Source organism: Cannabis sativa, chromosome 1 (genome assembly GCF_029168945.1).
Source record: "Cannabis sativa cultivar Pink pepper isolate KNU-18-1 chromosome 1, ASM2916894v1, whole genome shotgun sequence".
Taxonomy (NCBI): Eukaryota; Viridiplantae; Streptophyta; class Magnoliopsida; order Rosales; family Cannabaceae; genus Cannabis; species Cannabis sativa.
The window spans coordinates 7,126,080-7,198,168 of record NC_083601.1 but is presented as its reverse complement, the minus strand read 5'-3'; the positions used below and the strand labels follow the sequence as shown (position 1 = coordinate 7,198,168).

The following is a 72,089-nucleotide window of genomic DNA, read 5'->3' as shown; positions in this document are numbered from 1 at the left end:
TAATTAGAAATACATAAATTTACACATTTTGTAAATGCATGATAATATAATCTTATCACATCGATAAGAAACTATGCAATAAAAATCTAACAATGACTCAAGATTGTTAAAGAAATATAATTTAAATATTTTCTATGTGCAAATATATGCACATTCTTCTTTTGAGCCTTATAAATTAACAATGAGAAGAATCTTCTGGTTCTTCAACCGAATTTAGTCAAATTCTTTGACAATTTATTGCATATGGTTGATCATGTCAAAATAATTCAATTCATGAACTTCAAGTTCACTATAATTTGTATTTCAATGAAACTTTCAAAAGGTAATGTAAATTCACTACAACATAATCATTACAAGTTTTATTTTTATATACACGAATAATATAATTATATTATTCTCCAAAACATATACACTCTTCAGGAGTCACTATTATGTTTATCAAACTTTATATTTCTTCAGGAATCACTATCATCAATTCAATGATGTGTATAATTTAAAAGATACATGACAACTTCATCATGTTATTGTAATGGTCAAATAGATATAACCATAATATATCATTCATTTTTCTTGGTATCTTTTTAACAAGTCGTCTAATTTATTAATAGACTATTCATCAGTCTAATTATCATGACTTGATATATTATATATTTAAATGTACAACAAGTACATATAATAAGTTATTTATTATCACTTTCATAACTAGATAAAAGTTATACATCTAGGTACATACAAAGATATTTGCCTACTCAAAGTAGCAATTGTATGTAAGACTTCTTCAGGAAGCTTTTCAAATAATCATTTTGTGATTCTTTATCACTTTGATTATATTGGATCACTAACAAATATTAGTAAATTATATATCCACTTTTGGGAATATGCAAACTGAATTATATAGTAACTATATATATACATATCCTGTACTAACAATAGTTTGAAACTATTGATTTCAAGAAATAATAAAATATGTATATATTAATTTGCTTCTGGCATTACCAATATATGTGAAATCTATATTCTTTGAAATAGAATTTCATGTCTATTCATTCTCTTTAGGTAATGATATTTAAATATTCTAAATGTACAATAAGTTTGTACAATTCACATTCTATTAAATAATCAAGTATACTTTTATCTTGATTATAAGTATGTCCGTACTACAGGTACGCGACCACTATTATTCAATTCCACACATGATATATAAATTTCATGCACTTTGATTATGTGTGGTATCTCATTTAGTTGTTTCCACTTTTTCTGGAAATATTTGAGTAGTAAATAATGTCATTGATTATTTAAAATCATTACATTCACTTCGGGGAATGACATTGAACAAGTAGAACATTATTATAAATTTCTTAAAAATTTATTACTTGTTCATCCATAAAAAATATAAGAAATCATTCAACAATTTCTTTTACGATATTTCAAAGAATATATGAATGCAATTTTTGCATAGTCTCCAAGATGTATGCAAAATTTAATCTTTAACATATGTCAGATTCAATAATTTCCAACATTGTAAGTAATAACAATGTATAATAACATGACTAATACGATGAATCTTTAAAAGTGATTGACTTCAATTCGTATCATTCTCTGCAGGGAATGATGAACAATAAATACTGCCTCATGTATTTAAATAACATTAGTCATGCTCATTGTTATTCTTATACTTTAATGTTTCAATGCAATTTTCTTAACATTCTTTTTGGGTATTCAAAACCCACTATAAAATTGCATCAATAATAATCATTTTTAACGATTCTTTAGTTGTATTCACATAAATACAATCATTTTTTTTCTTCGATAAATATAAAACATTTGCTTCAGGAAATGTTTGTCAAAATCTATATCGATATTAGATTACTTTTCATTGTCCTCAAAGAATACAAGAACATATATATAAATATGTATTCATCTCTTTCATTATATATCCATCAACTATATAATGAATATTACGTTTGCATAATCTTCAGGATATATGCAAGATTTTATTGAGGACGCATAATCATCAGGATATATGCAATATTTTATCGAGGATGCATAATCTTCAGGATATATGCAATATTTTATCGATGATGCATAATCTTTAGGATATATGTAATATTTTATCGATGATACACAATCTTCTGGATATATGTATAATTTATATAGATTTTCTCTATCATATCATATGCACACATATATTGTAAATATTATGAATGATAAGAACATTATATATATATGAAATCAATAATAAATATATAAAAACATATACATACATATATAATATATAAATATATAGATAAAAAGAAAAAGAAACCAAATGATTCTTGAAATTGTTTCAGTCAGAGGAGTTAGATATATAAATATATATATTTAGTGTATTTTGACTTTGAAACAATTCAAAAACTTTAACAAGATACTTACATTGGGACTTGGACAGAGACTCATGCTTGAAGCTTGGGCAGAGACTCGTGCTGATAATGTATTATAAAATAATATAAAATAATATAAAGTAAATGAGAAGAAAGAAGAAGAAGATGAAGAGAGAAAGAGAAAGTGAATGAGAATTTCTGAGTTGTTTATTCCAATGGGGTGAACCCCTATTTATACAAATACAAAAGTGAGATATTAAGAAACTAAGAAAAAAGGAAACTAAGGAAAAGAGGAATGTTCATTACAATTCATGGTAATAAATAAAAGATTTGGACATCCACATAATTATTAATATTTATAACATTAACAACCATATAAATATAATATTGTTTTTTTTTTTAAAAAAAATGATTTTATGTAAAAGGGCAATGGTTCCATACAAAATAATAAACTAAAACTAATTAATATTATATCTGGAGTTTTGTCTTAAAATTTCATTTATAAAAGTTGTTTTATGTGAGAGGTTGTGGTCTATTTAGTATTTTGTGTGGTAATGTTTTATTTACTTGGTCATGTTGCTTCTTACTTATCAGCTATCATTGTTGCCTTGAGGGAACTCTAGACTCTAGTAGGTTAACACTGGGCAAACATAAATATCAAAATACTTTAGGTTGTGTGATGTGTTGAGTCTTAATTGTACATTGAGATTAATGTTTATATGCCCTTTCGATGATTGATATTTACTTCTTGATTAGTAAAATTTTTCTTTATAAAGGAAATTTTAGAGTGGGTTTTTGCCGAAAATATGACTGACACAATTGAAGTGTCTTCTATACCAAATAATATTTTATGTAATGACCGCGAGGTCTACTCCTTATTTTATTGGTTTTAATATATAAATGCTTATTGTTCCAAAAAAAAAAAAAAAATTCTAGAGTTGCAATAACTAAAAATATAATATATTATTATAAGTGCCAAAATAGTAAGGTATCAGTAATACAAATGGATCGAAACTACATAATTATGTAGGTATTTAATCAGATGTGCTATATGTTTTTAATTTTCACATAATAATGTGTGTCACTACATTCATACACATATAACACTCCCTACTTAAGCCATATGGCTTCAAACCAAGATATAAATGGGCCTCATATTTTAAATTGACCCCTCGTACAACCCATTCATGCCCAAATCAAGTACTTAACATATAATGATAATGTACATGAAATTAAGTGACAAGTGCAAGTGCCTTGTTAGATGAGATCAAACCGTTGCATATGATAAAACTGCCATAATTCATGTGGTTGAAACATGTATTCATATAATTGTAAGTGGACCAATATTGGTCTATATATTGGTCAATTTTTACATGATTTAGAAGATGATGGGCTATACTCATCAACCGTTTCGGGGGTTTAAGCCATGTTATGTTATATGGTCATGGTGTGGCTACGAATACTCATCCAATGAGTGATACAAAAATTGAGGACCCCATTCATTTGTTTAATTATTAATATTTTTATTGAATATTTCACTCAATATTTAAAACGATGTATTTCATTACTTACCCCTACCACCTCATCCACATATCATATAAAAACATAAAACATACTCACCAATGTGGGCATTTTTGAGCCTCACATACTATGAATTTATAAAATTTACATGGCATACTGACTTTTGTCATTTTTTTTTTCAAAAATACTGCCAGACGATATTTTTTATTTTTTTACTATATATTTTTACAAGTTTCATACTTCAGTATACTGTGTTTATCTTTTAGGTTTTTTTGGTTTGTTATAGTGTTGTTTTACGGTTATTTTCCATAATTTATTTTTTTAACGTCGATTTCATTGTTCTTGCTCCATCTTGCTGGAATTAATGATTGTTTTCTGAGTGTTCTTATGGTGTTGTGGTGATTCTATCCATGGGTGTGGAAGATGGAGGCTATAAAATACATTTATTTTTCCTTCTCTATGGTTATTTTGTGGCTATTTTTTTTTTTATTTTGGTTCTCTTAAAAATACATTTGACGATCTCACTAAAAAAAAGTTTTGAGGTGTGTAGTTCTTTTATGTTTTTCTAAGTGGTTATATCAGTTTATTGTTTTATATTTGTTTTTGTGTTGTTTTAGTAGTTTTTTTGTTCTGATTTTTTAAGATTGGGCTTGCAAATATAATTGCTATTGCATTGGGTATTGAGGCTGTGCAGAACAGTTTTTAGTTTTTTTAATCATGTTTTCTTTTATTTTGTTTGATTTGTTTTAGTGTTGTTTTATAGTTGTTTTGCCATGATTATCTATTTGATGTTGATTTCACTTTTTTTTTTCTCAGTCTCACCGGAATTAATGCTTGTTTTCCAATTGTTATGGTGTTCCTGTGGTGGTTCTGTCCGTGAGTGTGGAAGATGGTGACCTTATTTTTTTTTTGGTGCTTACAATATAAAAGAAAAAAAATTGGCTAAGACAGTATAAAAGTAATTTCTGCACTGTGGCAGTATTTTTGTAAAAATTAGGCTAAAAGTTAGTATTTTTATAAGTTTTCCATAAATTTTAACTTTGACATAATATTTGTATGGCTAAAAAAAAAAGAAAAGAAATAAGAAATTATATAAGTCAAGCCCATGGATGACCCTTGTGTTTGCCGTTTGGTTAATCATTTATATGATCTCTAATCTAAACAAAACGATTGAGTGGGTATACATTTGGCTTCCAATGATTGTATGTGGGCGGCTCTAAAATTTGAGAGGTGGAACTTATTCTTAGAGGATCATATGGTTCAAAATGTGAAGTACCAATGAGTCCTACCATTGTACGGATTTAGGATACAAATTTGATCACATTTTTCTTTTCCTTTTTTTTTTAAAAAAATATTATTATATTAGTTATTTATTTAAAATTTTTACATTAAAAATACAAAATATTAACTTTATTACCTAAATACCACTACACGGAAAGTAAACTTTTATACACTTCATCTTTATTTTATTACTATTTTACCACATGCACACTCTCCTCATGCATGAGTACACGTGAGTCCTATGACCCTATCAATCAAGCATCCATCACTTCCCTCTCTTTTTTTTCTTCTTTTTCCTTTTATTTTCCATTTCTTTTCAGTTTTTTTTTTTAAAAAAAATTAGTAACCTCAATTGATGAACTTCCCTATCCACGATCCCACCTCCATTTTCCCTCATCTTTTTGTTCTTCAAATTTTTTTTTTCAACTCCCAGTAAACGAATCTCATAACCGTTTTCCCTCTTGTTGTCCATAGCCTACTTTTGAGGGAAGTATACCAGCCCAATCCAAAAAAAATTTGGGCTAAGGTTGCTGGCCGTTGTATACGGTTCAGTGCCGAGGAGTTTTACTTGATCACTGGTATTGATTGTTTTGCTGATTGCAATAAACTGTTGTTTTCCCAAGAATCAAACCAGTTGATTGAGGTTTGTTTCCGTGGTGTAAAAACCATAGATCATAAAGCTATAGAGGATGCTTTCTTGGGAAGTAGGTGGGGTCAGGATGAGTCACTTGGTTTGAAACTATCTGTGTTGTATTTCATCCAATGTTTCCTTATTAGCAATACTCAAGATAAAGAAGTTTCTAGGTTTGATCTAGATGTTGTTGATAGTGGTCGTTGGGATGAGTATTGTTGGGGTAGGGAGTCATTTGAATTGACTAGTGATTCATTCAAAGGAAGAATAGAGCATGGGATAAAAATGAAAAGTAAAAAAGAGGAGAGGGGAGGTCAGTATGATGGTTGGTATAGAGCGTTGGGCTGTCCTTGGATGTTTATTGCTTGGTTTTATGAAGGTTAACCTGCCATGGTAAACACATTTTGCAAAAGAATTTCATCCAGGATTCTAAGAATTCTGAATTGGAGCAATAATGTTGTGACCAAAAATCCAACTTTTAGAGACTTGAAGGGCAAGATTTTTGATTTGTCGTTGAACAAAGTGATTTTTTAGTTTCTTTACTGTTTTGTGCTGATTTATTAATATTTATTTTTTTAATTGTTTTTGTTCCATGTTTTGTTGTTTTGATTATGATTTTCAGTTGAAGTTAAAAACATTCGTCCTACTAATGAGGAGAAGGTATAATTGGAAGACTTATTTTTAGATGAATCTATTGATGATCGCGGTACATCTAAGCAAACATTTGAGAGTGGTTCATCTTCTAAAAAGTCTAATTCAGAGGACATTGAATTGTTGAAATCTAAGTTGGAGCTGGTCATTTCGAATCAATAATCCTTGGCTGAAGACTTCATTTCTTTGAGGTGTTTTGTTGACCTTGATTTCAAGTCTATCATGACTGTAATTAAGGATATACAAAAAAAGGTTAATGTCATTCATCGTCGACCTTTTGATGAGGTATTTATATATACTGTTATTGTTTTAGTTTTTTACTACTGTTATTATTAGTTTTTTTCATGTTTTATTTTAGTTGCAATACTGTTGTTTGATTCAGGGTAAGTCATCTGATGAGTTGGTAACCCAAGATTCTGATGATGATGATGCTAAGGATGATGACAAGGGATTACCTGATCCAGAGAATATTGATTCCGACTCCAATGATGGTGATGAGTTGGGTAAAGATGGTGGTGATGCTGCTGGAGTTGATAAAGTTGTTAGTGATGTTCCTGCTGTCGATGTGAATCAATCTAAGGCTATTGCAGGCAATGAAGAGATGGCTAAGGATGTTGCGAATGTTAAGGCCAAAGAGTCTAGTTTAAAGGGGCATGATTTTTTTTGATGGTTTAAGCCAGCTTGAAATTGATGATGAGCAAGTTGTGTTGGCTGGTTTAGAGGCTGTTGAAGTCACAGTTGAATACCTGTTGTGTTTGTTGTGGTATCTTGACCATTTATGGTATCCAACTTGTTGTAAATATGATCTAACACGAATGTCCAAGCTGTCCAGCTCGCTCATATGGTATTCAAATTTCCTCTCTGTGTATGCTCTTGCTGTTGCGAAGAATGGCTTATCGAGCTTGCTTGCATTCTTCTTGAAGGTTGCTTTCAGGTTACTTAACAGGTGTCATACACAATAGCCATGCGTTATTTCTGGAAATACTTAAGCGACTGCCTTAATTATGCTCTCATGTCTGTCATTGTTTGTAATACCTTAGAATTAAGAAATGGATTAGCGAAACCGTAATTAGATAATTATGAATAAAGTGAGGAACTATATTATTATATAGTTCAGTATATGTGAATTAATATGAATTTTAACGTGTTAAGACCCCGTTGGTGAGCCAGGGTCATTTTAGTAATTGTGACCTGAGAAGGGTAATGTAACGCCCTAATGCTAAGGCACGCTACAGTGCTTTTTCAATTATTGTGCAATCTTTGCTAATCAAAGAAATTTCTCGAAAAACGTGTCAAATTAAAACTTTTGCATTAAAATACTAAACTTTGTAATTTAATAAAATATTTACAAGTGCCGGGATCCCGATTTTTTAAACTTTACAAAATTTACTTTTCAAGCATACATTCCAAAATACACAGAGTTACAGGTCGCACAACGACTTTCAAAATACAACTCCCAGATGTCCCGAGACCGAACACTCCAGGTCGCGCCGCTTGACATGTACAATCTCACCCGAGCTCAGGTTCACTCCTGTTCAGCCTTCGCCTTTCCTTTACCTACACATGGAAGCAGAAACTGTGAGTCAACAGACTCAGTAAGAAATGCATATAACATATCATATAATTTCCGACCTGTAAATAGGCGCCCATACACCTATTTACAGAGCTTAACAGATGAGTATGAACGTTCAAACTACTTGTGCTATTGACCATGATATCACTCCTACCAGCTTTATAATCGAGCTGTAGGACCGGCACTATGTTCGGGCCGCTATGATAGCGTCAACAACACCCAAAAGTATAATTGGCCATGATATCACTCTTAACCAGTACGATGCCTGTACTGCTGAACCGACACGATAGTTGTGTCGCTATGATAGTACCAATTCATACTTTCAAGGGAGAATATCACTCTTAACCAGTACGATGCCTGTACTGCTGAACCGACACAATGATTGTGTCGCTATGATATCACCCGAACACATATAATGATACAAACAGCATGCATATATATCATACATATACATACACCCAAATAATCACATCACACATTATACACAGTTCTTACCTGTTTTTCGAATTCAAGTGTGCTGGCCGACCTGAGCGGAATTTCTGTGCTAGATGGATGCCCTAATCACATATTGAAACCGGGTAAGTCACATGATTAAAACCCTAATCCCGGGAAACCCAAAACCAAAACCCTAGGTTCTGCTATACTCTAAAGGGGTTATTCTAACTCTGGAAATGGGGAAACACCCAACCGAGGCACTGAAATGGACAAAAATTGAGAAAACGAAGTGCTCGGGATTCCTGCCAAAACCGGCTAGCCGGTTTTTGTGGCAGTGCAAACCGGCTAGCCGGTTTGCACCAGTAATCCCAAAACACCTCCTCCATTGCTCAATTTTCCACCAAATGTTACCAAACTTTCCAGAGCTCTTAAACAATGCATAAACAATAAAACCCAGCCAGTATTTCACAGAAAAACACACCAAATCAATTTATGCCATTAAAGCTCAAAGCTTTGATTCAAAACTCAAAATTGCATAGAACCATTAACACCAATTAAAACCAGCTGCAAGGAGTTAAAATCAACCTAAAAGGACCCTAAAATTCAAACCCTAAACCTAACTAAACCTAACAGCCCATCAATTTCAAAATCACCATTTGAACCTAACTAAAAAGCTTGAAACTAAGAAGGGTTTCATTGAATCTTACCTTAGTTTGATTTCTCCCTTTGGATTCCTTGCTGAAACTCAAAAATCACAGCAAACCCCCTTGGTTTGTCCCAGCCGAAAGCAAGAGAGAGAGAGGTTCAAGAGAAAACTAAAATTCCAATTTTTCCTTTTCTTGATTTTTTCTTCAAATGAGACAAAAGGATTTTTAACTAATCCTTTGCTGAAAATCAACTTGCAAGGTGTCATTACTAAGGGCAGCCACCTACCCCTCACCAAATAAGAAAAGACTAAAAAGCCCTTAAGGTTAAAACTTGGTTAATTCTAAAGCTAGGGGTAAAATGGTCAATTCCATAACCCCGCTCAATCCCGATAAAATATTTTCTCCAAAATATTTCCCACTATGAAATAAGGTTCTAAACTTACCCATGTGATCAATCTAGCCATCCATCGCATTTTCCGTTGTCGCCGAACAAAAATTACAAAAATAACATATTACACATATACACTAAATAATACCCCTAGAGTTTAATAAAATCTCCGGAATTGAGAAATTATAACTCTAATATTTATTTCTAAATATTGGGGTCCACAAATAAATTAATTCACAAATAATAGTAAAATAATAAAAATTAGTGTTAATTGCCTTTACTAATCCTTATACTAGAGCGGTCATTACAGGTAAAATGATGAAATTAATTTAATTACGTGTTTAATGGAACTATATTATTATATAGTGTACCTGTGTTGTCTTTTCAGGTGTGTTTAATGGAACTATATAAGTTTGTGTATGACATTATTATGGTAAGGTATGACACAACGACAATGGTGTTGAATATAGAGATACCTTATTCCATAGCAATGGTAGGGCTAAATGTGCCCAGGTTATTGTAGGGCCAGTTAAGCCCAGGTTGTGTATGGAGTGGCTATGATACGCCACATTATGGTAAAGACATGATGTGATTGAAATAATTATTATATGTTATTGCTATGATTGTGCTATGAGTATGATGTCAGGGTTGTGATCCCTACATATATGTAATGGTTTCGTTTAGTACAAATATATGGTATATGATATAACTTTCCATATCTGGAGTTATTTAAGTTACAATTATGAGCTAAGGTATATAATATTGTTAAGACTGGATACGTTAATATTATAAAGAATCGTATTATTGTGAATTTTAAGATATGTTTAGTGTATTGAATGCTATTGTATGTTATAGGGGTGTTCATAAAAATCGAAAAACCGAAACCGACCATCAAACCGACCAGACCGTAACCGAATTTTCGGTTCCACGTCATCACCGAATTTGGCGGTCGGTTTCGGTTTCGGTTTTTTTGACACGGCGGTCGGTTTCGGTTCTTGAAATAAAAAAATAGTTTAACCAAAAAACCGCCAAAAACCGCCAAAAACCGCCCAAAACTGCCAAAAACCGCCTAAAACCGCCAAAAACCGCCCAAAACCGCCCAAAACCGCCTAAAACCGCCAAACCGAAAATCGCCAAAAACCGTACAGTCGGTTTTATACGGTTATAATTTCTAAACGGTCGGTTACGGTTTTCGTAAAATAAAAACCGTAACCGACCGGTCGGTTATAAAATTTTAAAAACCGACCATAACCGACCGATTTTCACCCCTAGTATGTTAAGCATTTCCTTACTGGGCTTTTAGCTCACCCCCCTTACTTTCCCCCTACAGGCAATAGACAGGGAACATTGAATGTAAGTTTGATGAGTTGGGTCAGTTCTGGTATGTATACTGCGAGGGGCTATGGACGAGCAAACGGTCTAGAACGCCGGTGGAGCCTTGGTTTTGTTTTTTTATAGTAAAGTAATCTGAGCTCAGTGGGATGTTACAAATTTATTTTTTTTGCACTCAACTACTTATTTTGTTTTTAATATGAATGATCATTCACCTTTTTGTATATTTATTGTAAAACCCACTGTGTATTTCCAAACAGCTTTGAATCTTTTTAATTAATGCATCAAAATTAGTATTTTATTGTAAAACCCACTGTGTATTGGGGCGTTACACTTGGACCTCGATACTAAAGGGCTTTTTCCTAGCACCTTAGTAAACCAGATAGTTTTAAGGAGGGTAGATTGCCAAAAGAGGCATGAGTTATGGTTTTTGATTAATGGAAAACCTGTGAGATTTTCTCTCCAAGAGTTTGTAATTGTATCTGGATTGTACACTGATGGTGGCCCGACACCTGAAGAAATGGAGCTTGTTTCTTCTAAGAACAAGTTAAAAGAAAAGTACTTCAAGAACATGATGTCTATTAAAGTAACAGATGTTGTCAATGCTCTAGATAGCATATTTAGAGAAGCAAAGACTAGAGATAGAGTGAAGTTGTGCTTTATCTATTTGCTCAGTGCATTTCTAATAATGCCAAGTCCTTCTTCGGTTATAGATCTTGAATGGCTACAACTAGTGGACAATCTACCAATATTTGACAATTATTGTTGGGGAAAGCTGGCATATGAGAAAATAATAGAGCAAATCACAAAAAAAGATATGAAGAATAATCCAAGTGAGAAGGATATTAAGTGGAACCTCTTTAGTTGTCCTTGGATATTTTTGGTAAGAAATATGATTATGATTATAATTTAGTTTATTTATTTTTAGATATTTTTATTGTATTTTGAGATATAATTTTGATATGAATTTTTCTTTTATAGATATGGATTTGCGAAGCAATGCCAAAGTTGGGTGAAATGGTAGGACAAAGAGTCCCGGGAAATCATATTCCTCGATGGCTTGGTTGGAAAATCAATGATAAACATAAAAATGTCACAGTTACAAGATTATCAGAAGTAATAGAAAATAATACTGAGGTATATTTATCCACATGCAAATTTTTTTATTGTATTGTATTAAAAAAATATGATCAAGAAACTTATGTTAGTTCATTTTCTTTGTGTATTAGTGTTTTGTACGACCTACATTAGCTCCAACCTCAAAGGAGAAGGCAAAATTATTTTATGAAAGACTTGGTAGCTATGAGGATAATGAAGATGACGTAATTGATCAGATTTCTTCATTTTTAGTGGGTGATGTCATTTTACGTAATCAACAGTGTGTCGCACCACGTGTGGAGCCTCCATCTTCGAATGTAGGGCAATCGAATATGGGGCCTCCATCTTCAAATTTTGAACCTCCAACTAATGATGTGGACCCTCCCCAATTCTCTCAAATTCCTCAACAATCACACTTGCATCCCTCCTCACAACCTCCCTCTTCTTATGATGCTCGAAATGACTTGTTAGAGTCAGTGAAGTGTTTGATAGCTGACCAAGAAAGTAAAGATTTCTCTCACCTAGAAACTCGAGACAAGACTCCCATTTAAAGGACACGTATATTCAGATTTCCAATGGAAGCTGAAATGTCCATAAGGGGCTCCTCGAAATTTGATCCTCGCTAGGATAGAGCCAGCGAGATCTTGCGAGCACGACCAAAGTTGGATCGCGTAATTCGCGTTATGCAGGAGGAGAGAATGGATCCAACTCGCATGTGTCGGGACATATGCGAGTATCCTCTCTATACTTCTGCGAAAGCATAGAGATCAACTCTCTATGGTGCGATTTGGTCCCAGCAACCCAATAGCCTTGATAAACCGCTATAGGCTCGCATGTCTAGGTTCTATCAGCTCGATATGCGAGGTCTACAAGAGGTGATTGCTTAAGGACTCGGACAGTCCAAACGTAATGATAACCTTGCGAGCTCAACAAACGGAACATGAACAGTCAACTCGCAGATGCGGAAGACGCATACGTTGATGGACTTAGTAACTGTCACTCATTTATTAATGTTAACGTTGTTTGGGTTTAATTATTGCAATTCAATATGTAAATAATGGATTAACAATGAATGTGATCCTTATGTAACCGATTGGACACCTACTTTGTATATAAAGGGGTGATCCACCATGAAATGACACCTACGAATCCTTTGCTACAGTGGACTAAGCAGATCACAATCTGACTGAACCACTGTAATTCTTTGTCTTATTGATATTTTCCAGCTTTGTTGATTGTTCTTGCATTCCCAGTCGAGTACTCGCCATTCTAGGTCGAATACTCGCACTTGTCACTTCTCTGAAATTTCTCTTTTTATATAAATTAAATAATATATTTTGGTGTTGCGAAATTCACTCGACAACATTTAGCGCCGTCTGTGGGAATCGACTAAAGATTTCATTCACTTCAAAGAACACTAATCATCATGGCTGGAAGTCACGCTAACGGAGCTAACAACGGGTCCATCAACATTGGAATGATGAGTGTACCACTGTCTGGAGCTGGAGTGCCACCTGTGGACGTCATCAACGGCGGAGTAGGGAGGAGCAATATCAGACCTCTCAACTTATTCCCAGAAACGACTGGCCCTCAAGTCGGGGACACGTCCACGCCACCAGCAACCATGCATTTTCCCCCGTCACTCCGGCGGTTGTATCCGAAGGAATGATCCAGCTCACCACTGATCAATATGCTGCGATTCAGGATCAACTGCGGGCACTACAAGCCGAAGTAGATGGACAGAGTCGAGCTCGACGCCCTCCTCGAGTTCCCGCCATTCGCAACGATAACCCTCAGGTAACAACTTCTAGACGTCATACTAACAGTGTACGCAGGGAATGAAGAACTAACCCTGAAGCTCTGGACCTGAACCATCCGATGTCAAGGGATCAATCCGCAAGGTTTCCAAACCAGAGCGCACAAATTGACGAAGATCCTGAGTGCCGTAATCCTCGCATTCGACCATCGAGAGACAACGACGCAGAATCAGCCTCTTCGTCGTTGCATGGTCCCACTCCGAGCAGGTATACAAGGTCCGGCTCTGTACAGACACAACAGGGAGGACGTTATCAAGTACACCGAGGTGATCTACGTGATCATCTCAACGCAGTTTTCAGGGCACGCTCCCGCGGCCCACATAATACCGAGACACTCCGTGATCCCCAGGCGGGCGATCAGGGTGTCAACGCAGATAATAACCCGCCTATCGCGCCGATCGCGACCACTGGGATTAATGTCCCAGCAAACCTTGCCGCAGTAATTGCGAGCCCCGCAGTTGCAGCGATTCCAGCCCCTGGGACAGGAGGAATCGACCAAAGCATGCTTCTGCAGGCTTTGAAGATGCTCGAGCAGCAGCGTAAGCCTATATATAAGCTGCATGGCACCTCGCCTTTTACTACAGAGGCGGGCAGGCTCAACTTCCAAAAGGGTTTCGTCTATCCGAATCCCTCAAATATAAAGGTACTTCTAACCCGATAGACTATTTAGAAAAATTTAATACTATAATGGAAGTAGACCAGGTACCACAACTCGCAAAGTGCCGCATTCTTGCGGCAACACTCGAGGAAAATGCTCATGATTGGTTCACCCAATTACCTGAGGCATCAATATTGACGTGGGAAACCTTCGTCGACCTATTCCTCATGCATTTCCAGGCCATAATGACGTATAGACCACCCTATACGACTTTGGCCAACATCAAATAAGAACCTGGTGAGTCTTTACAAGACTATTTCAAACGTTTTAATGCAGAGTTAACAAAGGTCGAGAAGGCCCCCGAGTCTTCGCTTGTTTGCATGTTGATAACAGGTATCTTGCCGAGGACCGACTTTTGGAAGGAACTACAAGCTCGAAGGCCCGAGTCCTTAGTAGAGTTCTTCGCCATAGCCGAACCTCACAAAAGAATTGAGAATTCTCTAGCAGAGTTAGAGAAGGGGAAGGACAAGCGCCGGTCACCCATACCGCGGTCACGATCTCGCAGTCCGCAAGGGAAGAACTCCAGGGGCCGAAGCCCGAGAAGACGCAGCCCACGAAGACAGCGAAGTCCGAAGCTGGCTAAGTCTCCTCCAAAGAAGGAGTCCTCGCCAAAAAGGAAGGGTGGACCTCGCTTCGTCAATTATACTGAACTCGCAGTCCCTCGAGACCATATCTACGCGATTGAAGAAAGGAACGGAGTCTTCAAGAAGCCGCCCCCCATCAGGGGGAATCGCGACCGGAGGGATCCTAAAAAATTCTGTAAGTACCACAAGGACATTGGTCACACTACTCTAGAATGTTGGGTCTTGCAGGATGAAATAGAGGAGCTGATCCGGAGAGGGAAATTCAACAAGTATAAAAGGAGCGAGGAAAGTCATCCCCAAGCGGATGACAAAGGAGAAAACCAGAATGCGAGTGGCTCCAGAACACCTCGCAATATCCTGACTATAATCGGAGGACCACACATCGCAGGCGACTCTCGCAAATCACAAGAACGGTATGCCAGAGAAGCCAAGGAGAAGCCGCTTACCAATGTGAATAATCTTGGTGAACGGCCCGAGAAGCTCTTTAAGAAAGAATGCGACGACATCATCTTTATGGAGAGTGATGCGAGATGGGTCCATCACCCGCATTCTGATGCACTGGTGATAGTCGCTAATATTGGTGGGGACAATGTCCATCGTATACTGGTTGACAATGGGAGTTCAGTGAATCTGCTGAATTTCCAAGCCTTCAAACAAATGGGGTTGCAAGAGAAGGATTTGCGACCCATGACATCGAGCATTTATGGCTTTTCGGGAGATGTCATAGCAATTAAAGGAATGATCAAGCTCCCAATCACTTTGGGAACTGCCCCAGTGACAGCCAAGTCAATGGCCGACTTCGCAGTAATCGACCAATACTCAGCGTATAACGCCGTAATTGGTCGACCAATCCTGAAGGAGATGAAGATCATAACCTCGATCTATCATCTGACGATGAAGTTCCCTACTCCCGCTGGAGTAGGTTCGGTGCGGGGAGTCCAATCCGACTCACGAGAATGTTATAACGCAGCCGTTAAACTCGCAGAAAAAAGGACAGTAAATGTTATATACCTTTTGGAAGCACCACCGCCTCGCCAGGAGATCCTCAGGATCGAGGAGGTGCCGCACATAGACGAACCAGACTTGGATCCAAGAATCCTCGATCACACCGCCGCAGCCCAAGCCGCGGAAGACACAATCGAGGTACCTATAGATCCTGTAGATAATAGCAAGGTTTTAAAAATTGGTTCTAAATTAAATTTATAGCTGCGAGAACAATTAACGACCTTTTTAAAGCAAAATCTTGATGTCTTTGCATGGAAACATTCAGATATGGTCGGGATATCTCCGCAAGTCATGTGTCATCGCTTGAACATTGACCCCGAAGTGCGAGGTGTCCGACAAAAGCGCCGCAAAATGGACCCCGCGAGGTACCAAGCGCTGAAAGAAGAAGTCGACCGCCTCCTTGCCTGCGGCTTTATACGGGAGTCGTTTTACCCCAACTGGTTAGCAAACCCCGTACTTGTGCCAAAGCCTAATGGCTCATGGCGCACATGCGTTGACTTTACAGATCTAAACAAAGCCTGTCCCAAAGACAGCTTTCCTCTTCCTAGCATTGACCAGCTTGTCGATGCCACTGCAGGTCACGAGCTTTTGAGCTTCATGGATGCATACTCGGGATACAATCAAATCCCGATGTATGAACCAGACCAAGAGCATACCTCGTTCATTACTGATCGAGGATTATACTGTTACAAAGTAATGCCTTTTGATTTAATAAATGCAGGTGCGACTTATCAAAGGCTAGTGAACATGATGTTCTCAGATCTCATTGGAAAAACCATGGAGATATATGTTGACGATATGCTCGTAAAATCACAACATGCGAAGGATCATATTGCCCACTTGCAGGCCATGTTCGACATACTGCGACGATACAAGATGCGTCTAAATCCATTGAAATGCGTCTTTGGGGTTGGCTCTGGGAAATTCCTTGGTTTTATGGTTAATCAGCGAGGAATAGAAGCCAATCTTGCGAAGATCAGGGCATTGGTGGAGATGCCATCACCGACCAAGCCAAAGGAGGTTCAAAGCCTCACAGGTAAAATCGCAGCTTTAAACCGCTTTATATCCAGATCTTCTGACAAGTGCAAGGAGTTTTTTCAGATTTTAAAAGGCAACAAAAGGTTTCATTGGAACGAAAAATGCGAGCAAGCCTTCCAAGCTTTAAAAACGCATTTGGGACAACCTCCGATCTTGTCGAAGCCATTGTCCGGAGAAGTCTTGTCCATCTATTTGGCCGTCTCAGAATATGCGATTAGTTCAGTACTAATACGCGAGGACCAAGGAAGCCAATACCCAGTGTATTACGTCAGTAAGCGATTACTGGATGCCGAGACGCGTTATTCCCAAATGGAGAAATTGGCTTTCGCCTTGATAATATCTTCAAGAAAATTGCGACCCTACTTCCAAGCTCACAGCATTGAAGTTTTGACGAACTTCCCCTTAAGATAAGTTCTAGCGAAACCAGAAGCATCGGGGAGATTGTTAAAATGGGCGATGGAGTTGAGTCAGTTCGACATCAAGTATAAACCGAGAACTGCGATCAAGGGGCAAGCCTTGGCAGATTTTATACTTGAATTCCCCAGCACCGAGGTGGCAGTCGTAGAGGACAGAAGTGACATTGCTATAGTAGGTAGAGAAACATGGACATTGTACGTCGATGGAGCCTCAAATAACGAAGGTTCTGGCAGTGGGATCTTGTTAATCAGTCCCAATAATTTCAAGGTACACGCTGCTTTACGTTTTGAATTTTCTGCATCTAACAATGAAGCCGAATATGAGGCTTTAATCGCAGGATTGAAACTTGCCCTCGAGATGAAAGTCGAGTATCTTCAGGCTTTTAGCGACTCCCAAATCGTGGTATGCCAGGTGAATGGAGAATACCTAGCAAGAGGCGGAAGGTTGGTTAAATACTTAGCCATTGTTCGCGAAATAATGCAGAAGTTCAAAAATGTAGTTGTATCTCGAGTACCGCGTGCTCAAAATGCCCACGCAGACGCATTGGCCCGTTTGGCCTCAACTAGAGAAGCCGAATTGCTCGATGTGATTCCGGTAGACGTACTGGCTCACCCAACCACAAATCAAGAAGTAATCATGGAGATAGATGACGTTCAAGAGATTACCTGGATGACTCCTATCCTCGCATATCTTGAGAAGGGGCTCTTACCCAATGATAAAGTAGAGGCGAGAAAATTGCGACAGCGAGCAGCCCGTTATGTAATATATGACCAAAGGTTGTATCGCAGAAGTTTTAGTCAACCGCTTCTCAAATGTATCAGTGGAGAGGACTGTGGTTACATACTTCGTGAAGTACACGAGGGGATTTGTGGCAATCATACCGGAGGTAATTCCCTTGCGTTAAAAATTATGCGGCAAGGGTATTACTGGCCAACATTGCGACAAGATGCTCTCACGTTTGCAAAGAGGTGTGACAGATGTCAGCGAATAGCCACTTACACCCACTAGCTTCCGAGTAACCTCCATTCTATCACAAGTCCATGGCCCTTTGCAATATGAGGAATTGATTTAATCGGCGAGTTACCCAAAGGAAAAGGCGGAGTCAAATATGCTGTAGTCGCAGTTGATTACTTCACGAAGTGGGCCGAAGCCAAAGCACTCGCAACCATCACAGCAACGAAATTGCGCGAGTTTGTCTATACCTCCATCATTTGTCGTTTTGGCATTCCGCGTAGACTCATTTCAGACAATGGAAAATAGTTTGACTGTAAAGAGATGCGACAGCTATGCGACGATTTGCGGATTAAAAAGACTTTTTCCGCAGTTGCTTACCCGCAGAGTAACGGACAAACTGAAGCCATTAATAAAATAATCAAACACACCATAAAAGGGAAACTAGAAGATCGCAAAGGAGCTTGGCTAGACGAGTTATCGCAAGTCCTATGGTCTTATATTACTACCCCTCGATCTACAACTGGCAAAACACCCTTCTCACTTTCTTACGGGTGCGAGGCCATGTTGCCAGTTGAGGTTGGGGCAGGTTCCCTACGCAGGGATATTTTCAAAATCTCGCAGAACAACGAGAATCAGCTATTCTGCCTTGATCTTTTGGAGGAAAAGCGTGACAAAGTGCACCTAAAAAATGCGGCTTACCAACAGCGAACTGCAAGATATTTTAACTCCAAAGTGAAAGTAAAAGCCCTGGGAGCAGGAGACTTGGTCCTTAGAAGAGTAATGCCAAATACCAAAAACCCGTCGCATGGGGTCTTTGGGGATAATTGGGAAGGACCATACCTCATCGCAGAAAAAATTTGTGATGCAACGTATCGGCTCGCAACACTCGATGGAACCGCGATTCCACGAGCATGGAATAGCGAGAGTTTGAAATTTTATTATCAATAGTACTCGCATTATTCGATTATGTTCACTCTTGTACTTATACTTTAGATATTTTTCAAAAGGAAAAAATCCTAAGTATAGGGGGGTATATATGCCCGAATATACTATTGATTATATGAATGAAATTACTTAAAAGTTTTATCAGCTTTGTAAATACTCCTACTTATTATACCAAGCTGTAATTTAAGTCACAAATATATATATAAAACGCGAGTACCCATGTACTGCGAAATTGTTAAAGGATAGCTATCCCCGCAAGGATATAAATTTGTCCAAAATAAAAAGTAATTTGTCTAAGTACAAAAGCGCGAGTACCTTTGTACCGCATATATAAAAAAGAGAATTAAAATTAAAAAAACAACATAATATAGAGGATAATTAAGCATCTGGAGCAGCAGGAGTAGTCTCATCCGGAGCAGTCTCATCCGCGACTTTGCTGATGACCTCGTTCTCGACTTCTTCAGCTTGTGCACCCTCGACCTCATCAAGAAGGTTCCCTCCCCCACCTTGGGTCTGAGTAGGCGACATGGCACGAAAAGCCTCGGCCATCTCAGCGGCTTCTGTTCCGAGAAGAGAGAAGTCGAAATCTGGAACTTTGGAAAGAGTGGTATAAATATAATCAGACACTGCCTGATCATACTGCTTCTTCCCATTCTCTTTCTCAGTCTCCAAATCGCGGGCCATCTCCACGATCGTCGCCTGCGATTTCTTGACCTCAAGCTCCGCCTGCTCCTTCGCCTTGCTGAGTTCTTCGAGATCTTTCTCCTTAGCCTTGTTGAGTTCCTCGAGCTCCTTCTCCTTCCTCGCCACTTCTTGCTTCAGCTTTTTTATGTTCTCCTGAAACTGAGCATTTTGCCTCTTCAGCGAGTCGGCTTCCTTCGAAGGAGTAGCAGCAGCTTTTATGAACAGAGTCATCGACTGCGCGGCCAGCTCGGCAGAGCGCGTAACAAGATCCTCATAAGGAATCTCGGCCAGGAACTTCTCTTGCATGGCTAGGAAGTCGCGAGCTCGAACAGGTGGATCGATTACGACTTTCTTCCCCTTGTCCTGTGCGGTCTTGGCCAGCTTCTTGGAAGAGTCTGTGGCAAGTGTAGCCATCGCATCACTCTTCCTCTTTTGGGGGACAGCCGGCGAAGTCGTCGTTGTTCCACCCTTCGGTTTGATCTTCAGGACAGGTGCGGACTTCAGAAAAGTCATATCTGCAAAGATAAATGAAAGATAAGTATAAGTCAAACTCTACCTATTAGTTTATAACAAGAGATGAATTACCTGAAATTGGTCGAGGAGTTTGCTTAGAAAGGCGTTTGTCTATTCGCTCTTGCTGCCTCTCGGATGGCTCTTTGTATACTGGCTCCCTTTGAAGACTTGCGTTCTCAGGAATCAGCTGATGTTCTCGCAACTTCGCAGTTGTACACAGTAATCGCCAGTCGCGATCTTGTACTGGAAGGCTCCCGAGGATTTCAGCTGTCTCTCTGCTAGTCGCGTCAAGGGCCGGTCGAACTGGTCTATCTGCGATAACAACAAAGAGCGAGTAAGCAAAAGATCTCAAAAGTATTGCAGAAAATGTCTAAGTTAAAAAATACGCGACATACTAGGTCTGCGATTAAAGTTAGTTCTAATCCCAGGGACTTTAAAGACATAAAACCACTTCGATTTCCAATCCCCCATATTCGATACCATTCCTTCGACTCCGTTGATCTCAGAAGTCACCCATTTGCTAAAGGAGTAGAAGCCATTATGAAGACCTACGCTTTTTATGTCGTAGAAATAGCTGAACTCTTCTACTGAGGGAGCCCTATGGACATACTCCATGTACATCGCATAGAAGGCTAGGGCAGTGCGGTAGCTGTTTGGAGTTAGCTGAAAAGGCGATACATCATATCGCCTGAGAATAGCTGCGATGAAGGGATGAAAGGGGACCGATACCCCATACCGAAGGATGGGTATTGAGACTACCACATCCTCTGTGGGAATGATCGCAGGGTTAGTAAACGGAAGATGCGCTCTCTGAGATGGCTTAGGTCGCTGAAACGCGAGTCACAGCAAATTTAACCTCACAAAGGTGGTGAAGTCTGATTTGGAAACTCTCAAAATTAAATCCTCACACGCAAAGGGTTCATTCAGCTGGGAATCGTCAACCGAATCTGTCCCACTCCCCTCCGCCTCCTCCTCTTCCTCACCTGACTCGCGAACTGGAGTCGTCCATTCATCGTCCATCTCCTCGACCTCGATGTCAGGAGCATGCCTCGAGTGGATAAGGTAGTCGCGTGCCGACACAGTGGACTCGCTGTCTCGAATATCGATGGTCCTAGGTTCTGCGAGTTCTTGTACCATCTTTTCGATGTCCACAAAAGACATCGGGCCTAGCTCTATTGGAGCAGCCTCCTCTTCGGAAAGCGAAGTGGGGAGAAAGCTGTCCTCCTCCTGGTCAGCTTCACCGTCGAATGCACGGCCTTCGGAGCCGAGCTGTTGGCTATCCGACAAGTTGCTCATCTGAAAGATAGAAGATCTTTTCAGCGTGATGGATGTGTGAAAAGCAAAGTAAGTGATCTCACCCGCATTAAACTATAAAGTCGCACTCGATAGAATGGTCAGCCTCCTTGCGAATACTGACCATCCCCTCAATATGCGATAAGAGATAATACTTTCTTGCGCGAGTAATTCACGCATCCTAGGCCAAGCGGTATACCTCCAGAAACGGCTGGGAGTTTCCCAGTGACTCAAGGGGTATGCGTTTTCGAGCATAACCCTGAAGTTACTGGGAGACCCCCACCGTTCTGAGACTACCTATCAGCCAAAGAGTACGATCATTTGAATATCATCGCATATTGCAAATGGCTGGGTGTACCTCAGTATCTCAAGGGGCATATAATCGCATATATGACCATTAGAATACTGAGATACACCCACCATTTGGAACGACGATTGATACCCTCGCAACTCAGCCCGCGACATATAAAAATCCTAAAAGATCTAGCTAACAGTCAAATGAAAGTAAATCTTGGCAATACGCGAGTATTCAAATTGTTCATCTGAATACCAGCGAATATTCGAGTTGTTCATCTGAATATCTGCGAGTATTCAAGACGTAAAACAGTGCCTATATATTGTGTGCGGTTATGTCAGTTTACAGGTCATATTCTATGAATTTACCCAGGTTTCTTACCTAAAACACATAGCCTCATAAACACGTACAAGCATACATTCCTAAAAAAGCCTCTAAAATACCAGAACCCAGAAAGTAAAGCATTTTTCTCCAAACAGAAAACGAAAATGCATTGACTTGAAAACTAACCTTTAGTTTTGATTTCTGCGATTGCTCTCGATCACTTCTGAGATTGAGAATATTGGAGAAAGAGTGGTAGAAAATCTGGAAGTGGGTTTTGAAGTCTTTGTAATGGAGTGAAGGAGGAAGTTAAGAACAAGAGGGAAAAATGGAAGTTTTGATTCGTATCAAAGGGTTTAAATATCCATATCCCTCATTAATTGGGATTACGACACGTTGCAACCAGAATGCCTAAGGTCGCCCAATCTAACGGCCAACGATGGCCACGCCTACACGAAAACCGAGGAGTTTTGTGACGTGGCACCATAAATGCAATAAAAAGTAATAATTACAGCCGTCATTTTTCGAAACCCTCGACGGGACAACCAAAAGGTCACCTCCTCGTGACAACCTTTCACCTGTCTCTCGAGTAATAGTTTCCCTCAGTGACCGCATCTGTCACGTCGCGAAACTAGGGGCATGTGTTATAGTGAGATTTCTCTCACCTAGAAACTCGAGACAAGACTCCCATTTAAAGGACACGTATATTCAGATTTCCAATGGAAGCTGAAATGTCCATAAGGGGCTCCTCGAAATTTGATCCTCGCTAGGATAGAGCCAGCGAGATCTTGCGAGCACGACCAAAGTCGGATCGCGTAATTCGCGTTATGCAGGAGGAGAGAATGGATCCAACTCGCATGTGTCGGGACATATGCGAGTATCCTCTCTATACTTCTGCGAAAGCATAGAGATCAACTCTCTATGGTGCGATTTGGTCCCAGCGACCCAATAGCCTTGATAAACCGCTATAGGCTCGCATGTATAGGTTCTATCAGCTCGATATGCGAGGTCTACAAGAGGTGATTGCTTAAGGACTCAGACAGTCCAAACGTAATAAAGAATGAAGAGAAATAATATTTTTATTATGTTTCTTTTCTGTGTTCTTTGTACAACCTAGAGCTCATCTTATATAGAGTATTTACAAATCAAATAAAGACAATATATTTAATACAGAATAAGGAAAAATCCCTTAAAATATGAAACAACACAAAATTAGGAAACTAATTGATGTGATTTTATTTCCCATCTGTCAACACTCCCCCTCAAGCTGGACTATAGATATTGATGAGTCCAAGCTTGTTAACTAGGAAATCAAAGACTCGTTCAGATAACCCTTTTGTGAGAATATCAGCTAGTTGTTGATCTGTATGGACATATCTAATGCTGATAATCTCTTGATCAATTTTTTCTTTAATGAAGTGACGATCCACCTCTACATGCTTAGTTCGGTCATGATGTACAGGGTTATGAGCAATGCTGATGGTGGATTGATTATCACAATAAAGTTGAATAGGGGCCTCATACTCAATCTTCAACTCCTCTAGTAGGCGTTTGATCCATATTGCTTCACACACTCCATGGGCCATGGCTCTATACTCTGCTTCAGCGCTACTTCTTGCAACTACCGTTTGCTTTTTACTTCGCCATGTTACTACATTACCCCATACAAGAGTACAATACCCAGATGTAGACTTTCTATCATCAATTGACCCAGCCCAGTCTGCATCTGTGAAGACTTCAACCTTCCTCTCAATTGTCTTCTTGAAGAAAAGACCTTTTCCCAGTGTTTGCTTGAGGTACCTCAGAATTCTATATACAGCATTGAGATGTCCTTGACATGGATTATGCATATATTGACTGACTAGACTTACCGCAAAGGCAATGTCGGGTCTTGTATGGGAGAGGTAGATAAGTTTCCCTACTAGTTGTTGGTACCTCTCTTTGTCAACTGGGCTTCCTTCAAACATTTTCCTCTTGTCTCCGAGCTCAATTGGAGTCTTGCTGGGCTTGCTACCAAGCATTCCTGTCTCCTCCAAGAGATCAAGAGTATATTTCCTTTGGGACACAGAAATCCCTTTTTTGCTTCTAGCGAATTCCATTCCCAAAAAATATCTGAGTGCACCAAGATCCTTGACTTCGAACTCCTTTGCCAACATTTCCTTGATTAGAATAATCTCTTCAATATGGTTTCCAGTGACAATTATGTCATCCACATATACAATCAGTACTGCCATTTTCCCTTTTCCTGAGTGTTTGATAAAAAGAGTATGATCAGTCTGACCTTGCATGTATCCAAGCCCCTTGACTACTTTTAGAAAGCGATTGAACCATGCTCGAGGAGACTGTTTTAGACCGTATAGAGATTTGTTTAACTTGCAGACTTTAGTTGTATTGGGAGATTCTTCAAAACCGGGAGGTTGACTCATGTACACTTCTTCTTCCAGCTCACCATTTAAGAATGCATTTTTTACATCAAGTTGATGCAATTCCCAATCCAAGTTAACTGCTAGTGACAACAATACTCTGATAGTATTGAGTTTGGCAACTGGAGCGAATGTTTCAGTGTAGTCAATTCCATAAGTTTGAGTAAAACCCTTGGCAACTAACCGAGCTTTATATCTTTCGATAGATCCATCTGCATTATATTTTACTGAAAACACCCATTTGCACCCTACTACTTTCTTGTTTAGTGGTAACTCCACTAATATCCAGGTTCCATTATGTTTAAGTGCTCTTATCTCTTCGAGAACAGCTGTCCTCCAGTGAGGAATGCTAAGTGCCTCGTTGATGTTCCTGGGAATCACAACATCTGAAAGACTGGAGGTAAAAGCTTTAAATGGAGATGATAATTGTGAATACGAAATGAAATTTGAAATAGGGTGTTTTGTACAAGATCTAATTCCTTTCCTTAATGCAATAGGAATGTCCAGATCTGACTGACTTTTTGTGGGAAGAGTACCTGGATCACTTGAGGGAATTGGTTCTATCACCGGATTGGACTCTTGACTGTGAGGATTCGTGACTTGTTTACTTCTTCTAGAATACACTCGAATTTCCTTCTGCATGTTTTGATCTTGAGGAGGAAGACTTTCATTAGGAGATGGACATTGATTGATTTCTGTTTCAGAAGAGGATGGAGGATTTTCTAGTTCTGAAGGGAATGGAATGTCAGGGGGTAATTCTAAACCCCACGACCACTGAGTTTCTTGCTTGTGATGATTGTTCTCCCCCTGAAGCGAGGTGGGAGTGAAGTACGGAGAATTTTCAAAAAAAGTAACATCACTTGAAATGTATGATTTCTTGGTGAGCGGACAATAGCAACGATAGCCTTTCTTGGTAGGAGAATAACCCAAGAAAATTGTTTTGGTAGCTCGAGGATCAAGTTTACTCCGATGTTGGGAGTGAACATGTACAAACGCAGTGCAACCAAAAACTTTTACTGGCAAAGTGTTTGTAGAAATGTGGGGATAGAGAGACTGAATAACAGAATATGGTGTCTTGAACTGGAGAGGTCGACTAGGAAGACGGTTTATTAGATAAGTAGCAGTAAGAACAGCATCGCCCCAAAGATATTTTGGAACATGCATTTTGAACATGATTGCACGGGCTACTTCTAAGAGATGACGATTTTTTCTCTCAGCTACCCCATTTTGTTGTGGAGTATCCACACACGAGCTTTGATGAACAATTCCATTTTGGAGAAAATAATTACCGAGGATGGTATTGAAGTATTCAGTACCATTGTCGGTACGGAGTATTTGAATAGATGTTCGAAATTGTGTTTGGATCATTTTGTGAAAGTTTTGGAAGACCTGACAAGTTTCAGATTTATGCTTAAGTAGATAGACCCAAGTGACTCGTGTGTGGTCGTCAATGAATGTAATAAACCATCGCTTACCAGAAGAGGTAGTGATTTTTGAAGGTCCCCATAGATCACTATGAACAAGAGAGAAAGGGCTAGATGGTGTATACATTCTTTGAGGGTATGAAACACGAGTATGCTTAGCAAATTGACAAACATCACATTGAAAATCAGATACGTTTTTATTAATAAACAAAGAAGGAAACAAATGTTTTAAATATAAAAAACTAGGATGCCCAAGTCGACAATGCCATAACATAATAGTTTGAAAATTTGAATCAGAAACAGAAATCGAACTCGAAGTCAAACAATGCAAGGAAAGTTGCTTCTCTTTTATTGGATGTTGAAAGAAATAAAGGCCATCACGAATCCTAGCACTGCCAATCATCCTCCCCGATGATAGATCCTGAAATTGACACGAATTGGACACAAATTTAGCAAGACATCTATTATCAGAAGTTAATTTGTGAACAGAGATTAGATTGCATTTTAATGATGGAACATAAAGTACTGATTTAAGAATTAAATCAGTAGATAATTTAATGGTGCCAACTCCAACAATAGGTGAATAAGAACCATCTGCAATCTTGACACTAGATGTAGTAGAACATGGACAATAAGAATCAAACAAATGAGGTAAACCTGTCATGTGATCAGTTGCTCCAGAATCTATGACCCATGGTGTTTGGCAAGCAGAAAAGAAATTACCAGAGTGTGCAACTGAGGCACTATGAGACTCGGAACCAGATTTGGATGTCATAGAAGATTGACTGAGGAGTGTGTATAAATGTTCAAGTTGTTCCTTACTGAATGAAGGGGCATTAGTACTGCTTTCAGTCTGAGTGTGGTAGACTTTTTTGTCATGTTGGCGACGAGGAGTCCAGTTTGGTGGTTTACCATGAATTTCCCAACAAGTGGATCGAGTATGTCCGTGACGCTGGCAATGATCACACCAAGGTCGATCACCCTTACGATTAGGCCGCGGATCAGGGTTCGATTTGCCAGATGGTAGTGGTCCAGACTTTGAGACAAGAGCAGAACTTTCAATGGGTGACACATCAGGAGTTGTGAGCATAACACGACGACGTGCTTCTTCACGTCTAACCTCAGAGAATGCTTCTTCAGTGTCGGGAAATGGAGAACGACCAACCAAACGACCTCTTACTTCATCAAGATTGTTGTTTAACCCAGTAAGAAACTCAAAGACCCGCTCTTTTTCCAATTGTTGTCGCTGAATGGTGGTACATTTCGCACACAGTGGTGTAGTATCCAGATACAAATCCAGCTCCTGCCACAGATCTTGTAAGTCCGAAAAATATTGAGTAACAGTTTGATTACCTTGCTTAATCTCTTTAAGCTTGGTGCGAATTTCGAAAATCTGAGAAGCATTACCAAGATCAGAGTACATTTTTCGGGCAGCATCCCAAACCTCCTTGGCAGTCTTAAAGAATAGATATTTGCGGCTAATTTTTGGTTCCATCGAATTAATTAGCCATGCAAGAACAATAGAATTTTCAGCTTGCCATACCTTGTGTGTGGTGTCTGTTGGAGATGGTGCAGGGAGATCACCAGTGATGTACCCAAGTTTCCCACGTCCACAAATGACAAGTTTGACTGATTGTGCCCATTGCAGATAATTTTTTCCATCAAGTTTATGGGCTGTGATATGAAGAGAGTTGCTGTCATAGTTTATGGACTGAGTTGTAGTTTCTGTGGTGGTCTGAGAATTAATTTCCTCACTGGTTGACATTTCTAGAGAAAAGGAGGGCAGAGATAGATCTGGACTTTGACTAGTTGTTTGTTTTTTCCTTTTTTTTTTAAAGAGAGGGAAACTAGAAAAAAAAATTGGACAGAAAAAAAAAACTGAATGGACAGAGTTCAAAGCAAAAAAAAACTGAGAAAGGAAAAAAAAACAATCAAAAGAGAGAAAAGATTGAGGTTGAGGGTGGCTGAACTGGACAGAAAAAAAAAAACTGAATGGACAGAGTTCAAAGCAAAAAAAAACTGAGAAAGGAAAAAAAAATACAATCAAAAGAGAGAAAAGACTGAGGTTGAACTGGACAGAGGTGGCTGGAGCTGTGCTGGACAGAGATGGCTGCTGGACAGAGGTGGCTAGAGTGGGCTGCCTGAATGGACAGAGTTGGCTAGACTGAATATAGGAAAGGAAACCTGCTCTGATACCATAAAGAATGAAGAGAAATAATATTTTTATTATATTTCTTTTCTGTGTTCTTTGTACAACCTAGAGCTCATCTTATATAGAGTATTTACAAATCAAATAAAGACAATATATTTAATACAGAATAAGGAAAAATCCCTTAAAATATGAAACAACACAAAATTAGGAACCTAATTGATGTGATTTTATTTCCCATCTGTCAACACGTAATGATAACCTTGCGAGCTCAACAAACGGAACATGAACAGTCAACTCGCAGATGCGGAAGACGCATACGTTGATGGACTTAGTAACTGTCACTCATTTATTAATGTTAACGTTGTTTGGGTTTAATTATTGCAATTCAATATGTAAATAATGGATTAACAATGAATGTGATCCTTATGTAACCGATTGGACACCTACTTTGTATATAAAGGGGTGATCCACCATGAAATGGCACCTACGGATCCTTTGCTACAGTGGACTAAGCAGATCACAATCTGACTGAACCACTATAATTCTTTGTCTTATTGATATTTTCCAGCTTTGTTGATTGTTCTTGCATTCCCAGTCGAGTACTCGCCATTCTAGGTCGAATACTCGCACTTGTCACTTCTCTGAAATTTCTCTTTTTATATAAATTAAATAATATATTTTGGTGTTGCGAAATTCACTCGACAACAGGGGCCTCCATCTTCAAATTTTGAACCTCCAACTAATGATGTGGAGCCTCCCCAATTCTCTCAAATTCCTCAACAATCACACTTGCATCCCTCCTCACAACCTCCCTCTTATTATGATTCTCGAAATGACTTGTTAGAGTCAGTGAAGTGTTTGATAGCTGACCAAGAAAGTTGCACAAGTCAAGATATGAGGAAATTGAACGTGTAAATAGAGAAAGATACGAGACAATAATGACAACTATCTCTGACCATGCTTACTTGAATAGAGTGAGGCATGAGACACTATTAACAAAATTGGATGATTTGACTCGCATTTTTTGACCTATAGCTGGACAATTTTCTGGAGTTGGAGGAGAAAAGACTACAGAAAACAACCAACAAGTAATTTGCATAATTTTAATATAGTTATTATTATTACTGTCATCTATATTTTATTTATAAATAATATGCCTTGTAACTTCATGGTTGTAGGATTCACCATCTCATCCACACTTTTTTGGAGATGGATTTGTAACACCTGCAAGAGAGAGGAACATGGAGGGTGATCAAGTCTCCACACTTGTAGGAGAGAAGACTGCTGAGAATACAACATCTAACTTTCCTACACAACTTATAGAAAACGAAGTCACCACACAATCTCATGTGTCTGCAAACTCCTATGAGACACCGCCATCAATTATTTATGAAGGGGTTAACTATGAAGAGCCTGGTGATGAGGTAGAGCAAATTGTTTGAGATGGTCGACCATTGAGGTTAAGAAAACGTGCTGCAAGCTTGAAATCACCTTTCACACCGTGGCCGAGGAAACATCGGTACTCTAAGTTAGAACCACCTACTTTTGATCCTTTTAGGCAGCCTATTGAAGAGGATGTGCAAGCATTCTTCAGGTGGTACAATGGCGATACAAACGGTAGAAGAACCATTCGTTGTGGCCAGACATCACATGATAGAAGTTTTTTTGAGATATTATTGGCAAAGCAACTATATATTGATAGTGAGGTAAGCTTTATCATTCAAATAGATCATAATAATTATATCATATTATCATCATAACTAACAATGAGAAAATAATTTTTTGGCAGCATGTAGATGAAATTACCTATTTATTTAAGAAAAGAATGGATAAGTTTCATAATATCTTTCCAAAAGATATATGCATATTGACAGATGAGTTTGGACAGCGTGTGCGTGCTCTGTACAAATAATCTCGAGAGGAAAACAATAATGTATGTAAGACCAATGAAGAGCTAATGATGTTTGTCAAAGGTACCAGACCAATTAGAGGAAGAATTTGGTCGGATGTTAATTACTTCTATGTGCCTTGGAATGATGATACACACTAGATGTTAGTGGTAGTTGACAGACATAGTTGGAGAATATTGATTTATGACTCGATTCCAGATCACTGGATCTCCATAGAGGCAATGAAAAAAATCTGTGGAGCCACTTGCAGCATATTTTCCTTTTTTACTTAAAAACAATTACCATATTGGGAGCCTCCATCATCAGTGTAGTGATCTCATGAGTATAAAAGTAGCTCCTGCAAATACTGTTCCTCTGAACAAGAGAACGTAAGTTTTATTTAATATGTCTGCCTCTAAATCCAAACTGTTACTATTAATACTAACGTAGTTAAATTTGTCTTTATAGCGGAGATTGTGGTATATTCATGCTTAAGACAATGGAAATGCACATTGCTGGTAAGTGCAACGAGTCAGCTACAATGTTGCTCAACGACGACAACATAGATACATTCAGAAAGGCATATGCAGTTCAATTATATGTGGGTAGTGCGGATCCTTAATTAACTATGTCCTTGTTCATAATTCTAAGTTTTGTAATTTTGTGGATACACTTGAATTTACTCTAAACGACCACAAACGACCTTGAATTTATACTATGCGACCATCATGGTCTTTTATGTTCTTCAACAAACTTAACTTGAATTTACTCTAAACGACCATAAACGACCTTGAATTTACACTATGCGACCATTATGGTCTTTTATGTTCTTCAACAAACTTTAAAGAACTTGAATTTGCTCTGAATGACCATAAACGACCTTGAATCTGCACTATGTGACCGTCATGGTCTTTTATGTTCTTCAACAAACTTTAAAGAACTTGAATTTGCTCTGAACGACCATAAACGACCTTGAATTTACACTATGCAACCATCATGGTCTTTTATGTTCTTCGATAAAAACATAACTTTGCTCTTAAAGACCATGAACAACCCTAAATTTATACTTGTATATTGTGTACTCTAATTCTTTAAATAGTTAAAAATTAACTTATACCATGTAATTCAATGATTGAGTTATTTAAAATATGTAACTACATAGTCACCAAGACTTATACAAAGTACTTTAATGGTGAAATCCCTACACAATTATAAAATATACTTTAGTTATAATCTATAGATGGTTATACATACATATTTTATAAAATAATTAATTTTATATATTGAATCTCATATATATAATGTAGTTAAATAATCACATAGACTTATACAATTATATAATATATTTTAATTATAATTTATAAATTATACTAAATGATTATACACATACATATTTAATGAAATAACTTAGAAAATATAGTTAAATAATTTATTGTCATATATAATGTATTAAATGATTATATTGAAATATACTATGGTCGCACATAGTCGCATAGACCAACATTAAGATATATTTTGAAATATACTATGGTCGTACATAGTCGCACATGGTCGCACAAGGTTGCATAGACCAATATTAGGAAATATACTATGGTCGTACATAGTCGCACATGGTGGCACAAGGTCGCATAGACCAATATTAGGAAATATACTATGGTCGTACATAGTCGCACATGGTCGCACAAGGTCGGATAGACCAATATTAGGAAATATGCTATGGTCATACATAGTCGCACAAGGTCGCATAGACCAATATTAGGATATATTTTGAAATATACTATGGCCGCACATAGTCGCACATGGTCGCACAGGGTCTCATAGACCAATATTAGGATATATTTTGAAATATACTATGGTCGCATATAGTCGCACATGGTCGCATAGACCAATGTCAGAATAAAGTTTTAAATATACTATGGTCGCACAGGGTCGCACAGACCAATATTAGAATACAGTTTTAAATATACTATGGTCGCACATAGTCACACAGGGTCGCATAAACACATATTAGGATATACTTTGAAATATACTTGGTCGCACAGAGTCGCACAAGATCCATAATAAGTACTTTAATTAGCATAAATTTTACAAATAGATATAAATAAAAGTTTGCATATATCAAACACAAGAAACATTAAATATATAATTTGGAGAACTAAATAATAATAAATCACACATGAGTTGTGCTTCTACCATCTGATGGCACTTGTGGACATGTTTGTGAATTATGTCCTGACTGTCCACATGCTCCACAATTATATTGTTTCTTAAGAAATTCACCTTTGGAAGCTATGCGATTGGTTCTTGGTCTTCCTATAGTCTTGTTTTCAGGAGGTGCTATCACTTGTACTGCAAGAATATCTTCAGGAATGTCAGTCCATTGTGAGTTTGGAGGTACAGGATAAATAGTTTCAGCATATGCTAACAACCAATATTCTGATGTGTAGTACTGTGAACACATAGAATATATGAGTTCCCCAGTATTTTGAGGTTGTGCCTTTCCTGCTGATGCTGTTGCATGGATACATGGAAGTTTCGCAATATCAAAAACTTTGCACGTGCAACTCTTTGACCTTAAATTTACTATTGCATCGAGTTCTCCACACATCAAATTGTACTCATTCTCATTTAACTGGAGAGTTATCAATGAACCGGCTTCATCCCATCTCTTGCGTAATATTTCTTCCCTCTTTGGTGTTAATGGAGTCGTAACTACACATGCTTCCCGCCGACGTTCAAAAAACCATTGTCCCATCGTGCTAATGATAAAATCAATCATAGCAATAATTAGATACTCTTTGGCCTTTCGCATCATATTGTTCACTGACTCAACTATGTTAGTGGTCATGACTTCATATTGGTTACCAACAAAATGTGCTCTAGACCACTTTCTGAACTTGACATCATTCTCAAGATACTTAGCGACACGTGGATATGTTTTGCGAAGTTGATCGAAGTGTTTGTTAAACTCTTTGATACGGTACACTATTGCAGCTTTCTTATACAATTTAGTCCCAACAACACTTTTGAAACGGTGTTTTATATTTTGCTTTGCATGCCAATAACATGCCCCATGAGAAGCCATAACATAAACACGACGAACTGCATGTTCAATACTTTGATGTCTATCACAAACAAAACATAAGTCTGAGCTATCAGGTATCAAGTCCTTCAACTTCTCTAAGAACCATGTCCATGAAGTGTTATTCTCACTGTCAACCAAACCCCATGCAATGGGGGTAACTATGGTATTCACTATCTTGTGTAGTTGCTACTAATAACACACCTTTATGCTTAGTCTTGATCCAAGCTGCATCTATACCAATTACTTTTCTCATGTAAGTGAACTGTAACGCCCTAAACTGTTAGGCACGCTACCCAAAAACTCTCAATGAAACCCTAATCCCCTAAACTGGGATTACTAATCAAAATAGCACATAATTTAAACTTTTACGATAAACAGAATGAAATAAACTTGTAATATATTTAAACTTTTAAAATAGTTAGGATCCCAAAAATATTTACAAACTTATTACAGGTCTTTTCTTTCTAGCCGACCTATGCCGCAAAACGGAATTCAGAAGTTCAACACTGATAGACCCATAACTCGCTTGGTCTAAAATGGCATGAACATGTACATGCTTCGACCTGCTCCAGAAACTCATGGCCGATCAGCTAATGCCTTACCCTTTCCTGCACAGTAGAGCACCCGTGAGCCAAGCCCAGCAAGACAGTATAAACCATAACAATAATAATATGTCATCATACTATTTGATAGATTTACCATTCACATACGTCTGCATGACACAGACCTAATTATTATACCAACATGCCCATTTATGTCTACGTGGCGTAGACCTATGTGTTGCGCTCACACATCTATTTAAATCTACATGACGTAGACCCACGTGCTGCTCTCACACGTCTAAATACATTAAGGCCTTAGAAGTGGTTCATCTCGGTTATGAGTACAGAGTCCAACCTAATTATGCCTTGAGCGCATAATCCCTAAATCTCATTTCAATTAACATGGCATGACATTTATACACATATATCACTAGGGTAATAACCCTAGGCTATTAGACAGTTCCTATTAGGGTAATAACCCTAATCCCGGTTACTAAACATTCATGCATATCATTCTCAACATAAGCGCCACTGCGCATACTCTACGTGCTACTCACTGTCTTACCTGTTGTCCTACAATAGTAAAGATTCCAAATCCCCGGGTGCTCCCGACCAAGTGCCGGTAATCCTAGTCACAATATCGGGATTTAGACAAATAGGGTTAATCCCTAAATCTACTTCCACAAAAATATAAAATTGGCATCCAAATCACAGATAATCACATAGAGCTCGAAAAGAGCTTTCCAATGGTATAAATAACGTCTATAACGGAGTCCTGAGTCAAAAGTTATGGCAAAAACAAAAACTTAAAAAAAATTAACAATCTGCCATTATCATGGTCACGACCACTGGGTTTAAAAATAAGCCAAACTTACCCCCAAATCAACCCAAACATGCATATATCTCAAAATCATGAAATAGAGCTGCTAGCATATATCGATGGATCAAAAACACATATCCCATGCATCAAAATCCCATAACAAAAACCAAGAACATGCAACCTATCATCATTATCATCAAATTCATACTTTCAAACCTATAATTTAGCAACTAAAAGTAAGGTCAAGATCATAGAAAATTACCTCAAAATCACAACAAAGCAAGAACAAAGATTTTCTCCCAAAATTAGCTTCCAATCAAACCAAATTCCTCATAAATCAAGCTTTGAAAAACAAGAGGGTAAGAGAGGGAGAGGGAGAGGGTTCGGGTGAGAGAGTGAAACAACCAGAAAAATCCATCTATTTCCCTCAAAAATCTATTTAATTCAATGTAAACCAAATATGGTCAAATGACCATTTTTCCCCCTAGGGCTTAAATACACACATACACCCTCACAAGGGTAATTTAGCCATTTCATGCATAAATAATTCACAATTAATTTCAGATTATCACTCATCAAATAAAATACCAATTAAATCAATCCAATTTTAATTTTGGGCCCGAACTCGGTTCGGCCCGAAATTCCCGATTGTGACTATACCGCGCCAACCTGTCAAAACACACCTGAAAAGACAACATAGGCACACTATATAATAATATAGTTCTATTGAGCACGTAATTAAATTAATTCCATCATTTTACCCTTCTCGGGTCATAATTACCAAAATGCCCCTAGCTTACAAACGGGGTCTTAACATATTAAAATTCATATAATTTCACATATATTGAACTATATAATAATATAATTCCTGAATTATTCATAATTATCTAGTTAGGGTTTTGCTTATCCATTTCTTAATTCCGGCTATTACAATTACCCCTCCTTATAGAAATTTCGTCCCAAAATTTACCTGAACAACTCCGGATATTTCTGCTGCATATCCGTCTCGAGTTCCCAGGTTGCCTCTTCTAATTTACTGTTCCTCCACAGTACTTTCACCAGTTCCACTGTCTTGCTTCTCAAGACTTTTTCTCTTCTATCAAGTATCTGTACTGGTTGTTCCTCGTATGACAAGTCCGGCTGAAGTTCCAATGCTTCATAACTCAGAACACATTATGTACAGCTGCCAGCGCTGGGGGCATAGCCAACCTGTACGCTACTTGCCCTATCCTTTCAAAGATTTCAAAAGGTCCAATGAACCTCGGGCTAAGCTTTCCTTTCTTCCCAAAGCGTTTAATGCCTTTCATCGGAGATATTCGGAGAAATACCATGTCTCCGACCTGGAAATAAATTTCTCGATGCTTTGGATCAGCATAACTCTTCTGTCTACTCTGAGCTGCGAGCATTCACGCTCTAATCTTATCAACTGCCTCACTTATTTTCTGAACAGCTTCGGGACCCAAAAACTTTCTTTCACCCACTTCATCCTAATGAATAGGTGATCTACATTTTCTTCCATATAAAAGCTCATATGGGGCCATCTCGATTGTTGCCTGATAGCTATTATTATAAGAGAACTCGATCAAGGGAAGGTACTTTACCCATGATCCTTCAAAGTCAAGCACACATGCCCGTAGCATGTCTTCTAGAATCTGTATCGTCCTCTCGGATTGTCCATCCGTTTGAGGATGAAAAGCTGTGCTGAACTTTAACTGAGTACCCATAGCTCGATGCAGACTCTCCCAGAATCTCGATGTAAACTTCGGATCTCTATCCGACACAATGGACTTTGGGACACCATGAAGACGAACAGTTTCTTTGACATATAACTCAGCATACTGATCAATGGAGAAATTCGTTCGAATAGGTAAGAAGTGCACTGACTTTGTAAACCTGTCCACTATGACCCACACAGAGTCAAGCTGTCCCGTGGTTCTAGGCATACCTACCACAAAGTCCATAGCAATGTCTGTTGGAAATTATTTTACTAGGATCTTAGATCTACTCACAAGTATGTTGATTAACTCCCTAAATATGAACTTTATAAAACGATAAAATAAACACATATAAAGTTTAGGAAACCTTACATTGGGTGCAACAGAATAATATGACTCCTTCCGTTCAGATCTCTAACCCTTGTATCCTTTCTGTCGCAGAGTATTATCAAGATCTGAACCTGGATCTCTTTCTCTGATTCTTTAGTGCTGAACCTCCTTCTTGCTGAAAGTCATTCTTCACCATCTTCCTCACTATGATTGAGGTATCACTTGCTATGTGTGGGCACTACTCTAATCCCTAAGTGTTTCGAAATCTTAAGGAAGAAGAGAGAGAGGGAGTGGTCGGCCAAGGTAGAGAGAGAGAGGCTCAGGTTTTTCTGAATGAAAAGTGTGTAATTTTCCTGAAGCCTTCACTATCTATTTATAGCATTCCACTAGGGTTAGGTTTGAATTATTTGGCATTAAAATAATGAAAATATCAGAGGATAAATCCTATAAAAGTGACCGGCCATGGCAGTATGGATTTGGGCCTCACTTTTTGCAATTTTGCAGTTTTATCACTTTTGCATCTGATTTTCTCAAAAACGCCAATTTTCTAATTCAACCATTTAAATGGGAATTCTAACTATTTAATAACTATAAATAATTATCAAATAATATTGTCATTTATCATATTTATTAATTGAACCATACAAAGTATCATAATTAACAAATATGCCCCTAAAACTCTTTCTTTACAATTTCGCCCTAACTTAGTGAAAAATTCACAAATAGACATAGTCTAATATGAGAATTATAATTGATTAATCAAAACCAATTACATGAGTCTTACAAGTAATATTATCTCAACTAGTGGGGGGACCATGGGTCTATATAACCGAGCTTCCAAAAAGTAGATCAAGAATTTATTACTTAAATTCACTAACTTATTAATTCTTCGTTGAATCCATGCATAGAACTTAGAATTGCACTCTCAGTATATAGAATGCTCTATATGTTCCACCATGTAGATACATCATTAGTTATCCATAGTTATAATCCTAATTTGATCAATGATCCTCTATATGAATGATCTACACTGTAAAGGGATTAGATTACCGTTACACCCTACTATGTATTTTATCCTTAAAACACTTGACCCCGTATAAATGATATTTCAGCTTATGTGAAATGAGTACTCCACCATTTGTTTTTGTTTGGTCAAGCTCGAAGGAGATCATCCTTTGCTTACTATTCGCCAGATAGAAGCTATAGATTCCATGTTTATGTTAGCGCTCCCACTCAATTGCACTACCGTGTTCCCAAAATGTACGTATCACCCTGACCTAAAAGTAGGCTTAACTAACAAATCAAAGAACACGAATAGCCTCCTGAGATTGAGCCTAATCATAACAGGATAAAGATCATTTGATCTAGGATCAACTAGGCGATATTGACTTGAATAGATTTTACGGTAAGTTTAATAAATCTAAGTCAAAGTTCAATATCGGTCCCTTCCGATGCATACTCTATGCATCCAACCTGAGCTTTACTTTAACCAATGTTCTGGAAAGAACATAGCATTTCTCCAAATGCAAGTAAACTCTTGTTGTAGATTATCATATCAGTAAAACCCTGTGTCTGATAAATCTAGGAAACTTTATTCACATAGTCATGTTTACTTTCTAAAGTGTTGACAACACAATAAACAGGATCAAGTATGTGAAAAGGGTTTCAGATGAATTTATAAATCAAATAGACAAGCAATTGATAAAGTGAACCAAAACATACACAAATGAATGAAAAATACTTCTGTTTCTTTATTGATGTTGAATAAAATAGATTACATTGAAATGGAGTTTTATTTAGGGCATAAAACCCAACAAACTCCCACTTGCACTAATATAAAAGTAATCAGTACATATCAATTAATCCTAAATTCTGACGGTGCTTTTCAAATGCAGTCACGGCCAAGACTTTTGTGAATGGATCAGCTAGGTTGTCCTCTGTGTCCACTTTCTCAACTAGTACATCCCCTCTTGCCACGTATTCTCTGATAATGTGATACTTCCTTTCAAGGTGTTTGCTTCTCTTGTGGCTTCGAGGTTCCTTACTATTAGCTATCGCTCCATTATTATCACAAAGTAGGACCAGAGGCTTTTCCATTCCAGGGACGACACCGATGCTGGTGAAGAACTTTCTTAGCTAGACAAGTTATTTAGCAGCTTCGGCTGCAGCTATGTATTCAGCTTCTATAGTCGAGTCCGATATCGCGGTTTGTTTTGCACTTCTCCAAACCACTGCTCCACCCCCAAGAGTAAACACCATTCCAGATGTAGATTTCCTGTCTTCAAGACTTGCCTGGAAATCTGAATCAGTGTAGCCTATGGGCTTTAAAGCACCACCCTTGTAGACTAACACAAGATTCCTTGTACTCTTTAAGTATTTCAGAATATTCTTAACTGCGTTCCAATGTTCTTGTCCTGGATTAGACTGATACCTGCTCACGATTCCCACTGCATAGCAGATGTCAGGTCTAGTGCATAACATTGCATACATTAGACTTCCAACTGCAGAAGCATAGGGAATTTTCACCATGTCCTCTATCTCTTGAGGATCAGTCGGAGACTGTTCCTTAGATAGACGAATACCATATCTAGAAGGCATGTTTGCCCCATTGGTGTTGTTCATGGAGAATTTCTCTAAAACTTTGTCAATGTAAGTTGTTTGAGAGAGAGCAAGAGATTTGTTCTTCCGGTTTCTGATAATCTGAATACCAAGAACATAGGCTGCTTCACCCAAATCTTTCATATCGAATTGAGTGTTGAGTCATTCCTTGATTTGAGTCATTTTCTTGATATTGTTTCCAATAATCAAAATGTCATTAACATAAAGGACCAGGAATACTACTACTTGGTCTTCCTTGAGTTGGTAAACATAAGGTTCATCTTCATTCTGAAGAAAGCCGTAGGTCTTGATGATTTCATCAAACCTTTTGTTCCATGAGCGAGAAGCTTGCTTAAGTCCATAAATAGACCTATTTAATTTGCAAACTTTCTTTTCTTACCCTGGAAGAACATAGCCTTCTGGTTGCTCCATATAGATGGTTTCTTCAAGTACCCCATTAAGGAAGGCAGTCTTGACATCCATTTGCCAGATTTCATAATCGAAAGCAGCAGCTATGGAGAGAAGAATTCGGATGGATTTGAGCATGGCAACAGGACTAAAAGTTTCCTCATAGTCCACGCCTTCTCTTTGGGTATAACCCTTGGCTACAAGTCTAGCTTGAAAAGTTTCGACTTCGCCTCCAGCTCCTCTTTTCTTCTTGTAAACCCACTTGCATCCTATCGGATGATAGTCGTCAGGTGCGTCTACATATTCCCAGACTTGGTTCTTTTTCATGGAATCCATTTCTAAATCCATGCCGGCCGACCATCGTTTCCGTTGCGGACTAGCCATTGCCTAATTATAGGTTAATGGATCGTCTTCAATACCGTCACCAACGACCATATTGATTTCACCATTCAAGCCATAACGAGCTGGATTTGTTGAAACCCTCCCACTACAACGAGGAGCGGTGATCTTCTGAACAGAAACTTTAGTAGTAGATTTCTCAGTTGGTTCGACTGAGGGAGTGGGATTGTCCTCTTCACGAGTGGAGGAGGACTGAACATTGGAAAGACTTATATCTGAAAGCGATTCCTCTAGAACAACTTTACTTTTCTGTTTGTTGTCTTTAATATAGTTCTCTTCAAGAAAAGTAGCATTTGTAGAAACAAACACTTTGTTATCCTTGTGACTATAAAATAGTCCACCCCTAGTTTCTTTAGAATTTCCGACAAACATGCATACTTCGGTACGTGATTCAAGTTTGCCTTCTTTCTTTCTTAAGACATGAGCAGGGCACCCCCAAATTCTGTAGTGGCGTAAACTAGGTGTACGACCATTCTAAAGTTCGACGGGTGTCTTGGGGACTGCTTTAGATGGAACAACATTCAAAATGTCATTTGCCATCTGTATAGCATATCCCCAGAAGGACGTAGACAGAGTTGAATAACTCAGCATAGACCTAACCATTTCCAAAAGAGTGCGATTTCTTCTTTCTGCAACTCCATTTTGTTGTGGAGTGCCTGGGGCAGTGTATTGGGATTCAATTCCAAGATCAATTAAATGATCTTTGAACTGCATATCCATATATTCTCCACCCCTATCAGTTCGCAAGATCTTTTATGATTTACCTAATTGGTTTTGAGCCAAAGCATGAAACTCCTGAAACTTTTCAAACGTTTCAGATTTCTTTTGCATTAGGTAAAGAAAACTATATCTAGAGTAGTCGTCAATGAAAGTGACAAAATACTCATAACCACCTCGAGCTTTTACATTCAAAGGTCCGCAGACATCGGAATGCACTAACCCTAGGGGGATTTTGGCACGTTCTCCCTTTGCAGAGAAAGAACGTTTAGTCATTTTTCCTTCTAGGCAGGACTCGCATACTGGCAGTTCACCTAAGATGACATTTTTCAATGGACCGCCTTTGGTTAGCCTATTGAGTCTATCAAAGCCTATATGACCTAAACGTAAATGCCATAGATAAGTTTGATCATCATTATCAATCTCTTTTCTTTTGAGGTTTCTAGGTTTAGCTCCATTGAAAAGTTCACTGTTTAGTGAGATTTGTGTATTCGGTCTTAAAACATAAAGCCCTTGTTCCATGGTAGCAACATATATTTGAAATCCATTACGAGAAATTGAACAATTTGTACTCAAAAAATTCAATATATAAGATTGTGTTTGCAAACATGAGACACTAATCAAGTTTCTACTAAAGTTTGGAATAAATAAAACATTTTCTAAAATTAAAAATCTTTGTTGAAACTTGATGCGGGCTTTTCCTCTAGCTTTGACCGACACTAACTCGCCATTGCCAACTTTAAGCTTTAACTCTCCTGGAAGCAGATTTTCCCAAGTTTCAAGCAGCTGCAGTGAAGAACATACATGGTTAGTAGACCCAGAATCAACAATCCAAACGGATTTGTCGTTCTCTAAAACACATGATTCAAAGACAAAAGCATTACCTTCGTTTGAATTGTTTAGAAGCCTGGGACATCGTTCTTCTTGATGTCCCTTTTCATTACAATTCGAACATAGAAGATTATGTCTGATAATTGTACTTGAAGAAGCAGCTTTGCTAGAGCCTTCATGCTTAATCCTTTTCCTCTGATTATGAATTGCAAACCCAGGGGGACCCATTGCAATCAGATTCCGTTCATGGGCTCGTAATTCTGCTTCGAGCTTGTCCATGTCGGAGGAGTTGAAATTGTTGATCATGTAAGAAATAACAAATTCATTATACTCCGGAGGAAGACTATTAAGAATGAGTTGGACCCATTGTTCTCTTGATAAATCAATTCCTAGTAGATTTGCCTTTTGGAACTTCAGATTCATCATCAACAGGTGCGAGTTTATGCAACTACCAGGATGCATTTTCACACTATAGAGTTCTTTTGCTAAGATATTAACTAGGAGAGGATCGGGGTGAGGGTTATTCATAATGGCACTACAACACATCAATAAAACAGAAGTAAGGTTTTGGTTCATAAATTCATACACATGTTCAGAAAATAACAAATAATCACATATGTTATAAAAATACTAAATCTAACATAGTTTATTTTCCAAGGTTTTTCAACAAACTGATACAGTGTCCCGTTTAGGCGAGAGTCAAAGCATCATCCATTGAATAGAGTTGTCAACTCATCTAAAATGATAATCATTCTAGCAACCTTTATTCGATCAAGATTGGAATTCAGCGTTGTCCCGTTTAGGCGAGAGTCAAGGCAATTCTATCTTATGAGCTTCCACCATTGTTTCATAATTTGCAAGTCAAATATGGTCGCCACCATTAGGGTGATCCATACCATATAAAACACTTACAAACTACTTATCTTTCGAGATTAAACGGTGCGAAATTGCTAATGAACGTTCCTCCATTAGGGAGGATTACTCACTAAAACAAACGCGATGTAAAACCAACAATGGAGATCGAATGTCTCTTGATTAAAAGCTCATTATTTTAAAATATGTATTTTGTATAATTATTTATTCCATATTATAATAATGAAAAATTACAAATTAAAGTTAGTTTAAATAAAAAAATCAACTTTAATGAATTTTCAATTATTATTTAAATTCGAAAAATAAATTCGAATAAATATTGAACAAATTTGAAAATATCTTGTTTAAGTTGTTTTAGAAGAAAAAAAAAATCAACTTAAATATTTTTCAAATTATACTTAATTAAATTAAAATTAAGTTGTAACCATTTAATTTGAAAATATTCCATTTTAAGTTAATATTTGAAAAAATATCAACTTAAAAAATATCTAAAGAATCTTAATAACCAATACCTAAAATTCCTCAACTTAATTTGAAATTTTAAATCCAAAAGATATTCAGATTTAAGCTGGTTAGTTATAGATAACTAAATATTAACTTAAATAGGAATATTTAATGAAAAATTTAAATTAAGCTTCAGAAAGAATCTAGATGGTTATAATTCTATATTTAATTAAATACAAGAAAATACATATAGTTTAGCTTAGAATATAAAATTCTTTAAACTATGGTTTTCTTAAATTAATTTCAAAATAAATAAAATTAATTATGTTGCTAATCAATTTTATTAGGTTAAACTAATTTAATTAACCTAGTACAGCTATTCAAATCAGGCAAATGGGCCTTCACAATTGGGGTGGTTCATGTGAGGGGGTGCTGGGTTCAGTATGTCGTACCCACTTCTATGGCTCCCAACTCTCACACAAGACCCAAAAGAGAGGAATTTAACCTTAAAATGAACAACTGTTATTAATTGAATAGGCCCAAAAACTAAAAGGGCCTAAATAAAATCTATCAAGAACTATGATATTTTATTTAGCAACAACAACCTATATGCATCTATAATGAAATTAAGCACATAGGCTCACACAGGCACACAATTTGGATGGATCCTATCATGTTGCTAGGTCATACACAGATGAAAGAAGATTGTAAATATACCTATTACAAATTATTTACTTGACCAAGGGAGCCATGAGTTAAAATCAGATCATTGGATCTGTCAACAAGTTAACCATGGCTATTTGCAATCAAGCAATAATAGGTTTTAAAAATTTACAAACAAGCTAAAACACATACTCCTGCAACAAGGTTAGCTGGATAGTTGGATGTAGGATTTATTTAATTTTAAATAAATAATTTCAAAAAATTAATTAAAAAAATTTATTTTTGAAAATAATAAAATAAAATAAAATTTAAAAATTTTCGAAATATAAAAAAAAAAAAATTAAAATTAAACCTACAATTTTGAAAAATTAGGTTTCAACCAACCTAAATAACATTTCAAAATTTGCTAACTACTTTTAAAAATTTAATGTTATTTTATAAATAAAAATTAAATAAAAAATTAAAAAATATAAATAAATATCTTTTTCATATTTTAAATGTAATTTAAATAAATAAAATAACAAAATTTAAAAGTTAGCAAAATATCTTACATCTATTTAAAATTACATGATTATAGTTATCTTATTTTAAATTTAAATAAGGTCAAATTATTTTTAAAAAAATTTAATTTAAAAAATTTAATATCTGACCTTAAATTTAAAAATAAGATAAGATATAATCAAATTTAAAAATAAGATAGATAATTAAGCAAAAAAGATAGATATTTACTATTTTTCAAATTCAAATTACACTAATATCATGAATTAAATTTAAAAAATATTAATTAATTTAATTATGATAATTAGAATTGAATTAGGAATAGTAAATGTATAAATACAGAACTACACAAAAAATCAAAACTTAAATCCATGAAATAGCATGAAAAATCGAAGAAAAACGAAAAAATTGCGAGCTGTACGGACGGTATGCTGTGCATACCCGCCCGCGCGCGCAATAGGGGTGCTGGGCCGAGAAACCTCGACGCAAGGGGGATTTGCATGAAATCTGCGCGCGTAAGCCCTGTTGCACAATCCCAAAATTTTTTCGAAACTTCAAAAAATCATAACTAATTCAAATTAAATCGAAATTGAGTTCTGTAAAAAAATAACTTGCTTAATTTTTTCCATACTATCCAATAAAAATAATTCCAGAAACAGAGATTCAATTATTTTTCACGAAAATTCACAAACATCAATCATCATATAACACTCAATACAACATGATACCATCCAAAACATCAAACAATCGTTTTAAAGTCCAAATTTCTTGCAAGCAAATCAATTATCATGACTCTGATACCAGTTGTTGGAAATTATTTTACCAGGATCTTAGATCTACTCACAAGTATGTTGATTAACACCCTAAATATGAACTTCCTAAAACGATGAAATAAACACATATAAAGTTTAGGAAACCTTACATTGGGTGCAGCAGAATAATATGACTACTTCCATTCAGATCTCTAACCCTTGTATCCTTTCTGTCGCAGAGTATTATCAAGATCTGAACCTGGATCTCTTTCTCTGATTCTTTAGTGCTGAAACTCCTTCTTGCTGAAAGTCTTTCTTCACGATCTTCCTCACTATGATTGAGGTGTTGCTTTGTGTGGGCACTAATCTAATCACTAAGTGTTTCGAAATCTTAAGGAAGAAGAGAGAGAGGGAGTGGTCGGCCAAGGTAGAGAGAGAGAGGCTCAGGTTTTTACAGAATGAAAAGTGTGTAATTTTCCTGAAGCATTCACTATCTATTTATAGCATTCCACTAGGGTTAGGTTTGAATTATTTGGCATTAAAATAATGAAAATATCAGAGGATAAATCCTATAAAATTGGTCGGCCAAGGCAGTATGAATTTGGGCCTCACTTTTTGCAATTTTGCAGTTTTATCACTTTTGCATCTGATTTTCTCAAAAACGCCAATTTTCTAATTCAACCATTTAAATACCAATTCTAACTATTTAATAACTATAAATAATTATTAAATAATATTGTCATTTATCATATTTATTAATTGAACCATACGAAGTATCATAATTAACAAATAAGCCCCTAAAACTCTTTCTTTACAATTTCGCCCTTACTTAGTGAAAAATTCACAACTAGACATAGTCTAATTTGAGAATTATAATTGATTAATCAAAACCAATTACATGAGTCTTACAAGCAATATTATCTCAACTAGTGGGGGGACCATGAGTCTATATAACCGAACTTCCAATAAGTAGATCAAGAATTTATTACTTAAATTCAGTAACTTATTAATTCTTCGTTGAATCTACGCATAGAACTTAGAATTGCACTCTCAGTATATAGAATGCTCTATATGTTCCACCATATAGACACATCATTAGTTATCCATTGTTATAATCCTAATTTGATCAATGATCCTCTATATGAATGATCTACACTGTAAAGGGATTAGATTACAGTTACACCCTACTATGTATTTTATCCTTAAAACACTTGACCCTGTATAAATGATATTTCAGCTTATGTAAAATGAGTACTCCACCATTTATTTTCGTTTGGTCAAGCTCAAAGGAGATCATCCTTTGCTTACTATTCGCCAGATAGAAGCTATAGATTCCATGTTTATGTTAGCGCTCCCACTCAATTGCACTACCGTGTTCCCAAAATGTATGTATCACCCTGACCTAAAAGTAGGCTTAACTAACAAATCAAAGAACACAAATAGCCTCCTGAGATTGAGCCTAATCATAACAGGATAAAGATCATTTGATCTAGGATCAACTAGGCGATATTGACTTGAATAGATTTTACGGTAAGTTTAATAAATCTAAGTTAAAGTTCAATATCGGTCCCTTCCAATGCATACTCCATGCATCCAACTTGTTGTAGATTATCATATCAGTAAAACCATGTGTCTGATAAATCTAGGAAACTTTATTCACATAGTCATGTTTACTTTCCAAAGTGTTGACAACACAATAAACAGGATCAAGTATGTGAAAAGGGTTTCAGATGAATTTATAAATCAAATAGACAAGCAATTGATAAAGTGAACCAAAACATACACAAATGAATGAAAAATACTTCTGTTTCTTTATTGATGTTGAATAAAATAGATCACATTGAAATGGAGTTTTATTTAGGGCATAAAACCCAACAATGTCCTCCCATTTCCACTCTGGTATGTTCAGTGGCTGCAGCAACCCTGCAGGTCACTGGTGCTTAGCTTTCACTTGCTGACACGTAAGAGACTTTGCAACATATTCAGCGATGTCGTTCTTGATACCTGGCCACCAAAACATGGCTTTCAGATCTTGATACATTTTTGTCGACCCTGGATGAACTGAATAAGGAGTCGTGTGAGACTCATCCATGATCTCTTTCTTGATACTCTCATCCATGGGCACACAAACACGATTTCCAAATCTTAACATTCCCGTTTCATCCACTGAGAAATCACTAGCCTTCCCAGCCGAAACCCTAGCTCGGGTTTTCACTAATTCTGGATCTTGCATTTGTACTTCTTTGATTCGCTCTAAAAGAGTGGATTGCAGGGTAATATTAGCTAACTGCCCCACAACCAACTCAATCTTAGCTCAGGTCATCTCATTTGCTAGCTGTTGGGAGATTTGTTTCACATTGCTCAACTGACTCTGACCCTTCCTGCTCAAAGCATCAGCAACTACGTTGGCTTTACCAGGGTGATAAAGGATCTCACAGTCATAATCCTTCACCAACTCTAGCCAACGTCTCTGTCTCATATTCAAGTCCTTTTGGGTAAAGAAGTATTTCAGACTTTTATGATCAGTGTAAATCTCACATTTCTCGCCATAAAGGTAATGCCGCCAAATCTTTAGCACAAATACCACTGCTGCGAGTTCTAGATCGTGAGTAGGGTATCTCTGCTCGTACTCCTTTAACTGCCAAGAAGCATAAGCTATTACCCTCCCAGCCTGCATAAGCACACAGCCGAGACCCTGTCTCGAGGCATCACAATATACCACAAATTTTTCCTTATCTAAAGGAAGAGTTAGTACAGGAGCGATAATCAAGCGTTGCTTTAACTCCAGGAAACTGCTCTCACACCGATTAGTCCAAACAAACTTCTGGTTCTTTCGGGTCAGCTCCGTTAAGGGTACAGCAATCTTTGAGAAACCCTCAACGACCCGACGATAATACCCAGCTAAACCCAGAAAACTTCTAACTTCAGTAGCTGATTTTGGTGTTGGCCAATCCCGAACAGCTTCAATTTTGGCTGGATCCACCATGATCCCATCTTTATCTACTATGTGCCCCAGGAATGAGACACGAGATAACCAGAACTCACACTTCTTGAATTTAGCATAGAGCTTATGATCCCGTAACCGTTGCAAAACCACTCTGAGATGCAACTCATGCTCTTCTTCAGACTCGGAGTAGACCAAAATGTCATCAATAAACACGATCACACACCTATCCAGGTAGTCCTTGAACACCCGATTCATTAAATCCAGGAATGCTGCCGGGGCATTGGTGAGTCCAAAAGACATTACAAGGAATTCATAGTGTCCATACCGAGTACGGAACGCAGTTTTCGGGATATCTTCCTCTCGAACTCTCAGCTGATGATAGCCTGAGCGAAGATCGATCTTGGAAAAGACCGTCTTCCCCTTCAGTTGATCAAACAGATCATCAATTCGAGGCAAAGGATACTTATTCTTAATAGTAAGCTTGTTCAACTCCTGATAATCGATACACATTCGCAGGGTTCCGTCTTTCTTCTTTACAAACAACACCGGAGCACCCCAAGGTGAGTAGCTCGGTCTGATGAATTCCAGATTCAATAACTCTTGCAATTGTATCTTCAATTCCTTCAACTCAGCTGGAGCCATTCGGTACGGTGCCTTAGATACTGGATCCACTCCCGGAGCCAATTCAATAACAAATTCAATTTCCCAGACAGGTGGCAATCCCGACAAATCTTTTGGAAAGACATCAAGGAACTCGCATACCAATCTCGTATCCTCAGGCCCTGATGTCACAGGTTGGCTGGTGTCCACTGCAGTGACTATGAACCCTAGACAACCTCTGCTCATCAAGTCCTTAGCTTTCAATAGTGATATTCTCTGTATGCGTGCCCCTTAAACTTTACCCACGAACACCGCTGGGTTAGCACTGTCGGGCTCAAACACCACCATCTTCCGTTTGCAATCAATCATCGCTCCATACTTAGACAAAAAATCCATTCCCAGGATTATGTCAAAATCAGATAATTGCAACTCAATTAGATTGGCGGTCAACTCACAACCGTCAATCCAAAAAGATAAGGACCGAATCGACCTTGTGGACACTATCAGGTCTCTCGAGGGTAACAGGGTTCCAAACCCCGAAGCATAAATATCACATGGCTTATGTAAACTTTCTATCACTCTACTCGATACATATGAATGAGTAACTCCCGAATCAAATAACACAATATATGCACAACCATTCATAGACAATTGACCTGTCACAACTGACGGACTAGCATCAGCGTCTGCCTGAGTTATAGTAAAAAGTCGCCCTGAGTTCTGAGCAACATTCTTCTTAGGCTCTTCTCTCTTTGCTTGGGGACAATCTCTGATAAAGTGGCCCACCATGCCACATTGGAAACATGCCTTGGCTTGGCACTCAACAGGATGATGCTTCTTGCATTTAGAACACTCGGGATATTATCAGAATGAGGACCCGCGACCCTGACGGCCACCTATGTTTCCCCGAAACTTTCTATTCCCCCCTGAAGCTCCGGAAGCCTCAGCCTTCCGTTTGTGCTCAGGGTTGCCACTATCGGTCCCCTTACTAACATTACCACAAGTAGGAGGGTTTGATGCCATGGCGGCATCCTTTGCAGCCTGCTCCTTCATTACTTGCTACTCGGCCTCCTCAGCAATTAAGGCCAAGTCTACCACTCTCTTATCCAGAGTGTCATGTGATGTGGTAATCTTTAAGTCCCACCTGATCGTAGCATTCAGTCCTCGAACATACTTCTATTTTCTGGTGAAATCGGTAGGCACCAGGTCACCAGCAAATTTTGACAACCGATCAAACTCCAGAGTATACTCGGCCACTGACATCTTTCCCTGAGTCAACTTCACAAAATCTTCTTGGTGTGAAGTCCTTACAGCCACATTATAGAACTTTTCCTCAAAAAGTTTCTTGAACTCTTCCCATGTCATCACACTGACATCTCGAGTCTGATTAACTATATCCCACCAGACGCGGGCATGATCTTGAAACATAAAGGCCGCACAATTCACCCTTTCAGTTCCCGTCACCCCCATATTATCAAGGATGCGGATTACAGTGCTCATCCATTGATCGACCTTAATAATATCTATACCTCCTAGAAAAGCCGGAGGTTGCAGCTTCACAAACTACTCGAACACAGAGTCTCGATGCGGCATAATATACCCTTGGTTACCCACCATTGGCACAGGAGCTGGTGGTAACTCTTGATTAACGGGGGCAGCCTGTTGCCTTAAACGTTGCAACTCTTCTTCTTGACGAAGTATGACACTTCACATTTCATGAAACATCTGCTGCCAGTCAGCATGAGGATTAGCATTAACAGCCCCCGCATTATCCCCTGGATTTTGCGGAGGTGGAGGCGGTGCTGGTGAATCGGTTCGGGTAACCCCGGGCTCTACTTGCTCGCCCTGTGGTCTGGATGATTGCGGAGGGTCCATTACTAGTACCCCTGTTATCAACAACCTCAGGGAGTTAAGCACCAATACCACACTTACGCACTTATTGTTGGGTTTTATGCCCTAAATAAAACTCATTTCAATATAATCAGATTTACTTATTAATATAGATCAGAAATAACATTTAATGTTGCATGGTTCACATGATTTATTTCATGATTATATGTACATAATGTATAGATTCATCTGAAACCCTTTTCACATACTTGATCCTGTTTATTGTGCCGTCAACACATTGGAAAGTAAACATGACTATGTGAATAAAGTTTCCTAGATTTATCAGACACAGGGTTTTACTGATATGATAATCTACAACAGAGTTTACTTGCATTTGGAGAAGTGCTATGTTCTTTCCAGAGCATTGGTTAAAGTAAAGCTCAGGTTGGATGCATGGAGTATGCATCGGAAGGGACCGATATTGAACTTTTACTTAGATTTAATTAAACTTACCGTAAAATCTATTCAAGTCAATATCGCCTAGTTGATCCTAGATCAAATGATCTTAATCCTGTTATGATTAGGCTCAATCTTGAAAGGCTATTCGTGTTCCTTGAATTGTTAGTTAAGCCTACTTTTAGGTCAGGGTGATACGTACTTTTTGGGAACACGGTAGTGCAATTGAGTGGGAGCGCTAGCATAAACATGGAATCTATAGCTTCTATCTGGCGAATAGTAAGCAAAGGATGATCACCTTCGAGCTTGACCAAACGAAAATAAATGGTGGAGATCTCATTTCACATAAGCTGAAATATCATTTATACGGGGTCAAGTGTTTTAAGGATAAAATACATAGTAGGGTGTTACGGTAATTTAATCCCTTTACTGTGTAGATCATTCATATAGAGGATAATTGATCACATTAGGATTATAACAATGGATAACTAATGATGTGTCTATATGGTGAAACATATAGAGCATTCTATATACTGAGAGTGCAATTCTAAGTTCTATGCGTGGATTCAACGAAGAATTAATAAGTTAGTGAATTTTAGTAATAAATTCTTGATCTACTTATTGGAAGCTCGGTTATATAGACTCATGGTCCCCCCACTAGTTGAGATAATATTGCTTGTAAGACTCATGTAATTGGTTTTGATTAATCAATTATAATTCTCAAATTAGACTATGTCTATTTGTGAATTTTTCACTAAGTAAGGGCGAAATTGTAAAGAAAGAGTTTTAGGGGCATATTTGTTAATTATGATACTTTGTATGGTTCAATTAATAAATATGATAAATGACAATATTATTTAATAATTATTTATAGTTATTAAATAGTTAGAATTGGCATTTAAATGGTTGAATTAGAAAATTGGCGTTTTTGAGAAAATCAGATGCAGAAAAGGTAAAACTGCAAAATTGCAAAAAGTGAGGCCCAAATCCACTAGTATAGGGCCAGCCACTTTTGTAGGAAATTTAAACTGATATTTTCATTATTTTAATGCCAAATAATTCAAAACTAACCCTAGTGGAATGCTATAAATAGATAGTGAAGGCTTCAGGAAAATTACACTTAAATTTTCTATTTTTCCTTCAGAGAAAAACCTGAGCCTTTCTCTCTCCCTATCTTTAGCTGCCACTTATTCTTTCTCTCTTCCTCTTGAATTTCGAAATCCTTAGTGTATGAGTAGTGCCCACACACAGCAAGTGATACCTCAATCATAGTGAGGAAGATCGTGAAGAAAGATCATCAGCAAAGGAGTTTCAGCATCAAAGATTCAGAGAAAGAAATCCAGGTTCAGATATTGATAATGCTCTGCTACAGAAAGGAATCAAGGGCTAGATATCTGAACGGAAGGAGTCATTATATTCCGCTGCACCCAATGTAAGGTTTCTTAAACTTTATATGTGTTTAATTTATCGTTTTAGAAAGTTCTTATTTAGGATGTTAATAAACATACTTGTGAGTAGATCTAAGATCCTGGTAAAATAATTTCCAACACTTATTGCCCTAAACCCTAACTCATCTATTTACCTCATACATATTTACATAAACAAATAGTATTTATAGCATGGCATCACACATAACACATACATACTCTAGATGCTTGCATACTGCCTAAAATGGAAAGCGGTAAACAAATGATCACACAAACAGTAAAGTATTTACTCTCAATACTTACTGCACCATGAGTCGAGCTTATCTCTGACGACGAATGTACATGTTCGGCCGGTCTACAGGAAGTTTAAAAACCTTGGCGCTCTGATACCAAATTGTAACGCCCTAAACTGTTAGGCACGCTACCCAAAAACTCTCAATGAAACCCTAATCCCCTAAACTGGGATTACTAATCAAAATAGCGCAGAATTTAAACTTTTACGATAAACAGAATGTAAATAAACTTGTAATATATTTAAACTTTTAAAATAGTTGGGATCCCAAAAATATTTACAAACTTATTACAAGTCTTTTCTTTCTAGCCGACCTATGCGGCAAAACGGAATTCAAAAGTTCAACACTGATAGACCCATAACCCGCTTGGTCTGAAATGGCATGAACATGTACATTCTTCGCCCTGCTCCAGAAACTCATGGCCGATCAGCTAATGTCTTACCCTTTCCTGCACAGTAGAGCACCCATGAGCCAAGCCCAGCAAGACAGTATAAACCATAACAATAATAATATGCTCATCATACTATTTGATAGATATACCATTCACATACGTCTGTATGACACAGACCTAATTATTATACCAACATTCCCATTTATGTCTACGTGGCGTAGACCTATGTGTTGCGCTCACACATCTATTTAAATCTACATGACGTAGACCCACGTGCTGCTCTCACACGTCTAAATACATTAAGGCCTTAGAAGTGGTTCATCTCGGTTATGAGTACTGAGTCCAACCTGATTATGCCTTGAGCGCATAATCCCTAAATCTCATTTCAATTAACATGGCATGGCATTTATACACATATATCACTAGGGTAATAACCCTAGGCTATTAGATCGTTCCTATTAGGGTAATAACCCTAATCCCGGTTACTAAACATTCATGCATATCATTCTCAACATAAGCGCCACTGCGCATACTCTACGTGCTAATCACTGTCTTACCTGTTGTCCCGCAATAGTAGAGATTCCAAATCCCCGGGTGCTCCTGACCAAGTGCCGGTAATCCTAGTCACAAAACCGGGATTTACACAAATAGGGTTAATCCCTAAATCCACTTCCACAAAAATATAAATTTGGCATCCAAATCACAGATAATCACATAGAGCTCGAAAAGAGCTTTCCAACGGTATAAAGAACGTCCCAAATGGAGTCCCGAGTTAAAAGTTATGGTAAAAACAAAAACTTAAAAAAATTAACAATCTGCCATTATCATGGTCGCGACCATGGTCGCAACCACTGGGTTTAAAAATAAGCCAAACTTACCCCCAAATCAACCCAAACATGCATATATCTCAAAATCATGAAATAGAGCTGCTAGCATATATCAAAGAATCAAAAACACATATCCCATGCATAAAAATCCCATAATAAAAACCAAGAACATGCAACCTATCATCATTATCATCAAATTCATACTTTCAAACCTATAATTCAGCAACTAAAAGTAAGGTCAAGATCATAGAAAATTACCTCAAAATCACAACAAAGCAAGAACAAAGATTTTCTCCCAAAATTAGCTTCCAATCAAACCAAATTCCTCATAAATCAAGCTTTGAAAAACAAGAGGGTAAGAGAGGGAGAGGGAGAGGGTGAGAAAGCGAAACAACCAGAAAAATCCATCTATTTCCCTCAAAATTCTATTTAATTCAATGTAAACCAAATATGGTCAAATGACTATTTTGCCCCCTAGAGCTTAAATACATATATACACCCTCACAAGGGTAATTTAGCCATTTTATGCATAAATAATTCACAATTAATTTTAGATTATCACTCATCAAATAAAATGCCAATTAAATCAATCCAATTTGCATTTCGGGTCTGAACCCGGTTCGGCCCGAAATTCCCGATTGTGACTATACCACGCCAACCTGTCAGAACACACCTGAAAAGACAACATAGGCACAATATATAATAATATAGTTCTATTAAGCACGTAATTAAATTAATTCCATCATTTTACCCTTCTCGGATCATAATTACCAAAATGCCCCTAGCTTACCAACGGGGTCTTAACATATTAAAATTCATATAATTTCACATATATTGAACTATATAATAATATAATTCCTCAATTATTCATAATTATCTAGTTAGGGTTTTACTAATCCATTTCTTAATTCCGGGTATTACATGAACCCTCTTATGGCCACACCTAAAGCCATAAAAAAATACTTGAATTTATTTTCTAAATCAAGTTCAATGTGGGTAACTGTACCTGGATTTGCCCGTTTCAACATGTGACAATACGAGGGGAGCAATGCAAAATTTTCTTTAGCTGTTCCTCTAATCAAATTTTGAGCCCATTGTTTTCCTTTCCATGCTTTCCAATAACTAACTTGAACTTTCATTTCCTCACGCATGAATCCTGCAAGGCTTCTTGGGTTAAGTGGGTCCTTACTATTCTTAAAGTGTCCCTGTACACGAGAACCAATAACGCGACTGGATGCTTGTCTATGATTGGCATTTCGGTTCATTAATGAGCAACTGTGAAGACTATGGTATTGTCGAATGACAAAGAAATGTGAATCTTTCATCTTTGTAGCACGCACTCTCCATAAGCGATTTTTACTGACACAACGAACCTCCTTTATAGACTTGTTTGATTTGGTTGTTCGCATTTCAAATCTCCCATTAATGGCAATGATGCTAAGATAATAACTCAATTCATCCTTACTCACAAAGTGTTGACCCACTTTCAAATTCGATCCATCATGTCTGCCACTATCCTGACTTGCTTCTCTATTACATTGTGCAACATTTCCCATAAACATATCATAATGTTGATAAGGGATAATTTGACCTCCTCCGAGTACAATGTCATTCTCAATTACATCATTATTTTCTTCAACTACTTTATCACATTCCTGAAGTTCATTGTTACCGCTCTCATGTACAATATCATCTGGTGTGGGATTAGAACCAATGATGCCTTCACCACTCTGAGGTATATCTTCATTCGGGACATAACTTGGATCATTCGGAACTTGATCTATTATATGACACCCAAAATAATTATCGTAAAAGCTTCTATTATCAAAAACATCATTACCAGTGAGTTCATTACCATCACCATCATCATCATTGACAAACTTTGTCTTTCCTTTATCATTATTCTTTTTACCCACACATATAAAGGAATCACTTCTTTAACTTTGTACAACTCTTTCAATAGATCCTCCACATCAGAATCACCACAAATCTTACTTGGTGCCATCTTGTTGAATGTTTCACCTGCCACCTTATGAGTTATTTCAATTTCATACAAATTTCGATCAACACCTATTTTTTCATAGACTTTATTCACTAGTTGATGAAACTTGATACACGATCAACCATAAATCCCTTGTTGCAACCAGTACCAAACCATTCCCAAATACGATTATCGACAATCTTCCACTCACCATTATAGTCCATGCATACAAAGATATGATCCATACCTGTCATAAAGTTAAAGTTTCAAATTTACAAGTGTAAAGTAAGAATATCAAATCACTTAGCTTATAGTTATTTTGAAGCCATTTAGATGCATTTAGAAATACATGTTGGAATCCAAAAATTAGTAGAAAGCGACCATGTTAGACCATGTGCGACCATGTACGACCTACATGGTCGCATAGTATAATTTTCTAGTTACATCGAGCGACCATGTGCGACCATGTAGACCATGTACGACCTACATGGTCGCATAATGTAGTTTTCTAATTACACTGAGCGACCATGTGCGACCTACATGGTCGCATAATATTTTTTTTGTTTTCACTAAACGACCATATGCGACCAAAGGCGACCAAAATTGGTCGCACATGGTCGCATATGACAGGTCATCTTCAACCTCGAACTGGAGTTATTTTCACACCAGTGTTTTTTTTTTTTTTTTTTTTTTTAAGAATAACCTAAATTTATGCTTTATATTGCTATATAACTGTAAAATAACAAATACCCAATCATTAAACTTGAGAGTAAAGTTAGTTACTAACCTTTACAATTGTTGGATGGAATTTTCATTTCCTCTTTAAGGGTTTCTTGAATTTTTTAGGTTAAATGTGCATGAATACCATTGAAGAAGAAATACTTAAGTAGTGCTATGAAGATGAAGATAAAAACTCATATGATAATGAAGAACTCAATTGAAGATGAAGATGAAGATGAAAAGAGGTTATGGGAGTCCAACCAAATCTATTTTTTTTAATGATAAAGAAAAATTAATATTAATTGTATTTATTATATTAATTATTATATCAATTTTAAAAGAAGGCTATTTTACTAATTAAAATATTTGAAAAGTCATTTTCCTAATAAAAGTTTTCATAAAGCCTATTTTGTCAACTCACTCTATAATTTGGTAGATATCAAAGTTTGGGAAGCATGTTTTAGTACATAAACAATCACTAAAACAATAAAATTGAATGAAATTAGACAAAAGTCCTTAAATCTAACAATCTCAATAGTTCAGGGGGAATTTTTAACGGCAAAAAAAAATTCAGGGGTATAATTTGTTATATGTCAAAGTTCGGTGAGAAAAATTGCTAATTAGCTTAAAAATAAATAATAAAAAAAAAAATAGCAATTGGGGGGTAAAAACTGGCCATCAATGAGGTCGATCTAAGATTCTTGTACTGACTACCAAACCGACGCCACCGATCCGAAATCCGAAGACACTGACTCAACTGAATTTCAATCCAACTATAATTTTAGAAAATCTACTCTGCTCTTAAACTCAAATTCCTAATAATGTGACTCAAAATAGGAAAGATTAGAAAACAACAATCTCACCCTCAGATCCACACTCTGCAAATTTGATTCCAAGCCATGAAAGGTCTCAACTATGCCGATTTCAAAGGTCAGCTAACTGTGAAGATCGCAGCCTTTCTTTTCATATCCCTAACATTCTTCTACGTGGGAAAGCATTGGTCCGATGGCTACCAGCAGCTCGTCTTCTACTCTACCACCGCCACACCCACACCCGCCACTACTACCCAAACTTCTTCGGTCTCGATCTCTCCCAATCACAACAAGTCGTTTAATATCTCCTCCATTATTCCTGAGAATTCAGTTCCGCTGGTCTCTGAGCCTCCAGCGGTGCCTCTTCCGCCTCCATCACCTGAACCTATTCAGAGGTTTGGGATTGTAGACGAAAATGGGACCATGTCGGATGAGTTCGAGGTCGGGGAGTTTGATCCGGATGAGGTTGTGGAGAATTGGGGGATTGGAAATGGAACGGAGGTTGTGAATGACGGGAATAATGGTGGCTCTCGTAGAGTTCGAGTTAAAAAGTTTGAGCTGTGTTCAAGCGATAAGAGGGAGTATATACCTTGCTTGGATAATGAGAAAGCCATTAAAAAGCTCAAATCGACGGAGAGAGGTGAACGATTCGAACGACATTGCCCGAAGTCTAGTGAGGTTTTGAATTGCTTGGTTCCGCCGCCTAAGGATTACAAAGCCCCAATACCATGGCCAAAAAGCCGCGACGAGGTACTTTTCTTTGTTTTTTACTTACTGTCAGTGTTACTACTAACTTCATGAGTTTGGCCCTATTGACAATCGAATTGAATATAATACATTAGTATTGAATTTGGGTTCTTTTTAAGTAATTTATTTATCTTATATGGCTCATAATTATAGAGATTAATGCTATGCATATAGCTATGGATTCAGTGAAATTTTCAATTAATGGGGTTAGGTTTTGATGTTCATTTGCTTATGCGTGTGTGAAACTTTCAACATCGATAATTTGCTTTTCATTTTAAGTTTATACAGTGTTTGAGCTTTTCTTTTTCTTTTTTTTTCTTTTTTTTTTTTTTGAGCTCTTCACAAAGACAATATATCGCCCCTTTTGCAGGTTTGGTTCAGCAATGTACCTCATACTCGTCTGGCTGAAGACAAAGGAGGACAAAACTGGATCTTTCGTGTGAAGAACAAATTTAAGTTTCCTGGGGGTGGTACACAATTTATACATGGGGCAAACGAATACTTGGATCAGATGTCTAAGGTTAGTACATTGTCTTCTTAATTTTTGTTTTAAAAAGTGATATAAAGATTGAAGAGTAGGGTTTTGTCCAAATATTTCATGAAAATGAAATATTTTCGAAGAACAAAACAAAATGGTAGAGGTAAGGTTCACCTAGTGAACATGTAAAGCGACTGTTGTATCTGTTAGATTGTTAAATAATATAGATTTCTGAATTTTGAAAAATTTGTGTTTTGATACTGTAACTTTGAAGTAATCACATTGATCTCCTTTCCTTATTAGCCATTAATGCAGCTATAGTTAATGTTATTTTTTATTTTTCAACAAAAGAGGAGAACATTGTAAGAAGAACTAATGGTATTAGTTTTTGAAAACTTACAAAGATTAGATGTGACTTTCCTTGACATTAATGAATTAATATTGTCTGCCTTTTGTTTGTGATATACTTATGACAGTTTAGTAAACTGTAATCAGAGAATAATTTATAAAATAATCTGAAACATTATTTTATTATGTTTACTGAACTAAAATTGAAATTATTTTATTTTGTTTCCATAACTAAGAAACGGAATCAAAATGCTTTAATTTGGCCAAATTGTCTTTTCTTAAATAAACATTTAGTTATGCATTGTTTATTAAATGAAATAGATTTTCGAAGGATAGAATTGTATTTAATTTTGAATATTTAAAAATGAAATAGAAAAAGAAAGCACCATTACTAGTAATGTCATTTCTCAACAAAAAATAGATAGGAGAAGCTTTTCCATTCCTTTCTCCTTAATTTAGGTGGGTCCACCCCAATTCTCAAGTAAATTCTTTGGAATTTTAAACATACTTTTTTTTATTGAATTTAAACTAAATTATAGAACAGAACTTTTAAAAAATGTACCCTGATTATGAACCATCCAAGTGCAGATGGTCCCTGAAATTGCATTTGGTCGGCATACTCGAGTTGTTTTGGATGTCGGATGTGGTGTAGCGAGTTTTGGTGCTTATCTACTCTCTCGGAATGTAATTACTATGTCAGTTGCTCCCAAAGATGTACATGAAAATCAGATTCAATTCGCTCTTGAGCGAGGTGTGCCTGCAATGGTGGCAGCATTTGCAACTCACCGCTTATTATATCCCAGTCAAGCGTTTGACCTAATTCACTGTTCTCGCTGTAGAATTAATTGGACTCGTGATGGTATGAATTCTTCTCATGCACTTTCTAATTCTCCTTTATATATAAGAAAGGAAAAGAAGAGGAATAGAAAAAGGATAGAACTATTTTGCAGACATTACTTTCTTTTAAATTCAGCCCCCTAAAAGTACACAATCTAAAATATTAATCTTTCCATGTTTTTGTTCTAGATTGTTTTAGTAAGTGGACCTTTAATGGTAGACCCTTTTTTATTTGTAAACTTAATATTTCATTCCTGGACAATCCTTGACACTTTTCTTTGACCAAAGAATGGTGGGACTGCCATGTTCATGTAAAGTATATGTTTCAAAGTTTTTTAAAATTTTATGCCAATATAGAATTCTAAAATATTTGTATATTTAACCACAATTGTGGAGAATTTACTAATTTCGTTTTTCTTTTCCATTGATGCACCTTCAATCCTTGGTGATGAAGATGGAATTTTATTGCTTGAGGTTAATAGGATGCTCAGGGCAGGAGGATACTTTGTTTGGGCAGCACAGCCAGTCTATAAGCATGAAGAGGCTCTAGAGGAGCAGTGGAAAGGTATAATCTGATATTATTTGCGTGTGTGTGTATATATATATATATTTATAATTAAATATGATCGAGTTGAATTACTTAGTTTGACCATTTCCTGATCATCATCTTGTAACCCAGAAACAGTATCATCCTAGGTGCTAACGGGGATTTTCACAGTCCATCTTTATTTTAAGCTTCATTTATGACTTCTGGTTTTTGGAACTCAAAAAAGGGTCATTCCTAGAAGAGACATGTAGGAAACGTGTCAATTGCTGATTATCTACCTACGGGTTCACAGGAAATAACTTTTTTTTATCCCTTTGTTTTGTGTGGTGTTCTTAACCCCCTCTTAGAAATGTTGAACCTCACTACTCGTCTATGCTGGGAGTTTGTGAAAAAGGATGGGTATATTGCTGTATGGAAGAAGCCAGTAAACAATGACTGCTATTTAAAACGAGAAGAAGGAACTACTCCTCCTTTGTGTGATACGACTGATGACCCAGACAAAGTCTGGTAATTTTTTGCTTTCTTTTCTCATCCAGTAAAATAAATATAATATTATCTTCTAAGCTGTTATTTTTTTCTTATCAGTTTCGGTCTTTGTGTTATTGCACAGGGGTTGAGCACAATTGGTATATTATGTGAGATTCTGCAGTATTATGTTCTTCTCAGGGCAAGTTGACATTTATCTTTTGTATCATTTAGGTATGTTGATCTCAAGCCATGCATTACACGACTACCTGAAAATGGATATGGAGCGAATGTCACCAACTGGCCTCAACGTTTGCAAACTCCCCCTGATAGGCTCCAGTCAATTCAATTTGATGCATATATATCTAGGAAGGAGCTCTACACGGCAGAATACAAATACTGGATGGATATTATAGGTGGATATGTACGTGCTTTACACTGGAAGAAGATTAAACTAAGAAATGTCATGGACATGAAAGCTGGCTTTGGAGGGTATTACATTTATCTCTTACTATATAAGTCTGCTGTGAACTATCCTTTTTATTGAATACAGAATAGAGAACTTCATTTATTGTCTTATGAATTGGTATATGCAGATTTGCTGCAGCCTTAAATGACCATGGTCTGAATTCGTGGGTGATGAATGTAGTTCCGGTTAGTGGGCCCAACACCTTGCCTGTTATATACGACCGTGGACTTATTGGAGTTATGCATGACTGGTACACTGCTCTCTTCTTTTTTCTTATTACTTTTGTTTTCTTCTACATTTTTTTCCTAATCTTACAATCCCAGCATCAATCCCTTTAGTCTAACCTTTCTTTCCCTCCAAAGGAATTTATACTAATGAAAAGAAATTTGGATTCTTCTCCCTTCCGTCCGTTGTAATTTGCATTTTCCCAAAAGATATTTACTTTTTTTTTTTTGCTGTTTTCTTTTAGGACAAAATAATGCTTTAATATCTGATTTATATACCATGTATCAGGTGTGAGCCGTTTGATACATACCCCAGAACATACGATTTATTGCATGCGGCTAGCCTCTTCTCTATCGAGAGAAAAAGGTAATCCATTTCAAATAGAGATTTCATAGTGATTTGTGGATAATCCTATCTTGCTCTGTTTTATTCATTTAATTTTATACATCAGGTGCAATATATCTACAATAATGCTTGAGATGGATCGGATATTGAGACCTGGCGGACGAGCCTATATTCGTGACTCACTCTCTGTCATGGAAGAGCTTCAAGAGATTGGAAATGCAATGGGCTGGCATGTAACTCTGCGTGACACTGCTGAGGGTCCTCATGCAAGTTATAGATTGCTTGTTGCTGATAAACGGCTATTACGCCCTTGAAGTTGAAGCAGTTTGGAACCAAATTCCGCTTTCTTTTTATACTCAATAGAGCATGAGATTGGCTACACTTAGGCTTCGAAGCAAAGACAATGCTTAGTGAAAGGGTAAAACTATTAGTCAAATTAAGTGAGATCTAAGGTGAAGAAAAAAAAATGCAACTTGTAAAATAGTACACATTTAGTAAAACTGTGTTTGATAGCTAGAGCTCCAATTTTATTTTATTTTATTTATTTTTTTAAAATACAAGTTTTTTCTGTTAAGTTCTTGATGAAGTGAATCGGAATTTCATTCTTTCTTCTTTATCGAGCTGTATGTATTATTCCCTATTGTTTTGTGCTTATAAAGTTTGTTGTTAAATGTAGTTCACTTTAGAATATATAAACATTTTTATAAGTGACTTTATTTATCCTATTATGAATACACTTCATCAGATAATCAATGTGGTCCATTTTAACTTTAAAAGCCTCAGTTCCTGTATTAAACTAAGAAAATAGGTCGTCCTAGTTAAACCTATTTCTCTCGTGTAAGTCCAAAAAGGCTTTGCTTTTTACAGTTGATAACATTGTTCATCAAGCAAAACAACCTCTTTTATTTCTTACACTTATACATATTAGAAATCGTTATACGTGAAGAAAAATCACACCGCTGTTTTTCGTCTATGTAACAAAATGTCCCTTTCATTAATCACGAGCATCCCAGTAAATTGTATTAAAGAGCATCCACTTAGCACATTTTTGACAAAATGCAAAGTTCAAAGAGCTCAATCACAACATGCTGTGTAAGATTCAGTTGCAATAAAACATTTTACTCAAAAACAAAACAGACGAGAAAAACAAATGTGGATTGAACAGCAGCTCACCCCATCTGTTATCTCCCAGATTTGGGCCTCCAGGATTGCTGGCCTTGATTAGAATATGTGGGAGCATAGTAACCTGTTGTAGGTGAATTGTTGTAATAGCCTTGGGACATAGTGCTCTGGTAGTGAGGTTGCACTTGTAAGTATGAGGTTGCCATCTGCGGCCTCGCATCAGAGGAAGGGTGTGCAATCTGTGGTCTCACATTTGAGTAAGGGTGCGATGCCCGTGGCCTCACAGTGGGGTAATGGTGTGCCATCTGTGACCTTCCATTAGTGTAAGAATGTGCAGTCTGTGTCCGAGTTGGTTGGAGATGGTTCCCACCTCTCCTTGTGTTTGGCGATCGTACATGCTCAGGGGCTTGCCAATTTGGCTGATATCCCCCAGCATTGTATCTTTGGTTCCTTGGAAGTAAAAGAAACGTTTGCTGTTGGACTAATGTGCTAAGAGCAGAAGTCTTGTTTACATTAGCTGACATAAGCCTGTTACGAGTTGATTGAATTGCTTCTGATATCCTAGCCAGTTGACTCTTGTTTACAGCCCTTGCACTATTTTCTGGTCGTTCAAAAGGATCTTCGATCTGATAAACCATCAGAATAATCGATGGCAGCAAGTCAAAAGAGGCAAAAGATGCCACCAAAAAAAAAAACTTTGACATAAAGACGGAACATAAATTTTAAAAAAAGAAAAAGGTAGAGATGAATTACAAATAAGGCATAGGTTTGAGGCAACCATCTTGTATTGCTTGCTATGTGCTCCCACTTTCCTGTGTACGGACTGATCCCCAACTCCGAGGCCCTTGAGCTTATGTCAGAAAACTGCAAATTATGGAATATCAATGTTGTTAAAGTGAAACCACAGTGCAAAGACAGCAAATACAATGGATGAGTAGTTCATCATTTCATTTTCTTAATTCCTGTAGCATCAAAATGGAATGACAACCTTTGCAAGGAATGACAAAAAAAGCTCAGACAAAGAACTTCGGTTGACTGCTCTCTGGCTGTCTGATCTGAATCTGGCTATGTTTGCAGTACATGTTTCAGATACAAGTCTCTCTGCATTGATCCTCATACCTGCACACCAGACCATGTCAAGGACTCCAAATTAGTCATTTCACTTGAATTAGTTAATTGGTAGTTCAAACTAAATTTTTTCATAAATGCCCATTAATATATATATATATACATATATTATGGGAAGATGTTTCTAAAACAATCAGAAAGACAGAAACACTAGGAAAGTTCATATAACCACTTCAGATGAAAAAACAAAAAAGACTAATAAATTACAAATAAGATAGCCATAGTGACCACTTAGACAATCTCATCCTGATAGCCTATCTACTAGTTTATAGCTTGTCAGTTATCAGCCAAGCATCATTGCAGACTGTTACTCAGAACATTTCTTTTTGTTTGAAAGACTGTTACTCAGAATATTTGATACTTTTTATTTCTAAATACATATCAACAATATTTGCTTCTCGTACATTATGTACGAGAAACAAATAATTGCTTCCATGTAATAACTTCAATAGCTCTGAAGTGAGTCTACATTAACATCTGTTTAATGCTTCAAGGTCTTGATGCGAGGACAAAAGAAAAGCTCACCCTCCCCCCCTCCCCCCTTTCCAAAAAAACCTATAAACCAAGTACAAAATCCATCATAAACATTGCTATTTCAAGAGTTTATGCTCTGCTTGGATCAGGACAATATAGCTCAGTTAACAAATATAAGGCAAACTCAAGAAACCTTTTTAAACTTTGTTGCTGGGATATATTGAACCTCAAATCCACTAAGATCCTGATATGATAAGGCACTCTAATATCAACAGCTAAAGGCTCCTTCCAAATAGTATTCAGAAATAATCTCTTATGCTGATCAATAATCCTGCACTGAACAAGGTTTTTTTGTGATTAAGAGGAAAAATACCTTGAAGATCATCAGTAATGTTTCCTGGATAAATATCTTTCAGCGGTGGAAAAATTGCAGGTTGGCATGTCTAAACAGAAAGAGACATACAAAAGATATGAGTGGAACTACAGCAACGGACATAATCATAGAGTATGGTAAATTAACCAACTACAGAAAATGCACGGAAACACGCGGAAGTAAATCCAAGTTAAAATGAAAGATATGTAGATGTATTACTTAGAGGATTCTACAGAAATGCATAGAAAAGCTACCAGCATTGATTACTTTCCATAGAATAGGTCCACATAAACCATCAGTATCAGTGAATCATAAATCATTACGCCATTCCTTGGTTAGTTAGAAAATGGGGGTAAAAAAATCCAATATAACTTAAAATTATTCTGACTCACGCATACTAAATTTAAAGATAAAGAATCACCTGAAAATGGAAGATCACAAGCAAACACAGAGAATATGAATTGAAAGTCCCACTCTTCGGATTATTGATATTACATGATTTCGCCCATTCCTTTACCTACAGAGACTAGAAGAATGCATCTTATAGAATGCCCTTTAACTTACAAGAAAAACAACTTGTAGCAAACATTAGGATTGTACCAGTAAAACCATATCACGAAAGCGGGTATCTATTTCATTAATCCAAAGCAAGAGTTTGGACTTCATTTGGCCTTGCAGATTGTCAATAGAAATATCACAAGAGATGTTCTGGATATTGCTTTCTACTTTTAAAATGGGAACTCTTGCATTGCGGATCAACTGCAACTTCTTCCATCCACCTGCAGATCAATTTTGATATGAAATAAATATAGGATAATTGTAATTAGGATGAATCAAACAAACTAATAAAAATGTTTTAATCCACCCTCCTGGAAAAGAAAGAGCAGGATAGTAGTCGAGAAAAGTCTTATGACTGACACATATCTTCATAATGATTTCTTCTTACAGATGACAATATACGTATAAAGAAATTCTAAGAACCATAATTAAAGAAAATACAACTCTACCTTTCTGTCTCATGGCCTTAGTAAGATCTCCAAGCAACTTCTGTCTCTGCTTTTTACCCGAAGATGAAATAAAAGAACCATTGGCCAGTTGAACAGATATGTCCAAGTCTCCCCAGCGAGTGAAGAGATTCGACACAAATGATCCAAATGGCTCCACGGTTGCACCTGTTTGTGCCAATTATGTTCATGAATCTGTGTCATTACTAACATTCTAAAACAAAAAAAAAACATATATGAGTGAAAATTCATTGTCAGAGTGAAAATTCCATCAACGTCTTGCTTTGATAGGTACCACCAAGAACTGCTGAAGAAGAAATCTTTATAAGAACATTTGATACTCAAGCGTAAGGAGCTTAACCTCATTTAAAAAATCTTCTAAATTTGGTAAACCAGCAAAGCATTTGTGGAAATTTAGAAAATACAAGTTTATATGGCCAAAACCATAAACACTATCAATAAAAGAAATAGATACATTGTTCAAAAATTAATAAATAAAAGAAACAAATACGAAGGAAATTCTTGCACTGCACCTAACGAATGAAAATTGTATAGTGAAAATTACAAAGCAGCTATAAGCTACTGATATGAGTTCTAATTTCCTAACAAAAATTCAATACATTCCTTCCATTTTTTGTTAAATGATAATGTCCATACGCCATGCATAAACGCTACCAATGGAAAAATCAAACTACTGCATTCATCAATTGATGTAAAACAACAGATACCACCACGACGTCCCAAGTTCCTGGAAATTACTCAGATCTCATAATCATCATCATCATCATAAAAATAAATAGATAATTTCCTGACAATGCCATGGAGAATGGAAAACTGATACTTTCCCAAGAGAGTAATTTGGCACACTGAAAATAGCGTAACCATAAAAAAAAAGAGTAAAACTCACCTCTCAAGCTCTGCAGAGAGTCAACAACCCTTCGAAACTCTTCAATTACTTGGAACCGTGCCACCCAATCATCATTCTTAGGCTTAACCAAATCCAGTATTTCCACTAGAGTAGGCTCCAAAACTCCATAACCCTTGGCACTCATCTTTTGCCCCTGCCAACTATTGAATATGCAAATTAAGTAGGCCAAACACCTCAAACACAGCATGACCTTCAAGAAATGACAAATGAAACTACAAACAAGTAGATACACAATATATACCACTCAAGGAGAAATTTCGATTACAACTTCTCGCTTTCATTTTCTTTTGTTCTTAATTTTGTTTTCAATCTTGATAAGGGGATGATAATAGCAAAATGTATTCTGAGAAAGGCAAACAGACCAACATCTCTATAATTTGCGCTTAAAGCAAGTATTGTACCAGTTAAGCATCGAAGAAATTTACAGAAAATAAACAGTTGAGGTTCATAAATCCAATTAAACCAAATATGCAATAATTGACCTATAAAATTCCAAAGCAAAAAAAGCCACATACTGAAACGAACTCTCTCCAAAAGAAGCATAAATACCTAAAATTGAAATTAACGAAAACCTACGATTAACCCAAAAATAAAGTATCCAGAATGAGAATGGTATATTACCGGAAGTTCAGACGGTATAAATTGGGCTCAGCAAGACTTGATTATCATTTCTTTAATGACTTTTAGGTACATTGCTATAAGAAGTCCACCATGTAAAAGACTACATATATATTTATATGTGTGTGTAGTTTCCAAGAACGTAGTAAAAGTTGAAATTGAGTAAAGGTTTTGCTTAGTGAGAAGGGTTTCTTTGTCGTACGATGTTGATGTTGATGACGACAGTTGTATGAACTATGAAGCGGGAAAAAGAGGATCAAACTGAAGTCGGGTCGCTGAGCAAAGGATCTTTAAATCCTTGCGTACTGTATTTTCTTGAGATTATGCCTTACACATTTTCGGCTATTTGCTATATACAATTCAAGGAAAAAAACTAGAACTAGTAGCTATTAAAAAAAAAAAGCTAATTAGTATTTTTATTTGTAAATTTTAACATGTATGAAATTTTAACTTTGTTGAAAATACTCAATGAACTATTAAAAGTGTTAGATTTAAGAACTTTTGTCTAATTTTAGTAAAAAAAACTAACATAAAAGTTCAGATGCATGATTTAAGTATATGTCAAAGTTCTAGGGGCATGATGATTTAGTAAATATCAAAGTATAGGGAGCATGATTTAGTAAATAAACAATCATTGAAATAGTAAAACTGAATGAAATTAAACAAAATTCTTTAAATCCAACAATCTCAATTGTTCAGGGAAATTTATAACGGCCAGAAAAGTTCACGGGACATAATTTGGTACATGTTAAAATTTTGGGGGTAAAAAATCCTAATTAGCCAAAAAAAAAAATAGCAATTTTTCGTCAAAACTTTCGATAACAATGTTTTTGTTCCCTAAAATATAGGACTTGTTAAAAAATTTCCATGAACTTTTACATTAAAAGAAATTTAGTCCTCTCTTAGGTTCTATCTCATTATTCTTTTTAAATACTGCCGTGTATTTATAAATTAGTAACTTTGCTCCCTAAACTTTGACAACTTTCAAATCGTACTCCCTCAAAATAAAAACGATAAAGATTCAACATCTTTTGTAGTAAATCTTAGAAAAATAATTTAGATTTTAAAAAAAATTATTTTTAATGATTAAAATAATTTAAAAAAATAAATTTTAAAACTAATTAAGCGATTTTAAAAAATATTTATTTTTTATTAAAAAAATCATTTCAATATTGAAGAAAATATATTAAAAATTCAATTTTGTAAAAACTAAATTTTACGGGAACAAACTTGAGTCTATTTTATTCTTCACAAAAAATGTAGATGTATTTAAGTAAACATAACATGTTTTTAGTTCAATTTCAAACTTTTTTTTCAAAACAATTTTATATTTTTATTGAATTTTTAATTATTTTTTTTTTAAGATATGAGTTTATAAATATAAATAAGTTTGATTTTTTCTTCTAAAAATCTTGGTTTGTTTAAATTATTTATTGGATTTTTAATAATTTTAGTTTGATTTATTAAGATACGTGTTTAAAAATAAAATAAAGTTTGAAATATTTTTTTTAGGAATAACTTAGGTTTTTTAAGTAAAATTAATAATTTTTAATTAATTTAACATTTTTATTAGGTTTTTTTTAATAATTTTTATTACATTTTTTCATATTTAATAGAATATTATAATTTTTTAAATTAATTTTTTTAATAAAAGGGGGCAAAATTTTGTATTTGTCAAAGTTCAAGAGATAAAAATACTAATTTTTAACGGTAAAAGAAACGGAACCTAACAGAAATAAACATAATTATGTAACTGTTATATTTTAAAGAGAATTTTTAACAAAACGTATATTTTAGGAAGCAAAATCAAGTAATACCGAAAATTCATGAGGTAAAAATGCTAAATATATAAAACAAAAAAAAAAGACAATATACATCATGCTAAATAATTTTCAATATATTTTGTTGCATGTGTTTGTTTATTTTTTTCTCTTTCTATATATATATATATATATATACTAGGTGATTGTTACGTGCCAAGCCACGTAGTGTTAGTTTTATTTAATATTTTAGTTTTTTATTTGAATTAATAATTAAAATAGTATAATTATTTGAACGATTTGTTTTATAAAAATAAAATATGTGTCAGTATATTTAGTAAGTAAAATATAGTTGTGTTATAATAATGTATGTTATTAATAGTAAAATGTACATTAATCTTCTAATTGAAAAAAGTTCTATTATCTCATTTCATATCTAATAATAGCTACACAACTATATATTTATAGACTTTCACATTCTTTGCAAATTACTAATAAGCACCAATAATATTTTCATATTCTAATATTTTTTAACCTTCTCCTCTTGGTGGTAAAATTAAAAATAAAACTAAAAATAAGCACAAACATATAAGGTAAATACTAATTACAGCTCATTTTATCTTTTTTTTTTATTATTTTTTTAAGCCCAAGCCCAAAAATCTCTAAGCCAACACAATCAATCTTCTTTTATATTATCTTTTCTAAATATTTTATCTATATTTTTCTTTTTTAAAAAATAAATCAAAAAATTATTAATATTCTCCCAAGATAGGTTTGTTAGAGAGATATGTGGCTAAGATGATTTTTTTAATTTAAAAAGAGATTATTAATATTTAAAAGATTGTTTATTTAAAAGATTGTTTAATTTTTTGGGTTTATTTTTTAACGGGAGATCAAACCTAATTGTTAAATTTAACAGAATATTCTTTTATTTTTAAGTATATTCTGTTAAACCAAGAATGTTAAACCAAGAAATGTCGTTAGATAGGCACTTTTAATATATAAAGATATATATTTGTAAATTATATGTTGACATAGAAATTTGACCAATACTTGCTCACACTAGCGAGATGGGATGTGAGTTAGTAACAAAGAGAGAGAGAGAGAGAGAGAGAAAATTTATAATAGTTACACTTCCTGTGTCGTGACGTTAATGAAGTTATGTCTACTTTAAGTTTTTATTCCTCATGAGAATTACAAGAAAATTAACTAAGGAACAAGTTCATATTTATAGAGAGATGCTTTGACTTTGTAAGGACTTTTTTTAATGTGAAAAAATATAAACTAGTGGAGCTCTTCTTTTATAGTCAAGGAGGTCCATTATAATAATAATAATAAAATAATACAAAAAATATGAAAATATTTTTGGGCTAGTCTTGACCACTGATGATGATCTAATGGTGAAAATGACTTCGGATGATGATTGTCAATTTTTGGAGTTTGGATTGCGTCAATCAAATCAATATTTAGTGAGTTATGGTTGTCTTATTGAAGGATGTTCAACAACTAGCGCCCAACTTGACATTCTGACGTTAACCTTAACATTGAATGAGTAGGAAAACGTGCCCAACTTGTATTTTTTGATGCCTAAGTAATATTTTGACATCATTTAGTCAATTTCTTAGTTCTAGTGAAGTCGTTCAACACTTATTGAATATGATGCTTTTCTGTGAAATCGAGACTCAAAACTTCCCAATTTACAAGTAATATGTTGATATTCCACTTTGCCCAAAAATGTGAAATATCAAAGTGTGAATTTGAATTGCCACAAGTCGTAGCTCTCATTTTACTATGGAAAAAAATAGTGTGATGCTCGAGACAGAACTGGAATCGGTTAAGCAGAACCCAGCGCATTAGGCTATACATCAACCTGGGCACTGGGTGCTTATTGATGAGCTTCTCAAGACTTGTTTTGTTACTTGTATGGCCTTCAAGATTGTGAACGAAGTTTCCTACCCCGTTTTTGACCAATATAAGAAGAATGTCCGAAGTAGAATTTGCGTTAGAGGAGTGGAAACATGCAAACTAGGTTGAACGTTAACATGGGCGTTGGGTACCTATTTCGGTCCTTAAATGGTCTCTTTTGCTTTTGAAGAACACTTATATCTTATTATTTCTAAAAACAAAAAAAAATGCCTGAGAAACTTCCTGGGAAAAATACTTAGAATTGGTCTAGGTTGACAAAATGTCAACCTGAGCGCTGGGACCTGGCACCAGGTCAACATGGGTGTTGGGTCCCCCTCATGATCACAGATGGCTCTGTTTGACTCCAAGAAGCAGTCGTATCTTAATTGTTGATGAAAACAAAGAATATGTCCGAAAGACTTCCTAGAGAAAATGTTTGGAACTGGACCAGGTTGACAACATGTCAACCTGGGTGCTCGGTCCCTATTTTAACTCCCAGATGGCTCTCTTTGTTTCCCGCAAGCAATCGTATCTTAATTATTGATGAAAACGGAGAATATTCCCAGAAGACTTCCTAAAGAAAATATTTAGAATTAGCCCAGGTTGACAACAAGTCAACCTGTGCGCTGAGACCTAACATTAGGTCAACTTAGGTGTTAGGTCCATAATCTAGCTCCCAAATGGCTCCATTTATTTCCCACAAGCACTCATATCTTAATTGTTGGTGGAAATGGAGAATATTCCCAAAAGACTTCATTATAATCATCATTAGAAATTTCCCAGGTTGACAATATGTCAACATGGGCATTGGGTCACTAATTTGGCCTTCAAGTTGATTTGTTTCTGTCCCGGAAGCACTTGTTTCCTCATTTTGGATGAAGGGAAGAAAATGCCTAGGAAACATCTTCAAAAAAAATGGTTGGAAGCGCTACAGGTTGACATATTGTCAATTTGGGCGCTGGGTGCATCACTAGGTCAACCTAGGTGTCAGATGCCCAGGTGCCTCAAACGGGAAGTGTTTCAATTAT

The 72,089-nt window shown here is 36.5% G+C and overlaps 3 protein-coding genes across 4 annotated transcripts; 1 reads left to right on the top strand and 2 right to left on the bottom strand.

Annotated features, from left to right (window-relative positions):
- Positions 1–32,499: 32,499 nt before the first annotated feature.
- On the bottom strand, positions 32,500–49,604 carry LOC133034372 (uncharacterized). The gene is made up of 3 exons (XM_061109457.1): positions 49,429–49,604; positions 49,222–49,320; positions 32,500–33,541 (listed from the first exon to the last, which is right to left on the bottom strand). Exons 1-3 carry the CDS (start codon positions 49,602–49,604, stop codon positions 32,500–32,502), a joined length of 1,317 nt encoding a protein of 438 aa, XP_060965440.1.
- Positions 49,605–57,116: 7,512 nt separating this feature from the next.
- LOC115705690 (probable methyltransferase PMT11) lies at positions 57,117–62,424 on the top strand. Its single transcript, XM_030633091.2, has 9 exons — positions 57,117–58,038; positions 58,406–58,555; positions 59,450–59,720; positions 60,153–60,263; positions 60,593–60,752; positions 60,945–61,202; positions 61,307–61,429; positions 61,693–61,770; positions 61,856–62,424. The coding sequence occupies exons 1-9, from the start codon at positions 57,376–57,378 to the stop codon at positions 62,061–62,063; spliced, it is 2,022 nt and encodes a 673-aa protein (XP_030488951.1). The 5' UTR covers positions 57,117–57,375; the 3' UTR covers positions 62,064–62,424.
- A 287-nt stretch (positions 62,425–62,711) lies between these two features.
- LOC115705691 (protein HESO1) lies at positions 62,712–67,754 on the bottom strand. 2 transcript variants are annotated; one of them, XM_030633092.2, is made up of 9 exons: positions 67,400–67,754; positions 66,758–66,918; positions 65,854–66,018; positions 65,447–65,625; positions 65,268–65,363; positions 64,847–64,916; positions 63,860–63,990; positions 63,625–63,735; positions 62,712–63,497 (listed from the first exon to the last, which is right to left on the bottom strand). In XM_030633092.2, exons 2-9 carry the CDS (start codon positions 66,900–66,902, stop codon positions 62,931–62,933), a joined length of 1,464 nt encoding a protein of 487 aa, XP_030488952.2. In that variant the 5' UTR covers positions 66,903–66,918; positions 67,400–67,754; the 3' UTR covers positions 62,712–62,930. The 2 variants fall into 2 exon arrangements, with proteins under 2 accessions (XP_030488952.2, XP_030488954.2); XM_030633094.2 differs by having other exon boundaries at positions 66,758–66,911; positions 67,400–67,734.
- Positions 67,755–72,089: the final 4,335 nt, after the last annotated feature.

Excerpts from the sequence above, each read along its gene's own strand:
- LOC133034372 (XM_061109457.1), bottom strand. The coding sequence starts at position 49,604 with ATGAAGGAGCAGGCTGCAAAGGATGCCGCCATGGCATCAAACCCTCCT. Across the intron at positions 49,321-49,428 it reads GGTGGCCGTCAGGGTCGCGG|AGATTGTCCCCAAGCAAAGA; the intron begins GTCCTCATTCTG and ends CCACTTTATCAG. Across the intron at positions 33,542-49,221 it reads GCAGACGCTGATGCTAGTCC|TGAGAATAACACTTCATGGA; the intron begins GTCAGTTGTGAC and ends TTTGGTTGACAG.
- LOC115705690 (XM_030633091.2), top strand. The coding sequence starts at position 57,376 with ATGAAAGGTCTCAACTATGCCGATTTCAAAGGTCAGCTAACTGTGAAG. Across the intron at positions 58,039-58,405 it reads GGCCAAAAAGCCGCGACGAG|GTTTGGTTCAGCAATGTACC; the intron begins GTACTTTTCTTT and ends CCCCTTTTGCAG. Across the intron at positions 61,430-61,692 it reads ATTGGAGTTATGCATGACTG|GTGTGAGCCGTTTGATACAT; the intron begins GTACACTGCTCT and ends ACCATGTATCAG.
- LOC115705691 (XM_030633092.2), bottom strand. The coding sequence starts at position 66,902 with ATGAGTGCCAAGGGTTATGGAGTTTTGGAGCCTACTCTAGTGGAAATA. Across the intron at positions 65,626-65,853 it reads TAAGGCCATGAGACAGAAAG|GTGGATGGAAGAAGTTGCAG; the intron begins GTAGAGTTGTAT and ends ATTGATCTGCAG. Across the intron at positions 63,498-63,624 it reads CTCAAACCTATGCCTTATTT|ATCGAAGATCCTTTTGAACG; the intron begins GTAATTCATCTC and ends ATGGTTTATCAG.